This window comes from Bubalus kerabau, chromosome 2 (assembly GCF_029407905.1).
Source record: "Bubalus kerabau isolate K-KA32 ecotype Philippines breed swamp buffalo chromosome 2, PCC_UOA_SB_1v2, whole genome shotgun sequence".
NCBI lineage: Eukaryota > Metazoa > Chordata > Mammalia > Artiodactyla > Bovidae > Bubalus > Bubalus kerabau.
The window spans coordinates 57,807,958-57,880,046 of NC_073625.1; the positions used below are offsets into that span (position 1 = coordinate 57,807,958).

General features: G+C 39.1%; 1 long non-coding RNA gene across 1 annotated transcript; it reads left to right on the forward strand.

Moving 5' to 3' along the window:
* The first annotated feature begins 3,569 nt into the window (after positions 1-3,569).
* Positions 3,570-48,831, forward strand: LOC129644748 (uncharacterized). The gene is made up of 4 exons (XR_008710955.1): positions 3,570-3,698; positions 43,757-43,787; positions 43,900-44,037; positions 48,389-48,831. It is a non-coding gene; the product is annotated as an uncharacterized LOC129644748 (long non-coding RNA).
* The last annotated feature ends 23,258 nt before the right edge of the window (positions 48,832-72,089 follow it).

A 72,089-nucleotide genomic window follows, 5' to 3' on the forward strand; every position in this document is an offset into this window, starting at 1 on the left:
TTATGCTCCTTGTGGCATCTAAGTCTTCTTGACGTATACTGGATGCTGTGTAAATTTAGATGCTGTAGCTGCTCTAAAAATATTCCATAGTAAATAATTATGTTGATATATTAAATATTCAATAAAGTCACAGTCATGAACTTTCTGGGCATATAGAAAAATAAAAATGACTTTCTTTTCTTAGCTCCTGTTTTGACTTTGCATTTTAAAATTAGATTTCACTCAATGCCTTCTAAATTGGTAACTTGCAACATATGCTGCCTTCATCAACTATATTCTGTTTTTATTCACCTTCTTCTCTTAATGGTATACATCCAAAAGGAAAAATACTTGAATTGAAGGGGAAGACATATTTGGCATTTTTTTCTTCTGAAGCAAGATATCAGAAGCCAGATAAATATAAATGATTTATCTTACCCCTGTTGGATCTAAAAAGCACATGGACTTTATCATGAGATAGCTGAAAGCAGCTTTTTTTTTTTTCCCTGAAAACACAAGTTATTTCAAACAAATCAAATAGCAAATATAAAGTTTTATGTTTGGGGGCATTATATATATTTTTCAGTGAGTAAATTTGAAAAGGCACCATTTCAATATAAACTTTAAAGAAATATACACATACATATACTCTCTAGAAACATACACATACATACATGTGTATATGTATACCAGAACTCTCTCCTTGATAACAATATCAGAAAGAATCAAATTTGGAACCATTTAAAAAACAAACAAACAAAAAAAAAAAACCTAAACTACTGTAAGAAATTTATGGGTCACTAGCCCAGAGAACCAAATTTGTTTTTCTGAAGTGTTTGTCAAAAAGAGACATCTAATATGTGATGAGACAGTTGACTTTGGAAATTTGAAACCTCTGAAAGCTGGAGAAATCATCATGAATGGAAGCTGAAGTTTGCAAAGAAGCAATTTTGGAATGAGGCTATTCAAGCATCCAACATGGATGGAGACTAAAAATCAAGACCACCTGTCAGCAAAGCAACAATTGACTACAGGAAATTCTTATCTTGGAACATCAGACCGATTACCAGTAAATAATGTTACTGCTTTAGGAAATTTTTGTTAACCAAATTATTCAAGCACACAAGTTACTCATCTGGGAAAAGAACTGTCCTTTTAAGACAATAGAATATCATCAAAACTTAGTCAAGACATTCCATTCACCATGTCCAGGAAGTCTAAAACTACTTATCTTGTGAACTTTTCTAAATCTAACTAGCTGTCTACCTTGAAAAACTTGCCTTAAATAACTCAAAGTCATGTCCCCGAATCATAAATTTCTTAAGTTTCCACTCTAGAAAAACTATTGGCCCATCTCAAGGTGGAAACTTCTCTCTCTCTCATAAATTTAATGAGTTCAACTTTGCTAAAGTATCTGTTTTTGTCATGGTCTTTTGTGTCTGTGCCTGTGTGTGTGCTCATTCAATCCCATCCAACTCTTTGTGATCCCATTAACTGTTGCCCAGAAGGTTCCTCTGTCCATGGAATTTTCCCAGCAAGAATACTAGAGTAGGTTGTCATTTCCTACTCCAGGGGACCTTCCCAACCCAGGGATTGAACCCATGTCTCTTGTGTCTCTTGCACTGACAGGTGGATTCTTTACTACTGCACCACCTTTAAAGAAAATTAAATTAAACAGTAATTATTATTAGGCTAGGTAAATCAAAAGTTAGGTAGTTTTCAGATGCTGATGTGATGAGACATTATAAAAACTACAAATTCAAATAGTAATAAAATTACTGCTATATTTAAAAAAAAAGAATTTGAAGAATTTGGGTTATGTTTTTCTGATTTCAGAAGTCTTATATCCAATAATGTTTATACTTTCATGAAAGTCTTGCTATTCTCTGTCAATGGTGTTGGAGAATCTGTATAAGATCAAAATTCTTCCTTTTTTCTTCTTTCCTTCCAGTATTTTATGATTGTGTTTTATTCCTTCTGAGTCCTTTTATTGGCATCATTGAGTCTCCCGGAGTAGTCTTTAGCTCAGTGAAAGACTATTTATTCAAAGTCTGCCTCTCATTTATGTATTTATATTGCTGTTATGCTTTCTCAGTCATGTCTGAACTCTGTGAGCCCATGTCTGAAACCCCATGGACTATAGCTTTCCAGGCTCCTCTCTCCATGGAATTCTCCAGGCAAGAATACTTGAGCAGATTGCCATTTCTTTCTCCAAGAGACCTTTGCAACCCAGGGATTGAACCTGTGTCTCCTGTGTACCCTGCGTGGGCAGGCAGATTCTTTACCACCATGCCACTTGGGAAGCCATTTAGATGTTTATAATTGTTGGCCAATACTCTGGGCATTTTCTAATTAAATCATCTCATTGGTGATGAAAAGTCTGTATTTATGAATAAGTGTAAAAGACTTCGGAGAAAGCCCTGGCACCCAACTCCAATACGCTTGCCTGGAAACTCCCATGGACGGAGGAGCCTGGTAGGCTGCAGTCCACGGGGTCGCTAAGAGTCGGACATGACTGAGCGACTTCACTTTCACTTTTCACTTTCATGCATTGGAGAAGGAAATGGCAACCCACTCCGGTGTTCTTGCCTGGAGAATCCCAGGGACGGGGGAGCCTGATGGGCTGCCCTCTATGGGCTTGCACAGAGTCGGACACGACTGTTGCGACTTAGCAGCAGCAGTAGCAGCAGTAAAAGACCTATTGCTCTCCAACACTATTGGTGAACAAAAAAGTTGAAAGGATTGACAAACTTTAAGAGGATTTTACCTATAAAATATGTAGTAAGGTCTTTTTGCAGTTGTTCCAGAATGATACTTGAAATGGTAACTGCTTGAAATATGATTGTTGTAAGAAATTTAATGCATTATTGATTACTTTTATTGAAGATAAAAATGAGATATTATGCTACGGTGACATAAATGCCTCATTAACATAAAGGGATTTGTTGTTGTTGTTAGCCTGGCAATTTACAACATCGTGTTTCCACCATTGATAATAGGCATCCAGGAGCAGGAGCAACTGCTTCTCAGATTTGGAAAAGTAAATTTAGAGTCAGAAAAAGAAGGATATTAAAAGCATACCATTATTTTAGGAACTAATGATAGAGAATAGAAATGCAGTTTCAGGCAGAGGCACAATCTCAGAAATGACTAGGTGGATTGGAGACTTCCCCAGGGCCACCTTGGAAGGCCTGTGCTGAAGAGTTATATGTGGGAAGGAGCTTGGGTCACTGAGTCACCCCGGAGGTGAGCTACTCCTTTCCTGGAATACTTGAACAGTGACAAACTGACTCTACATAAAATCCATGAAATTGTGACTTTGCCGTTTCCAATTGATTCTCTCCTGAATTGCTATAATTGAAATCCAGGTCTCTTAGTTAATATCTTTGAAAACATCCTTCAGTTTTCTGCCCCTGACTGACTGCTTTGACTAGACAGAGAAGAGAGAGAAATTTTCAGAATATAACTATATTTGGAGATAAGGTCTTTGAAAAGATCAAATGAGGCTGTTAGGGTGGGGCCCTCATCCGATATTAGCCGTGTCCTAAACAGAAGAGGAAATTCGGACATACAAGGAGACACTAGGAACACCCATTCTACAAGAGATGGCCATACGAGGGCTCAGCAAGAAGGCAGTCTTTTCAAAGCTGAAGAGAGAGGCCTCAGAAGACTCTGAACCTTGTCAACATCTTGATCTTGAGCTTCTAGCCTCCAGAACTGTAAGGAAAGAAATTTCTGTTAAATCCTTCAGTCTGTGGTGTTTTGTTATGGCTGCTCTAGCAAATGAATACATAAGACATTGCTGAAATTTTTCCATCATTACCAATGCTGATCATATAGTTTTACTTCAAATAACTGAAGAAAATGTTTCCCAACTTAATTAGAAACTCCACTATTCATATTTGCCTAGGGTTCAGGGTTTCCAAGATTTACCACTCAGAAGTATTTTGTATTTTTGCTCCATTTATATGGGGTGTCATCATTATGTGTGCACATGCCTACAGGTGTGTCTGACTCTTTGCAATCCCATGGACTGCAGCCTGCTAGGCACCTCTGTCCACAGGATTTCCCAGGCAAGAATACTGTAGTGGGTTGGCATTGCCTTCTTCAGGGGATCTTCCCAACTCAGGGATTGAACCTGAATCTCTTATGTCTCCTGCATTGGCAGGTGGATTCCTTACTACTGGAATCACCTGAGAAGCCTTAGGTCAATCTTAAAAAAAAATCAACCCTGAATTTCCATTGGAATGACTGATGCTGAAAGTGGAACTCCAATACTTTGACCACCTGATGCCAAGAGCTGACTCATTGGAAAAGATCCTGATGCTGGGAAAGATTGAGGGCAGGAGGAGAAGGGGGCAACAGAGGATGAGATGGTTGGATGGCATCACTGATTCAACACAAGAGTTTGAGCAAGCTCTGGGAGACAGTGAAGCACAGGGAAGCCTGGTGTGCTGCAGTCCATGAGCTCACAAAGAGTCAGACATGCCTTAACAATGGAACAGCAACATATAGGGTATGGTTTTCTGTAAATTTTCACAAGAACAGCAAGATGGAAACTATAGCTTCATTTATAGTCATTCCACCAACCAAGATAATCTGCTGCTCTTTAATGGTGCCTTCACACAGAATATTCTTCCTCCTCCTGAGTCAGAAAGTGGCATATCTTTTAACAAGCTCATTATTAAGGTGACTTTATCTTATTTTGAAATAGCATTGTGCAAATGTGGAGTGCAGTTGTAAACCATGAATATTATCGGAGAACACTGATGTCTCAAAGTATTTCCTTTTATTCATCCAAAAAGGAAATATTCACATGTATACCTGTGGTGGATTCATTTTGATATTTGGCAAAACTAATACAATTATGTAAAGTTTAAAAATAAAATAAAATAAAAAAAAAAGAAATATTCAAACTTTTGCAGAAAAGAATGGGGCTGGAAATGTTTGTATTTATTTGTGGGTTGTGTGTATATGTATGTGTGTGTGCGTTGGACGCAGGGACGAAGTCAAAAAATGTAAAGTAGAATAAGTATAAATTTTACATGTGTCCACATTGCACATGATTATCATGCAAGTTTTGATACTGATAACTATTAGATTTTTATGAATCAAATACTATTAAAAATAATAGTAGTAAAAGTAATTGAGGTGGACTTAGCTTAAGGAGACTTTGACTTCAGATCATTGAAGATAAATTGGGAACCGGTGTTTAAAAAAAGGGAAAATTACAGTATTTTACCAGTAAAAAAATATTTTGTATTAAAAAAACCTAAATAAATGTTCCACACATTTATTTTGGAAATATAATCTCTTCAAGTGCTACACATGCTAACTAAAAATATGAATGTTTTGCTAGCCCAATTCTTTTAAGCCACTTTATTGAGATATGGTTGACAGAAAGCTGTGCATATTTAACATATTTAAGGCATATAACTTGAACAGTTTGGAGCTAAGAATACGTGAAACCAAAATCTGTGCCAACCTAGTTCTTATTCCAAGAGTACATGAAGTGAATGCATTCTTTAGTTCTCAGTTTCATGTTGGAATACAATAGGCATCACTTTCTTTCCACTTTCTATCCACAAAGTGTTTACATGGAATTGCAGTCCCAATTTAAAAAGTCTCTAAAAGCTTATCTGGGGGCTAAGCTAGCATAAGTCACAAGTGTGTACATAGTACTTAGTTTTTCAGGCTCTTGAAAAAGAGAAATTCCCTCCTCACTGCCTGGCATATTACAAATTTGATTTCTCTCCTCAGACATAATGGAGGGTGAGTGTCATGAGAGTGACACTATTCATGCAGGAATAAGTCAGGCAGCACTTCATGGGCTGCCCTTAATGAAATTTCTAAAGAATTGTACTTTTCATAGGCTCTATTGAAGGAAAAATGGCACAGTGGGATTTAATAAAATCAGAGGTTAGTAATGGAAGGAACATTCTGGGAAAATAAAAAAAATAAAATTTTCTACTTAATAAAATGTACGCTTTTCACTGAAATTTCCAGCGTAATATAGATGAAACTGCTTTAAAGTTAAGAAAAGCACATGAAGATTATGATTGTTTTTCAGCCTTTAAAATAGATTGCTTTTTCTATTTATCTGCTAAAACCTAAGTTCAGGGATTTTCTCTTTTCTGAAAAATTATGGCATCTTGAAATGGTCAGAGGTCTGCATTCCACACAGTGCCTCAGATGTTACACAAGAGCTCGATTTGTGGGCAAAACTAGTGGGAATTGAAGGGCTGATTTTTCAACTACAAATTATTAGAATATTACTGAGATGAAGCAGTGTATATAGTCAGGCCACCTAATATGGCTGTTCTCTTGCTCTTGGTACATCCCTGGCTGAACCAGTGCCTGCTTCACCTAACACAAACTCACGTGACTGACCCTTCATACATACTTGCCTCAGCTCCACATTGTGACTGTTCTAGTTTTTTTCTTTTTGTTTGTTTGTTTGTTTTTAGTTCTCTTTTATTTCACTGTGCTGGGATCTAGCTCCCTGATCAGGGAATGAACCTTGGGCCCTGCAATGGGAGTGCAGAGTCTTAACCACTGGACTACCATGGAAGTCCCTCTTTTAATTTTTAGGTAGGACTATCTCCACCATTGGATCATTAAAAAAGCAAAAGAATTCCAGAAAAACATTCACTTCTACATCATTGGTGCTTCCTTTGTAACTCAGTTGGTAAAGAATCTGCCTGCAATGCAGGAGACCTGGGTTGGGAAGATCCGCTGGAGAAGGAAATGGCTATCCACTCCAGTATTCTTGCCTGGAGGATCCATGGAGGGTATGGGCTACAGTCCGTGGGGTCCGGACAACCACCACTGAAGTATACTTGCTTTCCTGGTGGCTCAACTAGTAAAGAATCTGTCTGCAATGTGGGAGAACTGGTTTCATTCCTGGGAGGGAAGATCCCCTGGAGAAGAGAACAGCTACCCACTTCAGCATTCTGGCCTGGAGAATTCCATGGACTGTATAGTCCATGGGGTTGCAAAGAGTTGGACACAACTGAGAGACTTTCACTTTCACTATTTCATTGACTACATTAAGACCTTTGAATGTGTGGGTCCCAACGAAATGTGGAAAATTCTTAAAGAGATGGGAATACCAGACCACTTACCTGCCTCCTGAGAAATCTGTATGCAGGTCAAGAAGCAACAGTTAGAACCGAACATGGAACAACAGACTTGTTCCAAATTGGGTAAGGAGTACGTCAAGGCTGTATATTGTCACCTTGCTTATTTAACTAATATGCAGAGTATATCATGAGAAGTTCCAGGCTGAATGAAGCAAAAGCCGGAATCAAGATTGCTGGACAAAATACCAACAACCTCAGATATGCAGATGACACCACCTGTCAAAAAGTAAAGAGGAAGTCAAGAGCCTCTTGATGAAAGTGAAAGAGAAGAGTGAGAAAGCTGGTTTAAAGCTCAACATTCAGAAAATGAAGATCATGGCATCTGATCCCATCACTTCATGGCAGATAGATGAGGAAACAATGTAAACAGTGACAGACTTTATTTTTCTGGGCTCCACACTCCCCACTGTGGATGGTGACTGCAGCCATGAAATTAAAACATGCTTGCTCCTTGGAAGAAAAGCTATGACAAACCTAGACAGTGTATTTAAAAACAGAGATATTACTCTACTGACAAAATTTATATAGTCAAGGTTATGGTTTTTCCAGTAATCATGTATGGATGTGAGAGTCGGACATTAAGAAGTCTGAGTGCTGAAGAATTGATGCTTTTTTTTTTTTTATGAACTTTATTTTATTTTTTATTTTTTTAATTTTTTTCCTTTATTTTATTTTATTTTATTTTTAAACTTTACCTAATTGTATTAGTTTTGCCAAATATCAAAATTGATGCTTTTGAACTGTGATGTTGGAGAAGACTCTTGAGAGTCCTGCGGACTGCAAGGAGATAAAAGCAGTCCATCCTAAAGGAAATAAGTCTTGAATATTCATTGGAAGGACCGATGCTGAAGCTCCAATACTTTGGCTTCAATACCTGATGGGAAGAACTGACTCACTGGAAAAGACTCTGCTGCTGGGAAAGATTGAAGGCAGGAGGAAAAGGAGACAACAGAGGATCAGATGGGTGGATGGCATCACTGACTCGATGGACATGAGTTTGAGTAAACTCCAGGAGGTGATGAAGGACCTCCTGCTGCAGTCCATGGGGTTTACAAAGAGTTGGATATGACTGAGCAACTGAACAACAACAAATCTCCACCATGATAGCTTGTCAAAGGGGTGGTGAGGGGTATGGCTCTCTGCTAGTTTCGCTGATAACCAAAGAGCCAAACTGACCTCAATTACCCCCATAACTAGCAATCTCCCCCACCCCCTGGGAGCAAAAAATGCCTGCTGATCTCTCACCCATGCTGGGTGTCACTTCAGGACCCTGTTGCAGATATGTAAGTTCCCACCCACCACCCTTATGCATTAAAACATTGATGTCTCTCACTGTCTCTGGGCTCTTTAGTCTTGAAGCTGGGCAAGTACAGGCCTTGTAGACCTGAAGATGCAGCCCAATAAGCAGTCACATTTTCCACTTTGGGGTATTTTAGAATTCATTCTGAAAAAGGATATCTATTTAGAGTGCTCTTTTTCCTATCAACAGTAATTTTTATAAAGTACATTTTCACATTTCTACTGGAAACACCTATGCCTGTAAGTACAAGTATAGAACAATAAACGTTTTGAAACTGAACTTTTAAAAAAAATAATTATTGTAGTTATAGTTCTACAAAATTCAAGAAAATAAGTGAAAGTGATATTTTAAGGCTTGCGAAATAAGCATTGAAATAAGGCAAATAAGCTAATGTGTCTAATACATGGATACATTTTGTCATTGTTACAGGTTTGTTTTTTTTTTTTTTTTTTTTTTAAATGGGCAAGATAGAGGAGATGAAGGAAACTACTTTCAGAACTACTGGAATTAGATTGCCTTAGGGTGGACTTTGGTCTTCCCTGGTGGCTTAGATGGTAAAGAATACTTCTGCAATATGGGAGACCTGGGTTTGATACCTGGGTTGGGAAGATCCCCTAAAGAAGGGCATGACAACCCATTCTAGTATTCTTGCCTGGAGAATCTCCATGGACATAGGGGCCTGGTGGGCTACAGTCCACGACGTTGCAAAGAGTAAACTCGACTGAATGACTAAGCACAGCACAGCACAGAGTGGGCTTCATGACAAAACTTTACAATTCAATGGTGAAAAATTGAAAGCATTTCCTCTAAAGTCAGGAACAAGACAAGGGTGCCCGCTTTCACCATTACTATTCAACATAGTTTTGGAAGTTTTGGCCACAGCAATCAGAGCAGAAAAAGAAATAAAAGGAATCCAAATTGGAAAAGAAGAAGTAAAGCTCTCACTGTTTGCAGATGACATGATCCTCTACATAGAAAACCCTAAAGACTCCACCAGAAAATTACTAGAACTAATCAATGACTATAGTAAAGTTTCAGGATATAAAATCAACACCCAGAAATCCCTTGCATTCCTATACACTAATAATGAGAAAACAGAAAGAGAAATTAAGGAAACAATTCCATTCACCATTGCAACGGAAAGAATAACATACTTAGGAATATATCTACCTAAAGAAACTAAAGACCTATATATAGAAAACTATAAAACACTGGTGAAAGAAATCAAAGAGGACACTAACAGATGGAGAAATATACCATGTTCATGGATTGGAAGAATCAATATAGTGAAAATGAGTATACTACCCAAAGCAATCTATAGATTCAATGCAATCCCTATCAAGCTACCAACAGCATTCTTCACAGAGCTAGAACAAATAATTTCACAATTTGTATGGAAATACAAAAAACCTCTAATAGCCAAAGCGATCTTGAGAAAGAAGAATGGAGCTGGAGGAATCAACCTACCTGACTTCAGGCTCTACTACAAAGCCACAGTTATCAAGACAGTATGGTACTGGCACAAAGACAGAAATATAGATCAATGGAACAAAATAGAAAGCCCAGAGATAAATCCACGCACATATGGACACCTTATCTTTGACAAAGGAGGCAAGAATATACAATGGATTAAAGACAATCTCTTTAACAAGTGGTGCTGGGAAAACTGGTCAACCACTTGTAAAAGAATGAAACTAGAACACTTTCTAACACCATACACAAAAATAAACTCAAAATGGATTAAAGATCTAAATGTAAGACCAGAAACTATCAAACTCCTAGAGGAGAACATAGGCAAAACACTCTCTGACATACATCACAGCAGGATCCTCTATGACCCACCTCCCAGCATATTGGAAATAAAAGCAAAAATAAACAAATGGGACCTAATTAACCTTAAAAGCTTCTGCACATCAAAGGAAACTATTAGCAAGGTGAAAAGACAGCCTTCAGAATGGGAGAAGATAACAGCAAATGAAGCAACTGACAAACAACTAATCTCGAGAATATACAAGCAACTCCTACAGCTCAACTCCAGAAAAATAAATGACCCAATCAAAAAATGGGCCAAAGAACTAAATAGACATTTCTCCAAAGAAGACATACAGATGGCTAACAAACACATGAAAAGATGCTCAACATCACTCATTATCAGAGAAATGCAAATCAAAACCACTATGAGGTACCATTTCACACCAGTCAGAATGGCTGCGATCCAAAAGTCTACAAGTAATAAATGCTGGAGAGGGTGTGGAGAAAAGGGAACCCTCTTACACTGTTGGTGTGAATGCAAACTAGTACAGCCACTATGGAGAACAGTGTGGAGATTCCTTAAAAAACTGGAAATAGACCTGCCATACGACCCAGCAATCCCACTGATGGGCATACACACTGAGGAAACCAGAAGGGAAAGAGACACGTGTACCCCAATGTTCATCGCAGCACTGTTTATAATAGCCAGGACCTGGAAGCAACCTAGATGTCCATCAGCAGATGAATGGATAAGAAAGCTATGGTACATATACACAATGGAGTATTATTCAGCCATTAAAAAGAATACATTTGAATCAGTTCTAATGAGGTGGATGAAACTGGAGCCTATTATACAGAGTGAAGTAAGCCAGAAAGAAAAACACCAATACAGTATACTAACGCATATATATGGAATTTAGAAAGATGGTAACAATAACCCTGTGTACGAGACAGCAAAAGAGACACTGATGTATAGAACAGTCTTATGGACTCTGTGGGAGAGGGAGAGGGTGGGAAGATTTGGGAGAATGGCATTGAAACATGTAAAATATCATGTATGAAACGAGTTGCCAGTCCAGGTTCGATGCACGATACTGGATGCTTGGGGCTGGTGCTCTGGGACGACCCAGAGGGATGGAATGGGGAGGGAGGAGGGAGGAGGGTTCAGGATGGGGAACACATGTATACCTGTGGCGGATTCATTTTGATATTTGGCAAAACTAATACAATTATGTAAAGTTTAAAAATAAAATTAAATTAAAAAAAAATATTTCTTAAGAGCCATCAGTTAACTGAGGATAAGAAGAAATCTTGAGCCATGTACAGAATTGCTGCTGCTGCTGCTGCTAAGTCACTTTAGTCGTGTCCTACTCTATGCAACCCCATAGATGGCAGCCCACCATGCTCCCCCATCCCTGGGATTCTCCAGGCAAGATCACTGGATTGGGTTGCCATTTCCTTCTCCAATTCATGAAAGTGAAAAGTGAAAGAGAAGTCACTCAGTCGTGCCAAATATTAGTGACCCCATGGGCTGCAGCCCACCAGGCTCCTCCATCCATGGGATTTTTCAGGCAAGAGTACTGGAGTGGGGTGCCATTGCCTTCTCCACATGTACAGGATTAGGATAACCCAAACCATCTATTCATGATCTTTCTGCTGTTGATCATGATTTGAGATTAGCAAAGAGCTTGAGAGCATGTGACCAGAGTTCTCAACAATTTTCAGGACCGGAGGTGTGTGTAAGGAAGAAAGATCTCCTTCAGTCTTTAATTGTTAGCCCTACTTGCACTAATAGTCTGTCACGTGGTGTTACAGTTTGCATGATTGTGTCTCCTCAAAATTCATACGTTGAAGCACTAATGCTCACCATGTGTGTGATTTATAGGCGAGACCTTTGAGAGGTACTTAGGTTTAGACGAAGTCAGGAGGGTGGAGCCAAGATACTGTGGGAAGCCACAGGGAGATGATGGCTTTTGCTTGGCAAACCAGGAAGAGACTCTCACCAGGAGCCCAACCTGTCAACCCATTAGTTTTGGACACTTCTGTCTCCAGAATGGTGAGAAATAAGGGAAAATTGTTTAAGTCACCCAGTCTATGGTGTTTTGCTCCTGGTTAGAATTTCAACATATCTGATTAGACGCATGCTATTAGTTCTGTGGTGTTTCAGAAAAGGGATGATTACTTCAGAATCAAATTGTGAGAGAAACCACTACAGAGGATGGATTTGGATAGACAAAGCAAAAGAACTTCCCAGAAAGGGAAGATAAGCAAGAAAATACAGAAGAGGACATGAAAATAAAGGTAAGGTTAATTAATGGGGAGACTACACTGATCATTCCGTTCTAGGTACTTACACACTGATGGCCCCAATGGACTCAGGCACTGGGCATAGAGACATTAATTAGATACCCATCTTCCACTCAAAATTCCCTCAGTTAATTGTTCAAAATATAACCACTGAGAAAATTTACACATACATGCATCAATTATAGTATACTTCCATTGGGGAAGAGGGATAAATTAGCAGTTTGAGATTAACACACACACCACTCTCTATAAAATAGATAAAAAATAAGGTCTTGCTGTATAACACAGGAGCTATATTCAACGTCTTGTAGTAACTTACAATGTAAAAGAATCTGGAAAATAATAGATATAGATATGTGTGTATAGCTGAAGCACTTTGCTGTTCATCTGAAATTAACACAACATTGTAAACAAACTATAATTCAGTTAAAAATGGCTATTTGAAAATATATATGAAATAAATATGTAAAATACTGGTTTCAGACTTGAAAAATTTATGGAATACTTGATAAGTTCTGAACTCAGAGAAAAAGTGTAAAATGAAATGGGAGGATGCAGGATGGAGCAATTAACTCTACCTGGGGAAGGAGTGATCAGGGAAGCTTACTTGGAAAAATCTTAAAGTGGGAGCATTTATGTGGGTTGCAATGTGCAACAGGCATTGTGAATCCTTGCTGTTGAAAATGGCCCTGGGATATGTGCTTGCACCTCAGAAGTCTACTGGTTGTTGCCCATCTTCTCTCCCTGCATCTCAGGGGCTGCCCCCTTTCTCACCATCTGGCACACCTGGATACCAAACCTGCTCTACACTGCATGAGATATGACTTGAATTTATTTCCTTTATATATTTTTCCTGCCAGCTTGAACTTTTGAGGATACTTTTGTAAGAAATCTCTCCCTAGTAGTCTTCAGAAACAAGCAAATATGACCCATTTGACCATTAAATAATCTTTATATTTGACATATCTATTCCTTTAAAAAAAGTTTTATTTTAAAATGTTATACACGTACATTGGAGAAGGCAATGGCACCCCACTCCAGTACTCTTGCCTGGAAAATCCCATGGATGGAGGAGCCTGGTAGGCTGCAGTCCATGGGGTCGCTAAGAGTCAGACGCGACTGAGCAACTTCACTTTCACTTTTCACTTTCATACATTGGAGAAGGAAATGGAAACCCACTCCAGTGTTCTTGCCTGGAGAATCCCAGGGATGGGGGAGCCCTGGTGGGCTGCCGTCTATGGGGTCGCACAGAGTTGGACACGACTGAAGCGACTTAGCAGTAGCAGCAGCATACATACATAACATTTGAAGATTAATACAAATAAAACAAAATTACTCCTGCTTACATATTATAAGGAAGAGAACAGATTTTATTTTATTTTTCAAAGAATCTAAATTGTTCAAAGTTACATTGTATTTCTGACTTTCACAAGAACTGCTGGATTAGAAAAGACCCATGTTACTTTTGGCTTATCTTAATGTTCATTGGGCTTCCCTGATAGCTCAGTTGGTGAAGAATCTGCCTGCAATGCAGGAAACTCTGGTTCAATTCCTGTGTCAGGAAGATCCCCTGATGAAGGGATAGGCTACCCACTCCAGTATTCTTGGGCTTCCCTTGTGGAGCAGCTGGTAAAGAATCCACCTGCAATGTGGGAGACCTGGTATCGATTGCTGGGTTGGGAAGATTCCCTGGAGAAGGGAAAGGCTACCCACTCTAGTATTCTGGCCTGGAGAATTCCATGGACAGTGTAGTCCATGTGGTCGTAGAGTCAGACACAACTGAGGGAATTTCACTATTCACTGACTCAATATTCATCACTGACTAGTATTCAATGCACTGCTTTTCAAATGTTTTTACAGTGATTGAATTATGTCTCATGCCAGACTTCCCTCCAGGGACTGTAAAATGCCTTCCTTTACAAGAGGCTTTTTTTTTTTCCTGGAATGAAAGCAGCATTATGGCATTCACATTCTGCTATCTACACTGCTCATGTTTGGTTCCCCAATATTTCTTTATTTCTAAGGTTAGCTTTCTAAAGTTCAGCTGGAAGAAGAGAAATTCATCTCTGATAACATTTCTGTTAGTAGGTTGCTGAAGACTTTAGTTTTAAAAACTGAGGTGCAAATCATTTCCATGTATATTAATCATTTGAGGAGTAGTCAGTTCTCAGCTACAGTTTAGAAACATGACCTTGGAAGATAGAACATAATTCTCCAATCATATCAGTTATAAAAATCCATTGAGCTCATATTTTATAGCTCTTTCTATGTAAAAGACTTTGTATTATTTATTTCAACATGAAAGGATGAGGAAGACATATCTATTTTTTGAAAGTTTTAATTTAGGGTAATCCAGCTAACTAGTCAAATTTCTCATTTGAGAGACAATCTAGGCTTCTCAGGTGGCTCAGTGGTAAAGAATCCACCTGCCAATGCAAGAGACGTGGGTTTGATTCCCGGGTCAGAAAGATTCTCTGGAGAAGGAAATGGCAAACTTTTCCAGTATTCTTGCTGGAAATTTCCATGGATAGAGGAACCTGGTAGGCTATCATCCCTAGGGTCACAAATAGGAGGACACAACTGAGCACTCATGCTCAAGCAAAAATCAAGTGGCTTCTAGACAGAGTAAGATCTATGATCTTTCGTCCTGTCTAGGTTTCTATCTTCCAGTCATATCTCCAACATCACATTCTCAACCCAACCATCTTGTGCCAGAACTTGCTCATCTTCCTCTTATCATTCATCACTTGTGCACATACTAGGCTGTTGCTTTGAAGTCTGTCTGCCTCAATCAGGCAGAAACTTTTCTTGCTTGTTCCCAGTAATAATGGATGTGCACATCCAACTTACTGCTTAGACCATTGCTTCCAGAAACTTACATTCTTTTTGTTCTTGCTTTGTTTTCCCTGTTTGCTCTGTGTCCAGAAAATTTTGTTAAACTCAATAGTTGCCTTTAGTAAGCTTGTTTTATTCACTTTATTGTTAAGCTAGTACATGTGTAGAGTGTCTTTGAGGTCCCTGAAGTCAAAGGACTGTTGGTCTTTTATCTGCATGTCCAGAATGGTTTCACTGCTTGTTAGACATTGTGCTACAATGTTGAGTATCTCTATTTTATTGTTTTCCCTAATAGAGTGATGAGTTTGTTTCTTACAGGCAGTTAACTTTAACTGAAGATCAGCATGCTTAATACAGTTCTGTTGTTCAGCAATGTTAGGTCAGTTCTAGAGTTGCCTTAATTTAGAACTAGAGTATCTTTTCTTTACACTGTAGTGTTTGGGGGATATTACTCAATGTCCATGATGTAGAAAGTGATCTTTCAGCTCTGGTTTGTACATGAATATTTTTCATCCTTTTGTGAAGTCTAGCAGTTATTCAGTTCAAATTTCCAGATAGATTTTTATTTTCTAGTTTTGTTTTTCTCCTCATCTCATGGAGTCTTATCCTGTGCATTTTTACTTATAATCAATCAAAAATTAGTGAAAGCTTTGCATAGATTTCCATGCAAATTTCTGGATCTCCTTTTTATATATATTTCTGTGATTTTGTTATCTTGTCTGACAAATCAGGTCTCCTTGGTAGCCCCAAACTCCCATTACTGTCTCTACAATCAGCTAGGCCTCTGTGGCCCATTAGGCACCAAACCCCCATATCATAGATTACCAAGATACTGGTTTTATTAATGAGAAAGTGATGGATACTGTTTGAAAAAATAGTTTTAGTGGAAGCATCAGGATGATCCTGTTTCAGGTTCATAGGTGTGAAAAGAAGGGTGAAGTAACTTCAGTAATTGAAAATTTCACTATATTTCCCATAGTTGACTCTTCGAAATATGAGAGATATATGCTGTTATGTTTTTCTAGAAAAAGCAAAATAAAGGAGCCACTAACCACGAAGCAGCGCTGATGGGAACACTAATAGAAATAACAGTAGAACAAAACTATTTATAGTGGAGGTGAAGAAAACTCCTGAAATTTTAGTTTGTTTTACTCCTAGTATTTTGTTAAGTGAATGGTTATACATTTATTGCAAGATTTTGTATTATAATTATATATTTTTTTCCAGTGGGCTATGGGGACTTGCTTCTGACTTTTCATCCCACAGTTCATAAAAGAGCTTATCTAGGAGTCTTTAACATTTAGTTAGTATGGATCTTTTTTAAAACTAAGGGTTGTTTAGTACTTTGTTAATTTCCATAGCTAAAGCTGTGAAATGATTATATAGTTGTTATATAAATGACAAAAGAAACTGTGTAGCTCTATTTAAGGAAAAATGAAAGGAAAATAAATGGTTAGATGGTTAGTACTATTTATTAGCATTATATATTATAGTACAGCATAGTATTAAAGTTCAGTATTCAGAAAACTAGGATCATGGCTTCCAGTCCCATCACTTCATGGCAAATAGATGGGGAAACAGTGGAAACAGTGTCAGACTTTATTTTTTGGGCTCCAAAATCACTGCAGGTGGTGATTGCAGCCATGACATTAAAAAACGCTTACTCCTTGAAAGAAAAGTTATGACCAACCTAGACAGCATATTAAAAAACAGAGACATTACTTTGCCAACAAAGGACCATCTCATCAAGGCTGTGGTTTTCCCAGTAGTCATGTATGGATGTGAGAGTTGGACCATAAAGAAAGCTAAGCACCAAAGAATTGATGCTTTTGAACTATGGTATTGGAGAAGACTCTTAAGAGTCCCATGGACTACAAGAAGATCCAACCAGTCCATCCTAGAGGAGATCAGTCCTGGGTATTCATTGGAAGGACTGATGTTGAAGCTGAAATTCCAATATTTGGTCACCTGGTGTGAAAAGCTGACACCTTGGAAAAGGCCCTGATGCTAGGAAAGATTGAAGGTGGGAGAAGGGGATGACAGAGGATGAGATGGTTGGATGGCATCACCGACTCAATGTACATGAGTTTGGGTTAACTCCGGGAGTTGGTGATGGAAAGGGAAGCCTGGCATGCTACAGTCCATGGGGGTCACAAAGAGTCAGACACAACTGAGCAACTGAACTGAACTGAACTGAACAGAATAGTATAGGGTAGTATAGTATAGTATTCTGTGCTGTGCTCATTTGCTCCATAGTGCCTGATTCTTTGAAACCCTATGGACTGTAGCCCATCAGCTTCCTCTGTCCTTTGGATTCTCCTGGAAATAATACTGGAATAGGTTGCCATTTCCTCCTCCAGGCGATCTTACTGATCCAGGGATCAAATCCTTGTCTCCTGTGTCTCCTGCATTGCAGCTGGATTTTTTATCTGCTGAACCACTGGGGACACCCCATAATATAGTATATTGTATGTAGTATAAAATATAACATAACCGATGCACAAGAATATAGAATTCATCTGTCTTTTGTGTTATTATTCAAAAGAAGCAAGAGGGAGTTCCTGCAAGACTGTTCAGAAACCAAACACTTTAGGTCCTCTATAATTTTGCAGGTCTATTTCAATATAAATCAAATCTACCATGCAGGTAAAATCAAAACAGGGAAAGGAAATATAATGGACAATATGCTTTAGAGGAGAAACTTACAGTTTGAAGTGATATTTTGTAATGGAGAGGGCTGAAAATCAAGAGCGTGAACCAATTTTTAAATAATTTTTCCACTGCCATGACACAACAGGGAACATATTCTCAGGACTCACTAATGTCTGTGGAAATGGTTGAGAGGCAGGCTCATCACTTAAATGGTAAAGTAGATTTGTCTTTGTTGCTGTAAGTAAACTGGCCTTAATTGAAAAGAGGTAATGCTTCCCAATCTTTTTGTAGCCTGTCACATTTCTGCTGTACTTTTCTCTGTGCTACTCTGCACAATGGTTCTGTCCTGATTATAGGTTGTCTTCTGTAGAAATGGTGGTTTGGACTGCATATTGGGAGCTTGTTGATTCTCAATGTTGTTCACTATTGATAATAATTAATGACTTGCTTGCCTTTACATAGAAATAGAATGCTGATAATTCTAGACATGGAGAAAATCCTGTCACATCCTATCATTTAAAACATTTTATTAGAGGAAGTCAGGGATTTGAAATATTCTCATCAACAGAAAATGGTTTATGTTTCTATGTTCTTGGCCCATGGAAATGTTTGGATGTAATAATCAAATTATTTTTGGAACATTTCATTGCTTTAAAAGTAAATGTTCACAAAATCAGAAAAAGTGTTTTTGCATTTAGATACATCTTCTTCATTATTTAAAAAATAAAGTTATAAGAAACATGTTAATGCATTGGTATCGATTGTGGAATAGGTATTATTGCAAAAGAATTCCCAGAGAGTTTTCAGGTGTTGGGTTCTTGGTTCTGCAGGTCTGAGCAAGTTGACCCTGTCAGATAATGTCCTGTGATTGGATCCCAAATAAAGGTGCTATAAATGTGAGGTAACTTTGCATAGATAAACTATGCCTTTGGACCTTGCCTTCTAATTTCAGCTTAAAAGTCTTCACCAAAGCATGTTGTGGAGTATCTCAGTAAAGATCCTTAATTTTCCCAAAATATTATAATAAAAAGATATAATTTAGGTAACAAAGACCTACGTTTAAACCCTTACTCGGCAAGTTATTCTGTAAGTGCTTTTGAAAATAATCACTTGCATAGTAATATTTTTAATTATAAAATTAAAATCAAATTAAAGCACACCTTATACTATGGTAGAAAGATTAAGTGAGAACATTTACAAGATTTGGAAACTATAAATAAAATATAGTAAATTTCATTAATTCAATTTTTATTTGAAAGTTTTGAGTATACTATAAAAAAATAAGATGGGAATTTGAAAAAAAAAAAAAGATGGCTATTCCATTTTGAAAGGGATAAGTACAAAATTCTACTTGGGGAGTATTTAGTAAACAAACATCTCTGTGTGTCTTTTAAAATATTTTCACTTAAATTTAAGCTTGCCCTAAGTGCATTGTTTAATAACCTTCGGTGGCTTTTCTCAGCGTGATGATGAAAACTAAGCTCCTTACCCCACTGGCAAAGCATAATGACATGTGACCTGACACTTATCTTCTTAGTGTCAGACCACAGTTTCTTCCACTCACTCTGGCCTCTTCAATCTCAGAGCACACAAGCTTGCCCCACTTTAGGGACTTTGCACTTTATCTTTCCCCAAATTATTTAATTTGGTTAGCAGTCAAATGTCAGCTCCCTCAAATCACCTCTTAATTCATCTCTGACCTCAAGTGTCACCTTTTCAAATATCTTTCTTATGGCTTTTAAAGTCCTGAATATCATCCATCCCCTTGTTTCCTTTTCTTTGTAATCTGCATGGCTATTTGATGTCATATAGTTTGCTAAGGCTTCACTGGGAAGGAAAAGCTTATCCTCCACCCTCTCAGTTTCAATTTCTGTGAACCTATGAATTAAATTGACAAAGGACAGTTGAAATGGAGAAAAAAGGCTTGCTTGTATGCAAATAGAAACTAATAAGATAAATAAGTAGCTTGTTAAACAGTTAAATGTAGAGGCTTTGGTACCTTATTTAGTAAGAGAAGAGGTGGTAGGGGAGAGGCTTCAATGGAAAAGATAAATCAGTTCCTTTAGAAAGACAAATGGGCTTCCCAGATGGCTCAGCAGGTAAATAGTCCTCTGCCTGCAATGTAGGAGACCCAGGAGAAGCATGTTCAATCTCTGATCCCTGGGTCAGGAAAATGCCATGGATGAGGAAATGTCGCCCCGCTCCAGTATTCTTGCCTGAAAAATCCTATGGACAGAGGAACCTGGTAGGCTACAGCCCAAAGTTGCAAACATGACTGAGTGACTAAGCACACACTCACACATAAAGACAAATGGGTTTTTAGGAGATCAAATTGAAGACAAGAAAGTTTGTGAGATGTTGTTTATGCAGGTGTGAGTGGTCTTTCTATCTTGTTCATGACCATGAAGCTTTCCTAGAGAACGGACTATTGGTAGGTTGTCTCTTGGTCTCTCTCCTGGGAGTAGACTCTCCAAAGTGGAAATTTATAACAATTTTACTTCTGAGAAGTTGCTGCTTTTGGTCTGATAACTAAAGCTCTGAGAAAAACTCTATCTGCTGTTGAATCTCAAATCTTCAGCTGAAAATAATCTTCATACTACCTATGGAGTTCTAAGTGAGTTCAGTTCAGTCACTCAGTCATGTCCGACCCTTTGGGACCCATGGACTGCAGCACACCAGGCTTCCCTGTCCATTCCGGAGCTTGCTCAAACTCATGTTCATCAAGTCAGTGATGCCATCCAACCCTCTCATCCTCTGTCATCCCCTTCTCCAGCCTTCAATCATTCCCAGTAACAGGGTCTTTTCTAAAGAGTCAGTTCTTTGCATCAAGTGGCCAAAATATTGGAGTTTCAGCTTTAGCATCAGTCCTTTCAATGAATATTCAGGATTGATTTCCTTTAGGATTGACTCGTTTGATCTCCTTGCAGTCCAAGGGACCCTCAGAGTTTTCTCCCAACACCACAGTTCAAAAGCATCAATTTTTTGGCGCTCAGCTTTCCTTATGGACCAACTCTCACATCCATACATGACTACTGGAAAAAACATAGCTTTGACTAGATGGACCTTGGTCAGCAAAGTAATGTCTGTGCTTTTTAATATGCTGTCTAGTTTTGCCATAGCTTTTCTCCCAAGGAGCAAGTGTCTTTTAATTTCATGCCTGCAGTCACCATCTGCAATTATTTTGGAGCCCAAGAAAATAAAATCTGTTACTGTTTCCATTGTTTCCCCCAGTGAGTTCCAAGTAGGTCCCTACAGCTGTCATAACAAAATTCCACAGACAGGGTGACTTAAACAGAGAGTTATTTTCTCACAGTTCTGTAGGTTACAAGTTCCAAAACAAGGTGTGAACATGGTTGGTTTCTTTAGAGGCCTTGTTCCCTGGTTTGCAGGTAGCTTTTTCTCTGTGTGTGAACATCCCTGGTTTTTTGCAATGTGTTCTGATCAATTGCCTCATCTTATAAAGACACCAGACAGACTGAGTTAGGACCAACACTTATGGCCTCATTTTAAATTATTCACCTTTTTAAAGGTCTTATTTCCAAATACAGTCACAGTCTTAAACACTATGGGGTTAGAGCTTTAACATATGAATTTTGGGGTGACATATTTCAGCCCATATAACACATATTATTTACTTTAATTCTTTACTACCTACTGTCCCCCCTTGGGCTGCAAGGAGATCAAACCAGTCAATCCTAAAGGAAATCAGTCCTAAATAGTCATTGGAAGGACTGATGGTGAAGCTGAAGCTCCAATACTTTGGCCACCTGGTGAGAAGAACTGACTCATTGGAAAAGACCCTGATGCTGGCAAAGACTGAGGGCAGGAGGAGAAGAGGGTGACAGAGGATGAGATGGTTGGACGGCATCACTGACATGTTAGACATGAGTTTGAGCAGGCTCCGAGAGTTGGTGATGGACAGACAGGCCTGACATGCTGCCATCTATGAGGTCGCAAAGTGTCAGATATGACTGCATGACTTAACTGAACTAAACTGTCCCCCCTCCCCCATGACATGAGCTCTTAGATGCAGAGAAATGCCTGACTTCATTGCTCTCAACATATAAAACTATTAGTAGTCATATTTGGCTGTGGTTGGTGGACAGTAAATACTGTTGAACACCTAAATATATTGTTTAAATGAATAAATATGTATTTCTAAATGCTGAGTAGAACACTCTCCACTAGAATATGTATAAACATATTTACATATATACATATGTTTATATGTATAAACATATACAGAGTCAATGGGAAGACAAAAAAAATTTCTCAAAAATTTGGAAATTTGTTCAGTGTTAAAAACTGAAAATACATTTATTTTAGTTTGAAAATATTACTCACAAAATTATCATATTTAAAATCTATGAAAGTCTAAGAATAGTCTTCAAGAAGAAAGAACATTCTTTAAGAAAATGGCTAAATAAGTTACATAGAAAAACCAAGTCATATACTTAGCCAACTTTATCATGAAAGATATGTGAGATAGGGTATTAAAATGACCAAAATGGAGTAAAAAACTTTTAGAGAATACAGGCTGAAATGTGTGCAACTTAAATAGCACTTTGAAGAAGTGAAGGAATATTTAAAAACCAATTATTGAGTGTATGTGTGTGCATTAGTCACTCAGTCATGTCCAATTCTTTGTGACCCCATAGACTGTAGCCCACCAGCCTACTCTTTCCATGGAATTCTCCAAACAAGAATACCAGAGTGGATAGTCATTTTCTTCTCCAGGGAATCTTCCCAACCCAAGGATTCAACCTGGGTATCCTGTATTGCAGGCAGGTTCTTTACTGTCTGATTATACAGTAGTAAAATGCAAAATTGAAAAGTTAAGAATAACAGATAATAAAAGCTGGTAGACTGAGGAGTGAGTTGCAGAATTTTGCAGCTCATGGTTAATAAATAATTTGAATTAGACCAACTATGGCCTTTCTAAAGGGAAAATGGTGATGTGTGGTCAATGTGTAAACACTAGAGATCTTAAATTTAGAAATTAAGAAATTTGTTAAATTTTTTGAAATTAAGAAATTTTTTAAATTTAGGAAAGCATGTGTTACTGTTTTTGTGATGTTCTAAGGATTGTACACCTAGATTGAGGTTGTTATAACATTAGATATATCATATATATCATACAACTGGAAAAATGCAAGTGAAAAATTAGACCCTTTCTGCTATAAGCTTTGGAAACTGGCTAAGTGGCTCTTTGTATTGCTGTTTTTAGTGTGGAAGAAGCTAGTGACAGGTAATGGTTTACAGCAAAAAATATTGATATTTATCCCTGCACAGTGGTTTAGTAAAGTGGAAAGCAGTATAAAAAAGAAATTTGAGTTAAAACAAATCTAAATGAACAAAAAATTAAACTAAGGCAGAGAAGTAAATTTCAGAGTCATTACGACAGAAATGGTCTCCTCATCAAGGAAAGGAGAGAAGTAATAGCAAGTCATCTAACACCCAGGCTTGAAGAATAACCACATGCAGTTCATATTGTGTGATTTTCAAGAGAATATGCTATTACCAAAAAAAAGGAGAATTAGAACAAGACTGTGTCTTGACTGAAGTAACTTAAATAATTTTCAGTGTGAAATAGGGTTAAATTTACTAGGGAGAAATGACTTCATGTTTTTTCACTGTCTGTGTTTTGGAGAAGTGATCGGTGGCATAGCATTTTGCTTTCTGTTCTAGTGGTATCGACATAATTAAGAGAAGACAATCTACATTCATATTGAGTGACAGTACTTTGTGATTATTATTTTATTATGGAATATACAGTTTTGAATTTTCCTCTCCATATCTATCATTGCCATTGCTGCCACCTCTGAAACTTTCATTTGGAACATTTTGGACTATTAATTGCCCTAGGAGATAATTTGAAGAATATTGAGAAAAACGGTGAACCTTAGATTCTAAGGTGCAGTTGGGGCATTTTCAATTCAGTACTTATAATACAGCCAATTTTGGCTGAGTTAGCACATAGAATAACTTTACATATAGCAGAGGATATCCCTAGAAGGGACAACCTGGAGAAATATTGTTGAAGAGAGGTGAACAGAAGGAGAAAAGAGAGAGAGAGAGAAAAAGAAAACTTCAGCTACATCTTGATGAGTTATTTGATTCTTTCTTCAATCTCTCATCACCAAAAATGTAATAACAATAATAGTAAAAATAAAGCAATAGTGATACATTAAAAAAAATACGTTAGTCACTCAGTTGTGTCTGACTCTTTCTGTACCCATGGACTGTAGTCCACCTGCCAGGCTCCTCTGTTCAGGAAATTCTCCAGGCAAGAAGACTGGAGTGGGAAACCTTTCCCTTCTCCAGGAGATCTTCCTGACCCAAAGATTGATCTCAGGTCTTCTACATTTCAGGCAGACTTTACTATCTGAACCACCAGGGAAGCCCAAGTAGTCACATGGTGGTAAATAATCTGCCTGCAATGCAGGAGACTTGGGTTTGATCCCTGGGTCAGGAAGAGCCCCTGGAGAAGGGAAATAGCTACTCCCTCCAGTATTCTTGCCTGGTGAATTCCATAGACAGAAGAGCCTGGAGGACTACAGTACACGGGGTTGAAAAGAGTTGACCATGACTGAGCAACTAACTGTTTCATAAATCTGCTTCTAAAAATAAACCCAGACAGGCCACATCATTTTATATTTGTATTTCTGTGAGGAAGAGCATAATACTGTGCTTTAGTAGTACTGTTAGCTTTACAAGGGACTATGCAAAACAATCCTCAAACTACCGCACAATTGCACTCATCTCACATGCTAGTAAAGTAATGCTCAAAATTCTCCAAGCCAGGCTTCAGCAATATGCGAACCGTGAACTTCCTGATGTTCAAGCTGGTTTTAGAAAAGGCAGAGGAACCAGAGATCAAATTGCCAACATCCACTGGATCATAGAAAAAGCAAGAGAGTTCCAGAAAAACATCTATTTCTGATTTATTGACTATGCCAAAGACTTTGACTGGGTGGATCACAATAAACTGTGGAAAATACTGAAAGAGATGGGAATACCAGACCACCTGACCTGCCTCTTGAGAAATCTGTATGCAGGTCAGGAAGCAACAGTTAGAACTGGACATGGAACAACAGACTGGTTCCAAATAGGAAAAAGAGTACATCAAGGCTGTATATTGTCACCCTGCTTATTTAACTGATATGCAGAGTACATCATGAGAAATGCTTGGCTGGAAGAAGCACAAGCTGGAATCAAGATTGCCAGGAGAAATATCAATAACCTCAGATATGCAGATGACACCACCCTTATGGCAGAAAGTGAAGAGGAACTAAAAAACCTCTTGATGAAAGTGAAAGTGGGGAGAGAAAAAGTTGGCTTAAAGCTCAACATTCAGAAAATGAAGATCATGGCATCTGGTCCCATCACTTCATGGGAAATAGATGGGGAAACAGTGGAAATCATGTCAGACTTTATTTTTGGGGGCTCCAAAATCACTGCAGATGCTGTTTGCAGCCATGTGACCAACATAGATAGCATATTAAAAAGCAGAGACATTACTTTGCCAAAAGAGGTCCGTCTAGTCAAGGCTATGGTTTTTCCACTGGTCATGTATGGATGTGAGAGTGGGACTATAAAGAAAGCTGAGCACCAAAGAATTGGTGCTTTTGAAGCACCAATTGGAGAAGACTCTTGGCGTCTTCTTTGGAGAAGACTCTTGAGAGTCCCTTGGACTGCAAGGATACCCAACCTGTCCATTCTAAAGGAGATCGGTCATGGGTGTTCTTTGGAAGGACTAATGATAAAACTGAAACTCCAGTACTTTGGCCACCTCCTGCAAAGAGTTGACTCATTGGAAAAGACTCTGATGCTGGGAGGGATTGAAGGTAGGAGGAGAAGGGAACGACAGAGGATGAGATGGCTGGATGGTATCACTGACTCGATGGACATGAGTTTGAGTCAATTCCGGGAGATGGTGATGGACTGGGAGGCCTGGCGTGCTGCAGTTCATGGAGTCGCAAAGAGTTGGAAATGACTGAGCAACTGAACTGATGCAAAACAGAGCATCTCTTTGGTTAGAAAGTTTTCCTCCAGAATCTCACAAGTTTGCAGGTTGATGAGTTTTCACACATCAGGACAACCAATTCAACCCTGGTGAACAAGAAAAGCAACTTCTGGCAGGACTGTGATCTTTTTCACTAGCTTGACAGTTCCTCCTCCCTTGTGGATCTTGGAGCCAAACTCTTGTATTTTTTTCTATTTTCATCTGCTACTGTGAGAAATTCAGGTGAAAATCAAAACTGAAATCCCAACACACTGGAAACTCATTCTTATCTCTTTCCTTATAGCCCTAAGATTTCCCCTCTCATTTTCAGGAATAAAGAGTTTTGGGAAGCAATCTTTTACAGTTTTAATAGCTTGTGGCATCTGCAGTCTCTGAAGTCCAGCCTGTTCTCTAAAGGTTTATTTTCACCATTTAGGTCTTTGGGATATGTTCATTTGTGGTCTGAGCAAGGTTTTCTTTCTAAATTTCTGCTGGATTTTTTTTTTTTTTTTTGAACTAGATACCTGTGTGTCTATCCTATGTCAAATCATCAACACAAAGTTAAACATGAGAAATATTTCCAAGCTGTTAATTCACAAACAAGCAATCTACATATTTCTTAAAATATTTTTTCAACTTGTCTACACATATAGGCAACCAGAAGCCACACATGAGTTTTCTTTCATACAGTTCTTAGAAGATAGAATATTGCTTTACTCATTTAGAAAATAATCCCGTAAGTAAAACATTTGGAGTGGATATAGCTAATTTTCTCCTAATGTTGTAGCCACATGTTCCAGGAAACAAACTCACTCAGAAGGACAGTGCAGATAGTGGAGCGCAGTTTATTACAACCGCGGGCCCAAGGCAGAGTCTCCTCTTAGCCGAGGACCCTGACCAGCATTTGTGAAAATCTTTTATACCATGTGTGTACGTGTCTGAACTCACCACTCCAAATTCCTTGAGACTTACATAAACCAAGGAAAATACAATGCCAATAACCCCATCATTCATGTGCTATATGCTCATGTGCTCAAATAGTCAAACAATTAGCCAATAATCGATAAACCTGAGGTTACACTCAGATAGATACAGAAAAAATTATGGCTTGTCTGGAGGAAGGGGTGATTAGTGTATGTTTTATCTTAGGCGATGAGTAACCTAGATACGATCTTCAAGGTTCCTCTGTCTGGAGGGGATCTGTTGTTGTTTTCATAGGCACTAAACACAGAGTTCAGAGTCCATTGGAAAGGTGGCTGAGCATGATCAGCATGAACAGGCCTAAGATGGAGTCCAGGCCCTATGAATTCCTTCTTCACTCAATTCACAGTGTGCAATATCATCATGAGAAGGTATTTTCTGTGAACTGAGTTATTTAAGTAATTTGGTTGTGACCATAAAGACATGGACCGATATACAAAGATATTTGAAGTCTTCAGGGAGAGCAGTACTGCTTCGAGAACTTGTACTCAGATTTTATTCTTTTGTAAAGGTACACTGTTTCAGCTGCTTCTGTTGTGATTTCAAGTATAGAGAAGGCTTAACTTTTTTTTTCCCTCAGTTAAAGTAATATGTAGGAAAGTTAATCTGAGGACAAATACACAAGGTTTTTTTTTTTTTTTTAATGTTTCTTAATAAGTTGATTTGGATAAAATTGACTAAATTCACAGCCTTACTTGAAAGGAATTGTATTTAATAGGGACTGAAATGAACTGCCTGATTATACTTTAACATTGTGACTCTGTTATTCTAGAAACAGCATTCTTCTGGTGACTCTTTTAGACCTGGATTATGTATTTGGTAGTAGACCTCTCTAAAAACAGTATTTTTGGTTATGAAGAGATAATTAGAGAGTAAGCTAAAGTTGGGTAGTTCGTACCTTGAAACAATGTTACGTAAGTCATTATTTTAACTACTCATGTGTTGTACAACTTTTCTAATAGAGAAAGTATAAAGTATATATATGCACATGTGTGTGTTCAGTTGTGTCTGACTCTTTTGGGACTCCATGGACTATAGCCTGCCAGTCTCCTCTGTCCATGGGATTATCCAGACAAGAATATTTTAGTGGGTTGCCATTTCCTTCCTCAGGAGCTCTTCCAGACCCAGGGATTGAACCCATGGCCCATGCTACATCTCCTGCATTGAAGGTGGATTCTTTACTGCTGAGCCATAGGAAAAGCTCAGTGTGTGTGTGTGTGTGTTTGTCTGTGTATATGTGTGTGTGTGTATATATATATATATATATTTATATTTATATGAAAATAGTGGGATTTGAACATATGCAATATACACATGTATATATATTTAATATAATGAAATTTGAACAGATAGATAGCTGTAAATATTTGTGTCTTTGTCTATACATTTATCTATTTAATCCAACTACTTTATATTTTATGTGAGAGCCTAGTCTTCTTAATTATAAGAAGCTAATTTTTACATAAATTTAAAATATCCAGGGCTTAGTTTTGTAAAAATTTTAATTAGTCTTGTTTTTTTATAGTACATAGAAGTTCACTGATGGATAGTAAGAAATTTAAATAATGGTGCAAAAATGTCAGGTAAATGCTAAAAAGAAGATGTTGATTTAGAATAAATTTCTTTTAAGTGCTAAAGACCAGCTTAGAGGAAAGGAAATTTGAGTCATTAATATATAGAGGAAATTAGGAATATAAAAACTACAGTTTTTATTTTTATGTTATAAAATAAAATATGCAAAATTCTTATAATTTAAAGAATAGAAATTCCTTGTATTAAAATCTGAAGAATACTTTAGTATGGTTCCTAAAAAGAGAGCTAAATAGCAATCTGCTAGTGTCAGCCCTAGAGATGGAGACAGGTAAGTTTTATTAAAACCTGGAGGCCACTCTTGGTTTTTAAGTGAAGGATTTCTAGGATGAGCAAGGTAGCATGTTTTTTACCTCGATTATAACCTTCTTGCTGCTACTGCTACTGCTAAGTCACTTCAGTCATGTCCAACTCTGTATGACCCCATAGACGTCAGCCCACCAGGCTCTCTGGCCCCTGGTTTTCTCCAGGCAAGAACACCGGAGTGGGTTGCCATTTCCTTCTCCAATGCATGAAAGTGAAAAAGTGAAAGTGAAGTCACTCAGTCGTGTCCGACTCTTACTGACCCCATGGACTGCAGCCTACCAGGTTCCTCCATCCATGGGATTTTCCAGGCAAGAGTACGGGAGTGGGGTGCCAATAAGCCTCTTAGTTGTATGTTATTAGTCTTTTCATTTTGGTCACAACAAATAACACATAGACTTCATATTTCCTTCCTGCTTCCACTCTTGTACCCTAAGGGTACTATTTATATGGCAGCAATGCTATGCTATGCTAAGTCACTTCAGTCGTGTCCGACTCTGTGTGACCCCATAGACGGTAGCCTACCACGCTCCCCCGTCCCTGGGATTCTCCAGGCAAGAACACTGGAGTGGGTTGCCATTTCCTTCTCCAATGCATGAAAGTGAAAAGTGAAAGTGAAGTCGCTCAGTCGTGTCCGACTCCCAGCAACCCCATGGACTGCAGCCAACCAGGGTCCTCCGTCCATGGGATTTTCCAGGCAAGAGTACTGGAGTGGGGTGCCATTGCCTTCTCCAAAATTATCTTTAAAAATGCAATTCTTATTATATCATTCTTTTATTTAAAATATATTTACAGTGTCTTAGTTCATGTAGAATAATAAACATGAAGTTATTTACCATAGACCGTCACCGGTCTCTTCCCAGATGCAACTCACACCTTGTTCTCAAATACTTATTCTTCACTATCCCTAGAAGGTGTTCCTCTCTTCCTAGGTTAGTTCACATTTGTTCTCAGGGCTCAGTCACTAGCTGTTTTACCAGCTGGAATATTTTCCTGACAACCTCTTCTTTTTCATGAAGCTTTGAGATGTCACTTTTTTGATAGGCCCTGGCACCCCAACTCCAGTACTCTTGCCTGGCAAATCCCATGGGCAGAGGAGCCTGATAGGCTGCAGTCCATGGGGTTGCGAAGAGTCGGACATGACTGAACGACTTGACTTTCACTTTTCACTTTCATGCGTTGGAGAAGGAAATGGCAACCCACTCCAGTGTTCTTGCCTGGAGAATCCCAGGGACGGGGGAGCCTGCTGGGCTGCCATCTATGGGGTTGCACAAAGTCGGACACGACTGAAGTGACTTAGCAGCAGCAGGGCAGGGGGTGTGGCATGGTTGAGTCATTCTCTACAAACATTGATTGATTTTTCTTTACAGCATTTTCCACTATATCCCAAACTAGATTGCTTATTTCTCTATATGAAACACACACACAAAGAACCAGTCGTAATGGAAGAAGCTGTCTTACCTATTGTAATTGAATTATTTAATCTTAGAGCCTAGAGAATTTCTCGCACCAGGTAAGTTCTGATCCTATATTTTGTAAAGGAATGGTTATGAGCAAAACATGTGCTCAAAAGTTATTTGGTAAAAAGAACTCAAAAATACACCTAGGACTTTCCAGCTTCCATTTTCCTTGAGAAATCAATCATCTTATAACCTGGCTTTCCAATTCTGAATCAGTTAGTCAGTCATTTGCCTTTAAGATACCCATGGCTCAAATAATAAATAATCTGCCTGCAATTCAGGAGACCTGGGTTTGATTCCTGAGTCAGGAAGATTCCCTGGAGAAGCCCCATGGACAGAGGAGCCTGGTGGGCTACAGTCTATGGGGTCACAAAGAGTTGGTCATTCAGTAAATCTGTCAGCCAACTGGTATTTTAAATAGCACTTAAGTGCCAGGCTAGGAATATCAGGGGTGAACTAGCCAAGACTGGTAGAATCACCATCTTAGGGAGCTTATATTCTAATAAGAGAGGAACTGGAATATAGGCAAAGAACATAATGACATCAGTAAAAAGGGGGTCTTTATGTTTTAATTTTCCTATAAATCATTGCAAGTTGGAAAACAGAATAGTGAGAATACTGAGTTATACTTTAGAAAGATGACACTAACACTCATTTAGATTGCTTTGCTATTGTGCTGCCATAGTGAATATTTATCTCTTCATAAAAAAAAATGTGAGAATTTGATGACTTGAGAATAATGTTAGATGAGCTTTGATTTTCAAAACTTTATTGTTATACCTGATTCCTGAATATGTCCTGGTTGCCACTGTAATCTAATGAGTTTAATCTTCACAACTTTTCCATTTCCATTTTGTCTGCCTTGCTCTAATTATAACAGTTTAAAAAATTTTCTACATATTAACATTGAGACAATTTTAAAATAAAAGTCCAATTGGAAAGTAATAACTGGAGTAGCTGTGAAAACACAAAATATTCTATATTTTTTTATTTCAATTTTAATTGGCTGAATTGTATGTCTGCATCTGTTACATTTTCATTCAGAAAATGAAGTGGAGGGAATTCCTTGGCAGTTCAGTGGTTAGGACTCCATGCTTCCACTGCAGGGGGGCACATATTCAATCCTGGTCAGGGAATCAAGATCCCACATACCCTGTGGAATGCCCACAAAAATAAATAAATACAATAAGATAAATAAAAAGAAAATGAAGTGGAGGATTATGACAACTCAAATAAGAGAACTTTTACAATCATCTGAAGAACTGTTCTTTAAAATGGATTTTTCAATGACAAATGTCATATATTTTTAACGACCTTAAGTCTAATATTTTAAATATTTAATATTAAGACTTGAATTACGTCAATCATTTCCCTTATTTACTTATTTAAACAATGAATTACCTTCTTCAACAGAGCTTAACTCTGTCAGAGAATGAAGTTGTGCTTCTCTGGTTAAAACAGACAATGCCACATAGTGTTCTGTACTGGAAAGCTGCTAAGAGAAAGTGTTCTCACCACACAGTACAAAGATAGTCTTGTGAGTCGATGGATATGTTAACTTACGGTAATCATTTCACAATATAGGAGTATATCATATTATCACATTAAACTCCTACAATGTTATATGTTAATTATATTTCAATAAAGCTGAGTTAAAACACACACACACACAACAGAAATAACCATTGGGATGAAGGGCAGGAAGTTGGTGGGGTCATGTGTACTTCCCTCCCCTGCTGACTGATCCTAGGCAGGAAAAGAGATGTGGATTCTCAAAGATCAGTTTGAAGATAATTAAGATAAAACATATTTGTATCTGTGATTTTTGAGTATGAAAATCAGAGCTAATTGGCAAATTCAATTTTAATGAAGGGATTTGTTATAGCATGCATTGTGAGTAAATAGCTAACCATTAAGGCTGTTGTGATTGTGGACTTTTCTGGATGACTGAGAATGGAAAATCATAGGCGAACTATAGATAATATTGGCGTCAAGAACTGTGTTAAATTCCCACTTGAAGTGCAGATTTGGAGACTTTATCAGAAGCAGCTAACAAGTTAGAAAATAAAAAAAATAATAAATCTTTATTTGAGGGTACATTCTTAGGGTAGGATCCAGAATTATCCAGAATCTTCCTCATATTAATTAATAGAAGATCTTCATGACTAAACACAAACACAAATACGGTAAGTACATGCATGCATGCTAAGTCGCTTCAGGCATGTCTGACTCTTTGCAACGTCATGGACTGCAGTCCACTAGGGTCCTCTGTCCATGGGATTTTTCAACAAGAATACCAGAGTGGGTTGCTATGCCCTCCTCCAGAGGATCTTCCTGACCTGGGGATCCAACCAAACCTCTATCTCTTATGTCCTACATTGGCAGATGGGTTCTTTACCACTAATGCGACCTGGGAAGCCCCAATAAGTGCATGACACAAGTGTAATTAAGTAACATTTAGATGTTAGACAACTGTCTTTGAATGAAAACAAATGTGATTGCTGGCACTATGGCATGGGGGGACAGGATATTTAACCAGTTTCATTTGTGGCCCCCCGCATTTTTAAAGTTCTTGAAATAATGAATTTGCCTTTTCATGACTTCTTTCTTTCCTTTTGTGGAGGAAAAAGTGATTTCAGGTATATGTATAGATATCACACATATATTACCTGTTATGTCATGCAATTGCTGGACAGTACAATATAGACGTCACTCACAAGAACCAAGTTGTCATGAATATATACATGAGTAAGTGAATCCTTGGTTGTGTCTGACTCTTTGTGACTCTGTAGACTCTAGCCCATGAGGCTCCTCTGCCATGTGATTTTTTCCAGGCAAGAATATGGTAAGTGGGTCCCCATTTCCTCCTCTAAGGGATATTCCCAAACCAGGGATCAAACCTGAGTCTTCTACATTTCCTGCATGCAGGCAGATTACCTCTGAGCCACTGGGGAAGTCCAGTCAGGAATATATAAATGACACTAAAGAACATCTGTCATTATACAATTGATGCTAATAGAACATTAGGCTTCTATTTTCAATAACTGGGCAAAAGCATGATAAGAAATCAAATGTAAGAGAGCATAATTGTACTTTAATAATAATAAAATAGCCTATAGTCAACAGTAAGATATATATATATATATATAACATAATAATATTCAACATACTGATAATTTTGTTTTCAAAACATGTACTGAAGAGATTATATAAAGTCTATCGTATATCCATACATGTTCGGTAAATTGATTGTCTAATAGGAGAGGAAACACTTTGATTTATATATTTCCTCCTTTTTGCTCTTTTATATTTCTTTTCATTTCTCATGTTTAAAGATTAATTGCTGTTTTCTTGATAAAGAGACATCTATGTATTGATTTGGGATTCAATTAGTTTTAAAAATCCTAGTTATTTTATTCTTCTTACAACTTCTTTTGAAGATTTTGCTTATTTTTGCTTTTATTTTTAATTGTTCCAACTGGACCCTGTTTCTGAGAGGAAAGGAGATTCACTGATTTTCAAATAGGAATTCTTTAGTACTGATTCCTTCTTGCAGGTAAACATGACTTGGTGGTTTTTAGACTTAATTCAGAGTTTCTAATAGAGTATTGATGAGATTTTCCTGAACAACACAAAGGCTATCACAGATGATTTTACACTGACTCAGAGAACCCTAATTACTTAATCTCAGTTTTTTTTTTTTAACCATAAATTGCATTCAGAGGAGCATAAAGCATACAGGTGACTAAAAGCTTGGCTTATGATAGAATTCAGGATGAGGCTCAGGGTTTTATGCATGTGTGCATGCTCAGTCACTTCAGTTGTGTCTGACTTTTTGCAACCTATGGACTGTAGTCTCCCCCAGGTTCCTCTGTTCATAGGATTCTCCAGGCAAGAATACTGGAGTGGGTTGCCATGCCCTCCTCCAGGGGATCTTCTGGACCCAGGAATCAGAACCCAAATCTCCTGTGTCTTCTGCTTTGCAGGCAAATTCTTTACAGCTGAATCACCTTGGAAGCCCCTCAGCATTTATACTGCAAAATGAACTCCAAGTGGCTCTTGAAACTTGCCTTTTCCCCATTCTTTTGATGTCTCAGATGAGATGACTTTGTCCAGTCTTCAGAAATGCAACTTTTTTCTACTGCTACTGTGTGATAGGGTTGTTTGTATTTGTCAGTCTCATTTGGAATTCCTGCTCTGCTTTTCTTAGTTATGTTCTATTGTGTGAAAATATAATGAGGCAGGTCAGGAATGGGGGAAAGAACCAGGGATGAGAAGCCTTGGTTAGATTTTTTGAACTTAACTCTACCAGTTCAGTTCAGTTCAGCTCAGTTGCTCAGTCGTGTCCAACTCTTTGCGACCCCATGAACCGCAGCACGCCAGGCCTCCCTGTCCATCACCAACTCCAGGAGTCCACCCAAACCCATGCCCATTGAGTGGGTGATGCCATCCAACCATCTCAACCTCTGTCGTCCCCTTCTCCTCCTGCCCTCAATCTTTCCCAGAATCAGGGTCTTTTCAAATGAGTCAGCTCTTAGCATCAAGTGGCCAAAATAGTGGAGTTTCAGCTTCAAAATCAGTCCTACCAATGAACACCCAGGACTGATCTCCTTTAGGATGGACTGGTTGGATCTCCTTGCAGTCCAAGGGACTCTCAAGAGTCTTCTCCAACACCACAGTTCAAAAGCATCAATCCTTAGGTACTCAGCTTTCTTGACAGTCCATCCATACATGACCACTGGAAAAACCATAGCCTTGACAAATGGACCTTTGTTGACAAAGTGATGTCTCTGCTTTTTAATATGCTGTCTAGGTTGTTCATAACTTACCAGAGGACAGCTATTTCAGAAAAAGTAGAATAAGATATCTGCCCTACCTATTATATGTTTTTGGAAAGTCATATGAGAGAATTCGTATGAATGGGTAATGCAATTTAAAGAGCGGTAGGCAAAACTAGTCTAGCATTTGGACTATGATCTTTTCTTTTTTTTTTTTTTTTTTCTGTCTTCAAATCTTTTGAGAGGCAGACTCAAAAAAACATTCTCAAAGCAGCTTTGTTATTGTTTTTCAGAGACAACTGCTCCGTTTCCTCTTCATTTCTACATAATGAAATTTTGATTTGGGAAGTCATGTTGTCACTGTGTTCTTTGGCTATTGCTATGTAAACCACTGCCAAATGCAGTACTAGAAACAACAGTTATTTTTTATAATAGCTCTCAGGTTCTGAGATTGGGGTTTGGCTGATATATGATGTCCTCAGTCATACTCAGGGGATGAATGATACAAGCTGGGCTCTGCTTTGTGGGTCCTTCATTTTTTTTCTGGGACCAACAAGCAGATCAGAGTATGTCTACCTCATGGCAATAGCAGAAGGGCAAGTGTGAGCAAGCTTGATATTCTAAGCCTCTTTGACACTTCTACTTATGTCACATATGCTAGTATTTCACTGGCCAAAGCAAGCTATTTGGCCAAGCCCAGGGTCAGGAAATTATACATATCACCATCCCATGTAGGATCATGCTAAGTACATGGCAAAGGAGAGAGCGACAAATTGGGATCATCTTGCAACTTACTACTGTCACTTCCCTAGAGTAGTATGCTCCAAAGTGAGACAGTTGGATGTATATACATGATCATGAAGACACAAAATATATTAATATATACTAAAAATTAATTTTATGATGAACTTGATGAACAAATTTTTTTTTATTTTAAAACTTTCAATCAGTTTATTTAGAATTATCAATTCTAAGTATTAGCTGTTACATAAAGTATAGATCCTATAGTTAGATGGTACCAAATACTTTAAATATTAAAATCATAGGTAGCAAAATACATATACACACACCCTTTCCAATTTGAGCCAGATTTTGAAATTTATAACATCAAATTAACATCCTAAGTCAAACATCAATATAGAAGACAGAAAATAATAATAACTAAGATTGCTGCTACCTTCTGCTGCTGCTGCTGCTATGTCACTTTAGTCGTGTCCGACTCTGTGAGACCCCATAGACGGCAGCCCACCAGGCTCCCCCGTCCCGGGATTCTCCAGGCAAGAACACCGTAGTGGGTTGCCATTTCCTTCTCCAATGCATGAAAGTGAAAGGTGAAAGTGAAGTTGCTCAGTCGTGTCTGACTCTTAGTGACCCCATGGACTGCAGCCTACCAGGCTCCTCCGTCCATGGGATTTTGCAAGCAAGAGTACTGGAGTGGGGTGCCATTGCCTTCTCCTACACATATGTATTATAGATGTATTTTCATGCTCATTGAAGTTCTTAAACTTGAAATTTGGAAGAACTTCTTAATTGTTCACATTGTTTCCTCTTTCTGGGATATATTTTAGCAGAATAAATTCACTTTATAGCACTCTTTATAACATTTGATTTGATTTAAATTGTATTTATCTTTGCTAAATCAGACATTTATTATTTTTATTAGAGATTTTAGGCTTTATCACAGTATCACATTGCTATTATAAAGTTATTAAAATATAATCTAATAGTCTGCTTTACTAACTACTATTGCTTTTCTCTAAATGTGTTCTTGTCAACATAATTCCATCTATATTCCAACTGGCCCTGCAGAACCTGATATTGTTAGAAAGGAAAGGCTGATAATTATTCTTCAGGGCACGCATTATCATATTTATGCTTTATTCAGCCCATTAGGAAATAAAATTGTATTTGGTTTTAGCATGCACATCATTTTCTTTTGTGTATGTCTGTGTGTGCCAAGTAGTAATTCTAGTAGCTAAAATTTGAACTCATACATTGTCATAGAAATACTTTAAAACCAAACTATTTTTTTGCCTATTTGAAATACAGTATAGATGCTAACTATATATATATATGAAAGTGAAAGTGGAGAGTGAAAAAGTTGGCTTAAAGCTCAACATTCAGAAAACGAAGATCATGGCATCCAGTCCCATCAATTCATGGGAAATAGATGGGGAAACAGTGGAAACGGTGTCAGACTTTATTTTTCTGGGCTCCAAAATCACTACAGATGGTGACTGCAGCCATGAAATTAAAAGACGCTTGCTCCTTGGAAGGAAAGTTATGACCAACCTAGATAGCATATTCAAAAGCAGAGACATTACTTTGCCAACAAAGGTTCGTCTAGTCAAGGCTATGGTTTTTCCTGTGGTCATGTATGAATGTGAGAGTTGGACTGTGAAGAAGACTGAGCGCTGAAGAATTGATGCTTTTGAAGTGTGGTGTTGGAGAAGACTGTTGAGAGTCCCTTGGACTGCAAGGAGATCCAACCAGTCCATTCTGAAGGAGATCAGCCCTGGGATTTCTTTGGAAGGAATGATGCTAAAGCTGAAACTCCAGTACTTTGGCCACCTCATGCAAAGACTTGACTCATTGGAAAAGACTCTGATGCTGGGAGGGATTGGGGGCAGGAGGAGAAGGGGATGACAGAGGATGAGATGGCTGGATGGCATCGCTGACTCGATGGACGTGAGTCTGGGTGAACTCCGGGAGTTGGTGATGGACAGGGAGGCCTGGCATGCTGCGATTCATGGGGTCGAAAAGAGTCGGACATGACTGAGTGACTGATCTGACTGATCTGATAGATGCTAACAGCCATCTAAAGGAGGTTAATAATATATAGGTAAAATAAACACAGACCAGATTTGTTGGTTTAGGAAGAAGCAAAAGTCAGATTTGTTTAAGGAGGGAAAAAAGTATAAATCTGAGTTGAGAAGATCTAATTTTTCTACTTATCTGCCCTGTGATCTTGAAGAAGCCACAGCCTCTTGATTTTCTGTTTCCTAAAGCTGAAACTCCAGTACTTTGGCCACATCATGCAAAGAGTTGACTCATTGGAAAAGACTCTGATGCTGGGAGGGATTGGGGGCAGGAGGAGAAGGGGACAACAGAGGATGAGATGGATGGATGGCATCACTGACTCGATGGACGTGAGTCTGAGTGAACTCCAGGAGTTGGTGATGGACAGGGAGGTCTGGCGTGCTGCGATTCATGGGGTCACAAAGAGTCGGATATGACTGAGTGACTGAACTGAACTGAATCTAGAAAATGAAGACAATGATAATCAAGTCTCCAATCTTACACCTTTTGGGCATGATGAAATCAAATATTAGGGAACTGTTAAGCAAATTTTAATGTGGTACATTTATAACCTGCTATAATAGAAATGGAGTCATGACCTGGTAGTTGCTATTGAAAATAATAAAAACTAGGGAATAAGTTGGTGATTTAAACAGTTTTAATAAAACAGAAGCCTCCTCTAAGTTTCAGAGTCCTGGCTGATCAGTGACACTATGGAAAACTTCAGAGCAGAAAAAGAACTGTATCCTTTGACTTTATGAGATAGAAGAGACACACTTGCTATGGAAATGTTACCTAGTCCAAGTTTGCTCTGCTTGCACAACAGGCCAATGAATCAGAGAGACAAGGTGTTGAGGCAAGCAATGTGACTTTTTCAGAGAGCCAGCTGACTGAAAAGATGGCAGACTGTGGTGGTGGTGGTTTAGTGGCTAAGTCATGTCCGACTCTTGTGACCGAACGGACTGTAGCCTGCCAGACTCCTCTGTCCGTGGGATTCTTCAGGCAAGAATACTGGAGTGGGTTGCCATGCCCTCCTCCAGGGGATCTTCCCAACCCAGGGTGTATCTTATGTCTCCCTCATTGGCAGGCAAATTTTTACCACTAGTGCCGCCTGGGTATCCCATAGGGAACTCTCCTCAGTTTCTGTGGTGACCTAAATTGGAAAGAAATCCAAACAAGAGGGGATATATGTATATATATGAATATATGATTCACTTGGTTATACATTAGAAACACAGCATTATAAATGTTCTAAATTTTTTAAAAAAGGAAATCTATAACATAAAAAAAAAACATTTTTGCACAAATATTTTAAAAATCACTAGTATTGGATACTCAGTTGTGTCCCACTTTCCAACCCCATGGACTATGGCTCACCAGACTCCTCTGTTCAGGGGATTTCCCAGGCGAGAATGCGGGAGTGGGTTGGCATTTCGTCCTCCAGGGGATCCTCCTGACCCAGGGATCAAACCCAGCTCTTCTACATTGCAGGCGAGATTCTTTATCATGTGAGCCACCAGGGAAACACTTTAAATCAATGTGGAACTATAATTTATGTACAAAAATATAGTTTTTCTGAAATAGTAGGAAAAAACAGAACAATCTTATAAAATCCTGTATAGTAACTAAGAACGATTAAAAATGATAGGCATTGAAAGAATTTGGTTTAATAACTACCCTAATATCAGAAGACTTTTTAAATTGAAGTATTGCTTCCCTAGTTGCTAAAGAATCCATCTGCAATGCAGGAGACCTGGTTTAGATCCCTGGGTTGGGAAGATCCCCCAGAGGAGGGCATTGCAACCAACTCTAGTATTCTTGCCTGGAGAATACCATGGACAGATGAGCCTGGTGGGCTACAGTCCATGGGGTTGCAAAGAATCAGATATGACTGAGCAACTAACACTTTCAATTTCATAGTTAATTTACAATGTTATCTAATTTCTGGTGCACACCATAGTGATTCAAATATATATATATATATATATATATATATATATATATATATATATATATATTCATATTCTTTTCCACGGAGATTTATTACAGGATATTGAATATAATTTTCTGTGCTATACAGTAAGACCTTGTTTATCCATTTTTGTAATATTTTACTGTATAATTAATAACTATGAAATCAGTGCCAAATTCCCAATGGGAAAATTTTTATTCCTTTTAATAGTAGCTTCTGTTCTGCTGTGAAAGATTAACAAACAAAAACCTCAATTAGATAGAGTGGGGAGGGGCTATATCCTAATACAAAATAAAAAGTTTGGGGAAAAATAGAGTTGGGAAACTAGAAGGGGGCACTCTCATGCCCTGTGACAATGACAGCCCAGCAGGAAGAAGAAAATTTCTGGTTTTTATTGGCAAGGACTCAGCCAATGAAAAGCCATAGACTCTTTGTTACTGCAACCCTCCCTGTCAACGTCCATCTCCTCTCTGTAAAAGAGGTCTCCTTGCCTTGCCACGCTGGAACTTGCCTGTGGCTAACCATGTTTGCAGACCCTAAATTCTAACTCTGTTGATTCTGAATAAATCCACTATTGTTGGGTAGTTATCTCGAAGTCTACTTGTTTCAAGTCAACATCTTGGTGGGCCTCTAAGAGGACCAGAAGTGACTCTTGATGGCTCCAGGTCTAGTGAGCCAACAGGTGCAGTCCCACAACTGAGCACATGGTCCTTGATTGATTTCCATGCTGACTCTGGAGTTTGAAGGTCCTTCTTTCTTCCAGTTCTGATTTCATACTCTATTTGCATTTGAAGCTCTCCAGGCTTTATTCAGGATCTATTTAAATTTTTCTTATTTCTAGATTGTCTTTTTTTTTAATTTTATTTTATTTTTAAACTTTACATAATTGTATTAGTTTTGCCAAATATCAAAATGAATCCGCCACAGGTATATTAAGTCTTAATCTGAATACCAGCACTCAATTTGGCACTTCAGCATGATCTTGAGATTGTTTCAACCCAAGTGGGCCATTTGGCCCAGTTCCCATTCTGCCTTTGATCTAGTCTTTGAAGGACTATTATCTGGCAACTGGCTGAAAAGGCTTTTGGTAAGGCTATTCACTTTGAATTTTCTGGAGTTGGCTTGCAAGCTGGAATCAAGATTTCCAGGAGAAATATCAATAAACTCAGATACGCAGATGACAGCACCATTATGGCAGAGATCAAAGAAGAACTAAAGAGCCTCTTGATGAAAGTGAAAGAGGAGAGTGAAAAAGCTGTTTTAAAACTCAACATTCAGAAAACTAAGATCACGGCATCCAGTCCCATTACTTCGTGGCAAATAGATGGGGAAACACTGGAAACAGTGGCTGACTTTATTTTTGGGGGCTCCAAAATCACTGCAGATGGTGACTGCAGCCATGAAATTAAAAGATGCTTGGTCCTTGGAAGAAAAGTTATGACCAACCTGGACAGCATATTAAAAAGTAGAGACATTACTTTGCCAACAAAGGTCCATCCAGTCAAAGCTATGGTGTTTCCAGTCATCACGTATGGATATGAGAGTTGGACTATAAAGAAAGTTGAGGGCCAAAGAATTGATGCTTTTGAACTATGGTGTTGGAAAAGCCTCTTGAGAGCCCCTTGGACTGCAAGGAGATCCAACCAATCAATCCTAAAGCAAATCAGTCCTGAATATTCATTGGAAGGACTGATGCTGAAACTCCAATACTTTGGCCATCTGATGTGAATAACTGACTCATTGGAGAAGACCCTGATGCTGGGAAAGTTTGAGGGCAGGAGGAGAAGAGGACGACAGAGGATGGATTGTTGGATGACGTCACCAAGGCCATGGACATGAGTTTGAGTAGTCTCTAGGAGTTGGTGATGCAGGGAGGCCTGGCGTGCTGCAGTGCATGGGGCCGTAAAGAATCAGACAGGACTGAGTGACTGATCTGCCTGAAGGTTCTTCAGGCACCAATCAATTTCCTTCAAATTTTCTGGAGTTGGCTTGCAAGCTGTTTGCAATGAGTCATTTGTGCTATTAGGGATTTGAAAACTTCTTTAATCTTGATGAAAAAAACAAGAAAATGAGTTCCCAGTTATCCTCTTAAGAGGGTTACCCTCTTAAGAAATTTTATTAAAAAAAAAAAAAGAAGAAAAAAGAAAAACCTGCAGTTCTTTCTCATGCTCATTTCTTATAAATGGGCTTATTTAAAATATCGTTGAGGCAGTTTGGGGGCTTCCCTGGTGGCTCAGAGGTTAAAGAGTCTGCCTGGAATGCAGGAGACCAGGGTTTGATCCCTGGGTTGGGAAGATCCCCTGGAGAAGGAAATGGCAACCCACTCCAGTACTCTTGCCTGGAGAATCCCATGGAGGGAGGAGCCTCGTAGGCTACAGTCAGACAGGACTGAGCTACTTCACTTTCACTTTCACTTTTCTGAGACAGTTTAGAATATCAATGACCATTATTGAGACCTTTTGAAATTTCAAACTTAGTTTACTTAGAAAAGCCAGTCCAGGTTCCATGCAGGATACCTGATGCTTGGGGCTGGTGCACTGGGAAGACCCAGAGGGATGGAATGGGGAGGGAGGAGGGAGGAGGGTTCAGGATGGGGAACACATGTATACCTGTGGTGGATTCATTTTGATATTTGGCAAAACTAATACAATTATGTAAAGTTTAAAAATAAAATAAAATTAAAAAAATAATAATAAAAATAAAAAAAATTAAAAAAAAAAAAAAGAAAAGAATCTGGCTAGAATTGCTCAGAATTGCTCAGAATTGAATGGAGTACTTATTTCAACTGGTACCTTGAGGCTTCCCAAGGTTTTTTTTTGTTTGTTTGTTTTTTTATTATTTTATTTTATTTTTAAACTTTACATAACTGTATTAGTTTTGCCAAATATCAAAATGAATCCACCACAGGTATACATGTGTTCCCCATCCTGAACCCTCCTCCCTAAGGTTTTTAGGAGTCTAAAATTGCCCTCCACAAAACATGATTTAAGACTGAGACAAACAAGCAATTAAAGGAAGATAAAATAACTCCTGAAACCTCCTCTTCTTTGGCTTCTTTGTCTCAACACCCTCACTGTCCAGCATCATCTTGTCTCTGTCTGTCATCTCCTATGGTCAGACTGTGACCCTTGAACATGCCCTCTTCCTAAACCCCTTATCCTCAAGGCAGGATCCAGTCATAAAATGAAGGTTTTGATATGTTCCTGGGCTAGATAATTATATATTACAAGCTATGAGAATTTGAGTCTTAAAACACCATTCAAACTGATTTTTCATCTCAACTTGGAAACATTTACTCACTCAATTTATACATCAAATAATTGTTGTACAAGGTACCCCAAGAAAAGTCATTGTCCTCAAATATAGAGGAGAACTGATCAGTGGACCTGTGACCTCAGCACATGGAAACATCGTGAAAAAAAAGTTTATCAGACTTCCATGGTGGTCTACTGGTTAAGACTCCATGCTTCCACTGCAGGGGACATGGGTTTGATGCCTGGCCAGTGGAACTAAAATTCCACAAGCTACACGCTCCTGCCCCAAACCAAAATAGCAAAGAAACAGATAGAAGCAGGACCCCAGAAAGAATGGACAAAGTGCCCTGGATTTCAGGAGCCAGCCTCTGATTAGAAGTTTCCAGACTGAATTTCACAGACCCTTAAAATTTCCACAAATGACCAAAATCTAGAAGTCCTACATGTTGGGTTCTCAACCTGCCATATTGCCAAACTAGAAATTGAAAGTCACACACTACATTCATTATTGCTATTATTTTATAAAAGAAATTTTAAGTAGAAAAAATACAGGAAAACTAAATGATTGCAAAATAGCAACCAATTTGTTTTATTTAGGTGTATGCTGACTTCCTATTATTCCTAATTTTCTTTCTCCATTTTTGTAGATAATGTGGAAGGACTTCTTATGGACCAAAGGTGAGAATGTGAGAAATGACCATTGTAGCACCTGCAAACCTTGTGTTTAGGAAGAAGACTGGGTGCAACTTTCAGACCCCTGACATGCTGTGTGTTTACACATCCATTCCAGGAGCATTTAGTGAATTCCGACTCCAAATAGGCCCTAACGATGTAAAAAAACAGATGTAGACAAGAGGCAGCCCAAGAACCACAAGCACCACCCTGCCTCCTGTGTCTGCTCACACCCTGTTGGGAAGACATGGGAAAGGTAAGTCTGTGGAGCAGAAGAGGGATAACCACATGATCATGAGGACCAGTGGGCCACGCCTTGGCTCTTTCATCTAGTAGCTTTGGTGGCATAAGGGCAAGTATACCAAATACTGAGTCTGCTGCTGCTGCTGCTAAGTCGCTTCTGTCGTGTCCAACTCTGTGCGACCCCATAGACGGCAGCCCACCAGTCTCCCTAGTCCTTGGAATTTTCTAGGCAAGAACACTGGAGTGGGTTGCCACTGCCTTTTCCAAGCATGAAAGTGAAAAGTGAAAGTGAAGTTGCTCAGTCATGTCCGACTCCTAGCAACCCCATGGACTGCAGCCCACCAGGCTCCTCCGTCCATGGGATTTGCCAGGCAAGAGTACTGGAGTGGGTTACCATTGTCTTCTCCAAATACTGAGTCTAGGGATCCTATGGATCCACTTACATTTTGATATTAAATGTGGTTTACCTGACAATGCTTATACTCTTTATTTTTCTAAAGAAGTTTTTATTGGAATACAGTTGCTTTACAATGTTGTGTTAGTTTCTGCTGTACAGCAAAGTGAATCAGCTTTATATACATATACATATATATACTCTCTTTTTTGGATTTCTTTCCCCCAAGGGGGAAAATGGTGGGGTGGGATGAATTGGGAGATTGGAATGGACACATATACACTATTGATACTATGTATAAAATAGGGCTACCCTGATGACTTAGTGATAAAGAATTTGACTGCAATGCAAGAGATACAGGAGATGTGTATTTAACCCCTGGGTGGGGAAGATCCCCTGGAGAAGGAAACGACAACCCACCCCAGTATTCTTGCCTGGAAAATTCCTTGGGCAGAGGAGTCTAGCGGGTTACAGTCCATAGGGTTGCAAAAGAGTAGGTAATGACTTAGCAACTAAACAACAGCAACTGGTGAGATCACCTTCTATTTTCAGACCAAGATCAGATCAGATCAGTGGCTCACTCATGTCCGACTCTTTGCGACCCCATGAATCGCAGCACGCCAGGCCTCCCTGTCCATTACCAACTCCCGGAGTTCACTCAGACTCACATCCATCGAGTCAGTGATGCCATCCAGCCATCTCATCCTCTGTCGTCCCCTTCTCCTCCTGCCCCCAATCCCTCCCAGCATCAGGGTCTTTTCCAATGAATCAACTCTTCACATCAGGTGGCCAAAGTACTGGAGTTTCAGCTTTCATTCCTTCCAAAGAAATCCCAGGGCTGATCCCCTTCAGAATGGACTGGTTGGATCTCCTTGCAGTCCAAGGGACTCTCAACAGTCTTCTCCAACACCACAGTTCAAAAGCATCAATCCTTCGGCACTCAGCCTTCTTCACAGTCCAACTCTCACATCCATACATGACCACAGGAAAAACCATAACCTTAACTAGATGAACCTTTGTTGGCAAAGTAATGGCTCTGCTTTTGAATATGCTATCTGGCAAAGTAATGTCTCTGCTTTTGAATATGCTATCTAGGTTGGTCATAACTTTCCTTCCAAGGAGCAAGCGTCTTTTAATTTCATGGCTGCAGTCACCATCTGTAGTGATTTTGGAGCCCAGAAAAATAAAGTCTGACACCGTTTCCACTGTTTCCCCATCTATTTCCCATGAAGTGGTGGGACCGGATGCCATGATCTTCGTTTTCTGAATGTTGAGCTTTAAACCAACTTTTTCACTCTCCACTTTCACTTTCATCAAGAGGCTTTTTAGTTCCTCTTCACTTTCTGCCATAAGGGTGGTGTCATCTGCATATCTGAGGTTATTGATATTTCTCCCGCAATTTTGATTCCAGCTTGTGCTTCTTCCAGCCCAGCGTTTCTCATGATGTACACTGCATATAAGTTAAATAAACAGGGTGACAATATACAGCCTTGATGTACTCCTTTTCCTATTTGGAACCAGTCTGTTGTTCCATGTCCAGTTTTTTTTTTTTTTTTTTTTTTTTTAATTTCTTTTTTTTTTTTTTAATTTTATTTTATTTTTAAACTTTACATAACTGTATTAGATTTGCCAAATATCAAAATGAATCCGCCACAGGTATACATGTGTTCCCCATCCTGAACCCTCCTCCCTCCTCCCTCCCCATTCCATCCCTCTGGGTCGTCCCAGTGCACCAGCCCCAAGCATCCAGTATCGTGCATCGAACCTGGACTGGCATCTCATTTCATACATGATATTTTACATGTTTCAATGCCATTCTCCCAAATCTTCCCACCCTCTCCCTCTCCCACAGACTCCATAAGACTGTTCTATACATCAGTGTCTCTTTTGCTGTCTCGTACACAGGGTTATTGTTACCATCTTTCTAAATTCCATATATATGCGTTAGTATACTGTATTGTTTTAACTGTTGCTTCCTGACCTGCATACAAATTTCTCAAGAGGCATATCAGGTGTTCTGGTATTCCCATCTCTTTCAGAATTTACCACTGTTTATTGTGATCTACACAGTCGAAGGCTTTGGCATAGTCAATAAAGCAGAAATAGATGTTTTTCTGGAACTCTCTTGCTTTTTCTATGATCCAGAGGATGTTGGCAGTTTGATCTCTGGTTCCTCTGCCTTTTCTAAAACCAGCTTGAACATCAAGAAGTTCACAGTTCACATATTGCTGAAGCCTGTCTTGGAGAATTTTGAGCATTACTTTAGTAGCATGTGAGATGAGTGCAATTGTGTGGTAGTTTGAGCATTCTTTGGCATTGCCTTTCTTTGGGACTGGAATGAAAACTGACCTTTTCCAGTCCTGTGGCCACTGCTGAGTTTTCCAAATTTGCTGGCATATTGAGTGCAGCACTTTCACAGCATCATCTTTCAGGATTTGGAATAGCTCAACTGGAATTCCAGCACCTCCACTAGCTTTGTTCGTAGTGATGCTTTCTAAGGCCCACTTGACTTCACATTCCAGGATGTCTGGCTCTAGGTCAGTGATCACACCATCATGATTATCTGGGTCTTGAAGATCTTTTCTGTACAGTTCTTCTGTGTATTCTTGCCACCTCTTCTTAATATCTTCTGCTTCTGTTAGGTCCATACCATTTCTGTCCTTTATCGAGCCCATCTTTGCATGAAATGTTCCTTTGGTATCTCTGATTTTCTTGAAGAGATCCCTAGTCTTTCCCATTCTGTTGTTTTCCTCTATTTCTTTGCATTGATAGCTGAAGAAGGCTTTCTTATCTCTTCTTGGTATTCTTTGGAACTCTGCATTCAGATGTTTATATCTTTCCTTTTCTGCTTTGCTTTTTGCTTGTCTTCTTTTCACAGCTATTTGTAAGGCCTCCCCAGACAGCCATTTTGCTTTTTTGCATTTCTTTTCTATGGGAATGGTCTTGATCCCTGTCTCCTGTACAATGTCACAAACCTCATTCCACAGTTCATCAGGCACTCTATCTATCAGGTCTAGGCCCTTAAATCTATTTCTCACTTCCACTGTATAATCATAAGGTATTTGATTTAGGTCATACCTGAATGGTCTAGTGGTTTTCCCTACTTTCTTCAATTTAAGTTTGAATTTTGCAATAAGGAGTTCATGGTCTGAGCCACAGTCAGCTCCTGGTCTTGTTTTTGCTAACTGTATAGAGCTTCTCCATCTTTGGCTGCAAAGAATATAATCATTCTGATTTTGGTGTTGATCATCTGGTGATGTCCATGTTCAGACCAAAGGTAGGGAAAATTTGTTTCTAGGACTTGGTTGGACTCTAGTCTCCTAGCTGACTGATCTGTCAGGTTGCCAGGCACCTGTTTACCTTAGAGACAGAACACTCTACAAGGTTCTAAGAGGTCAGCTGTGACCCATAGAACCAGGGCCCTCTGGGGCAGAGTTGTGGAGTTCTACACAGCCATGGAGGGCTAGCTACCTGCCAACTGATCCACTTTCCTTATCCTTGGAGCACCTGGAGGGTACTCTGCTGGTGACTGCTGAAGGCTTGAGAAAAATGCCAAATATCCCTTCATTTTCCTGGGATATACTGGTATGCATTGTGATGCTAGTTTTGTTAGTAAAGAGACTTCACATTTTAAGTTGCTAGGCAAGAAGTATTTTGTGCACATTGAAGTCTGTGGAGAATGCAGTGAGAATATCAGACCAATGACAAAAGCCACAGAAGCCCCCAGAAACCCCTAGGATGGACGTGAGTCCTCTCATGGTACAAACCTTGTGCTTGTAGGCACTGAATACAAACCTGAACAGGTCATCTCTTCTGAGCACTGTGGACTTTCTGGAAAAGGCACAGAAGAGCCAGATTTCTCAACTTTCCCAAGTGAATGATGGAAAACCTACCATAAATGCAGGAAAAAATGGAGAACAACTTCAGAAGAATATAATGAATGATGTGAATGAAAATACTTATTTTCTAGAAAGTCCAGAAATGCTCAACCAAGAAATTGTGAAATGGAAGCAGAGAGTTCAAGGAGGAGGAGAAATAAAGGCTGGAGCAGTCAAACACACAAATGGAGCAAATCCTGAATGATAAAATCAACCAGCTAACACCAGTGGCTGAACACCCTCTGAAGACGATCCACTTGCTTGACCTCTTTGGAGACCACGTGGATAATGGGAACTTGAACGACCTGCAAGTGCTCTCAGTATGGAAGCTGTTTGCCAACATGATCCTGGAAGAGGAGAGGAAAGTGGTGTCATCTGAGCCCAGTGGCAGCTGTCACTAGAATAGGAAAAACTGCTCCCAACCTCTGTCCTCCTGCCTTCTGGTTTACTACTGTAGCCAAGGCCAGAAGATTCAGTCCTGGGCACACAGTGGATCAAATAAAAATCTGAAAAATTCTGGTGAATGACCAGACACTTACACTTAAAACTTGTGTATGTGCATGGGCGTATGTGTGTGTGTGCTTTGCCTTCATTCACATCGATTTATTTAGTAAATATCTATGAAGCTTATATCTTCAGCACTATTTTATGGACTTCCCTGGTGGCTCAGATGTTAGAGAATCTGCCTGCTATGCAATAGACCTGGGTTCAATCCCTGGATCAGTAAGATCCCCTGGTAACCCACTTCAGTATTCTTGCCTAGAGAATTCCATGAGCAGAGTAGCCTGGCAGGCTAGAGTCCATGGGGTCACAAAGAGTCAGTTATGACTGAGTGACTAACACTTTCATTTTCACTCTTTTAGCACTCTTTTGGGTGCTTGGGATGTAGCCATGAAAAAAATCACCGGGTTTGAGACCTGTGTATTCCAGAGGCTACATTTTAGTGAGGACCAGGTCAGATAATAAAGAACAAAGAAACAAAGGATGCTGCTATCTGCTTTGCTTGGGCTATGGAAGCGGGGATGGGGGTGTCACAGGGTAACACCAGGAGGTGATGTTTATGCTGACATCTATCAGGTAAGAGGAGTTAGACTGGGAGGTTGGGAGGCAGGATATTTCTGGCACAGAGCTCAGGAACTATAAAGGCCTTAGGACTGGGCTTCTGGGGCAGGGGAAGGCGGCAAAAATGACAGTGAGGAGTGGGTAGGAAACAAAGCCCACTGCAGAGGTTAGGGGCTCTACTGCAGTTAGTGACACTATATGGAAGAGTAGACCTGGAGAGAGAGTGTTGAAGGATATGGACACAATGTGACTTGGTTTCAGAGAGATTTTAATGTGGGGAGGGAGATGCAGGGCAGGACTTAGGGAGCAGCTGCATAGGGATCTATATGCAGCTGCGGGGAATGGCACTGGGGTGTTAGTCACAGAGATGCAGGAGAAAGACAGATGGGGGTGTGTTTGGGAGGTTTGAGTTCAGGAAAAACAGATGAAGAAGGGCTCATAGAACTTTTCTAATAGTGCTCTGTGTCATTGGGCACTAGGTAAATCCTAATAAATTTAAGGGACCCTGATAAAGGTCATCAATTCATGGAAGTATTACAACCAGTGAAAGCATGGTTTTCATAGGAAAAGAGTGTGGAGAAGGTATGTCCATCCATATGGACACCATGGGGTTTCTTCCATTCCTGAAGACCCCCATGATCAAGGGATCCACCTCTCTGGTGCCTACACAACAGAGATTCCAAAAGCAGGTGGTACAGTGGGGTTTGAGTGCAGGCTGATGATTCCAGTGTGATGAATTTCCTATTTGAGTTGAGCTTATATAACCCTACTCACAGGGAGAGCAAGACGAATAACAAATGTATCCATAGAGTACACAGCCAGTGGGAGAGAAAGACCCATGGAATAGAAATACCCATGAATGTGACCTTTGCACTCATTGTTGCCACCATGCCTGACCCTAACTGTCCCTTCAGTAGACTGGGTGTGGAATGAGAGGTCATATGGGGCTCTCTGGAGGAGATAACCCCTCTGCTGAATACTGAGAATAAGCGGGATTTATCTACAGTGCTTTTCACACTTTAATGGGCATATGAAGCCCTTGGAGGTCTTGTTACAAAGCAAATCATGATTCATCAGGTCTATATGGGTCTGACCTCTGTATTGGTCCCAAATGATGCTCATATTGAGATCAGGCATGGAATAGCAAGGATTTTTAGATGATTATGGGGTAGGAGTTTTGGGGAGATAAAGTAGACTGGGACATTTCTGGCCAAGGGCATCCCAAGCAGAGGCATGAATGGCCTGCCAGAACTGATGTACAATTTATACAGGTGAGTTCTTTGCAATATGACTCTCTAAAGCTCCTATCTGCCATGGAGGAATCTTGTCCTGAGGACAACATATTTCAGAGAGGCACAGTGAATCAAAGACTTCAGTCCTCCTTGGGTGAGCCAGTTTTAGACTATTAATCATATCTAGAATCTCCTGTGTCAGTAGATAATCTCATGTCCCCTCACTTGCCCAGACCAGACACTTGAGGACCCCTCCTGACCTTTCCTTTGTGCCTCACACCTGCATACAATCCACCATGTAGTTCATAGATTATTCCTTCAAACTCCCTGTTTGCTCTTAGTCTCAGGTACTGTTCTCCAGTGAAAACCACTATTCTCTGTTCCCTGGTTCATGCTAATGATTGTCCCTCCTACTGGGACCCACTCAATGTGCTTCCTTCTGCCCATCCTCTCCCAGCATCCAGAATGGACTCTTTATCCTATGACCTGAGTGAGATAAGAAGGAAGCTATACCTTGACATGTTGAGGATAAAAGTACAGCTGACCTCTGCCTTCAGTCCCCTGTCTCTTAACTCTGGGTCACAAAGAGCAAGGGTTACCATCATTCCAGTGCACCTTGGACAATTCTGAGGCTACTTGGTACTGTCTGCTCCCTTTTCATTCATAAAATTAGTCAGTTAGGAGAATATATAGTCACAAAATTAGTGGTTCACTTGAATATGCAATTGACCTGAAAAACATCTGTTAAGACTGAAATTGCATCTGCTTTTTATCATCTTTATTTCTAAAATCTATCAGTAACTTCTTATTAACAGAGATATGATAATTTTCCTGTAGCAAATTTTGTCTGTTTTAATTTCAGACTTAATTCAGATTATTTCACTTAAAAATTATTGGGGTATAGTTGATTTGCAATATAGTATTAGTTTTTGCTATACAGCAAAGTGAATCAGTTATACATACATATACATAGCCACTGTTTTAAAAAAAAAAATTTCCCACATACATTGTGTGTGTGTATGTGTTCTCCGTCACTCAGTTGTATCCGACTCTTTGCAACCCCATCGACTATAGCCTGCTAGTCTCCTCTGTTCATGGGATTATCCTTGCAGGAATACTGAAATAGGTTGCCATTTCCTCCTCCAGGGGATATTCCTGACCCAGGGCTCAAATCTGCATCTCCTGTGGTTCCTACATTGGCAGGCAGATTCTTTACCACTGACCCATCCGGGAAGCCTCCCATATAGGTCATTTGTATTCAAACATTACCAGAGAGAACTACAAATTGAAAAACACACAAAACATATAGTCTAATGAGATGGACAATGAGTTAACTTGCAGGGGCAGTTAAATAAACACCATCATTTTTTCATGTGGGCATATCACATTTTTGTTTAAGATTATTCTACATTTGTGAAGGGGAAGTAGAGGCCATCTTAGTTTTTTGAAGGTCCCAATGAAAACAGAGATATGTGGAATAAACACAACACACAATTTGCTTGGATTCAATTCAAAGCCCTTCTGATTTACCATGGAATCAGCAAAACCACTTCAGGAAAATCTTTTCACCAGATTCTATCTAATGTAACCTTCATGGTATGCAATATTCATGTGGATTGTAGACAAAATATTTGTCTGAATTTGATTCAGGGGCATTTTGAGGTAAAGTCAGGCACTGAGTCTCAAGGTGCAATGTTAAGATATAAAGTTACTGTGCCTAGAAAAGCTCCCCAAGAAAGACGAAACAACTAGGAAGACACTGCAGTAGCCAAGAGGCATCCTCTGGGGCCCTTCGCTGGGAGGCTCTGATTCAATTGCTCTTGGGTAGGACCTTCCTTGATATTTGTATTGAATATTTTTTCCAAGCTCCTCCCAAGATTCTGATGCATATAAATGATGGGGAACCCCTGCAGGAGGATATTAAATCCAGACATATGTTGAAGAGATCAGAGTACAGAGAATTCCCAAGTATACTCTGTACCTTCTCACTCATCTTCCTGATCAAAGTGGACATTTGTTGTGATTGACATATCTGCATTGACACATTAGCATAAACTGTGGTCCAAAGTTTACATATGGGTTCACTCTTGACGTTGCACATTCTGAAGGCTTTGACAAACATAAATGCATGCATTCATTATTATAGTATCAAACCGAGTATTTTATATGTTATAAAATTCCTCCTTGTTCTGCCTGTTAATATCTCTCCTCCCAGCCCCTGGAAACTGCTGATCTTTTTACCATTTTCATAGATTCATCTTTTCCAGAATGCTGTAAAGTTGGAATCATAAAATATATAGTCTTTTCAGTTGGGCATTTTCAAATAGCAATGTGCATTTGAGTTTAATCATATCTTTTCATGGTTTGATAACCCATTGTTTTAGGGTGAATACTACTCCATTGGGTCTATTTGAAGTTCTAACTCTCAGATTGTCCCATTTGAGCCTTCACAGTAACAATATATGATTGTTACTTTACATATGCAGAGGTCAAAAGTCCAAAATGAGTCACCCTGGGTTAAAGTCAAGGTGTTTGCAGGATGAGTTTCTTCTGAAATCTTCTGCTGCCTTTTCCAACTTTCAAAAATTGTCTACATATCTTGGCTTATGGGCTCTTCCTTCATCCTCAAAACCAGTGGTATACTATTTTCATCTCTTGCTCTCTCTGGCTCTCTTCTGCATCTGTGATCACATCTCCCCTTACTGTGACCCTCCTGCCTCCCTGTTTTAAGGTTAGGATTGATTATATTTAGAGCTATTGTTGTTCAGTCACTAAGTCATGTCCAGTACTTTGTGACCCCATGGACTGCAATACAGCAGGTTTCCCTGCCCTTCTCTTTCTCCCAGTTTGCTCAAAGTCATGTCCATTGGGTTAATGATGGCACCCAACCATATCATCCTCTGTTGTCTGCTTCTTCTCATGCGTTCAATCTTTCCCAACATTAGGGTCTTTTCCAATGAGTTGGCCATCATGAGTTCTCATCAGGTGGCCAAAATATTGGGGCTTCAGATTCTACATCAGCCCTGCCAATGAGTATTCACTGTTGATTTCTTTTAGGATTGACTAGTTTGATCTCCTTGCAGTCCAAGGGACTCTCAAAAGTCTTCTCCAGCATCACAGTTCAAAACCGTCAATTCTTTGGCATTCAGCCTTCTTTATGGTCCAACTCTTATATCCATACATGACTACTAGAAAAACCATAGCTTTGACTATATAGACCTTTGTTGGCAAAGTGATGTCTTTGCTTTTTAATATGGTGTCAGATTGGTCATAGTTTTTCTTCTGAAGAGCAAGCATCTTTTAATTTCACAGCTGCAATCATTTAGAGATATAGAAAGTAAACAGAAATCTCAGTTACATAGAGTCAGGAGATCAGAAGGAGGTGCTTTCATGCTCTGTGAAGATAGTAGAGCCCAACAGAAAGGAGACTCCTTTGCTAGTAAGGACTAGGCCAATAAATTTATGAACTCTTTATTTACTATAGTCCTCCCAAATTACTTTCTCCTCTGTAAAAGTATTCTTCTTCCCATGCTGTGAAGTGATTTCATTTGGCTTAGCACTGTTGTGGACTGCAAATTGCAATTCTCTGCTGATCCCAAATAAACCCATTTTTGGGGATAAATACCTGGTAGTCTATTTGTTTCAGGTCTGCATTTTGGCGGCCTGTACTGGGATCAGAGAAGACTCCCGACGGCCCCAGACTGGTGAGAAGACAAGTGCAGTATTGGCAGTTGAGTCCTTTGGGTTCACTTCTTTGCTCCCTGACCCTGAATTGGAAGGCATGTCTTTCTCCTGGTTCCAAACTCATGACCTCTTTGCATCTGAAGCTATCCAGGATATATTTGGGATTGATTTATTTATATTTTTAAAAATTTATTTATTTATTTACTTTTGGCTGTGCTTGGTCTTTGTTGCTGCACATGGGCTTTCTCTAGTTGTGGCAAGTGGGGGCCATTCTCTAGTGGTAGTGCAGGTTTCTCATTATGGTGGCCTCTCTTATTGCAGAGCATTTCGATAGCTGTGACACATGGGCTTAGTTGCTCTGTGGCATGTGGGGTCTTCCTGGACCGGGGATTGAACCTGCATCCCTTGCATTGGCAAGGGATCTACAGACCACCAGGGAAGCCTGGGGCCTATTTAAAGGTTTTGTCTTTCTGGCTAAGGTCTTGTTTTGTATATGAGTAGTTGTTTGAACCCTCTGTCTGATCTTAAGACAAGACTGTTTCAACCAAACTAGCTGAAAATACCTTTGGCCCAGTTCTTTCTGGAATGGGTTGCTTCAAATGAAACTGTGCCAGTTCAGTCTTTGGTATAGTCCTTTGAAGGGCTATTCCCTGGAAACTGGCTTAAAAAGCCTTTGACCTGGTTCCTCCAGGAAGAGGTTTGTTTATGTTTTTGTTTGAATTGGCTAGGATTGGCTTGCAAGCTGTTGGAATTGAGCTGTCTGTGCTGTAAGCTGTTTGAACTGCTTTACAATTGTTCTTTACTCTAGAGGAAAAATCTCTAGGAAATGGGATCCCAGCCATCTTAGTACTTTGAGGGCACCCCTCCCAACAAGAACTTCAGACAATTTTATCTTTCAAAACCACAGTCTACCCTCATGTGCATTTCTAGCTGGATGGTCAGTCAAGGCAAAAAGCTATTTAGAGTACTCTGCTCAGTCCCTGAGTTGTGTCCAACTCTTTGGGATCCCATGGGCTGTAGCCTGCCAGACTACACTGTCCATGGAATTTCCCAGGCAAGAATATTGAAGCCAGTTGCCATTTCCATCACCAGGGGAAAGTTCCAACCCAAGAATCCAACCCATGTCTTCTGTGTTTCCTGCATTGACAGGCAGATTCTTCACCACTGAGCCTCCTGGGTAACCCCATTTTAGATATTAATTAACTCCTTATTGCATGTATCATTTGCAAATACCAGACCACCTTACCTGCCTCCTGAGGAATCTGTATGCAGGTCAAGAAGCAATAGTTAGAACTGGACATGGAACAACAGTCTGTTTCCAAATTGGGAAAGGAGTATGTCAAGGCTGTATATTGTCACCTTGCTTATTTAATGTACATGCAGAGTACATCATGTGACATGCTGGGCTGGATGAAGCACAAGCTAGAATCAAGATTGCTGGGAAAAATATCAATAACCTCAGATATGCAGATGGAACCACCCTTATGGCAGAAAGTGAAGAAGAACTAAAGAGCCTGTTGATGAAGGTGAAAGAGGAGAGTGGAAAAGCTGGCTTAAAACTTGGCATTCAAAACATTAAGATCATGGCATCCAGTCCCATCACTTTGTGGCAAATAGATGGGAAAACAATGAAAACAGTCAAGACTTTATTTTCTTGGGCTCCAAAATAACTGCAGATGGTGATTGCAGTCATGAAATTTCATGAAGAAAAGCTATGACAAACCTAGACACCATATTGAAAAGCAGAGACATTACTTTGCTGACAAAGGTCCATATGGTCAAAAGTATGGTTTTTCCAGTAGTCAAGTATGGATGTGAGAATTGGACCATTAAGAAGGCTGAACACCAAAGAATTGATGCTTTTGAAGTGTGGTGTTGGAGAAGAGTCTTAAGAGTCCCTTGGACTACAAGGATATCCAACTAGTCCATCCTAAAGGAAATCAGTCCTGAATATTCATTGGAAGGACTGATACTGAAGCTGAATTGGAAGGACTGATACTGAAGCTGAAGCTCCTGTACTTTGGCCATCTGATGCAAAGAACTGACTCATTGGAAAAGACCCTGATGCTGGGAAAGATTGACTCAGGAGAAGGGGATGACAGGGGATGAGATGGTTGGATGGCATCACCGACTCAATGGACATGAGTTTGAGTTAATTCCAGGAGATAGTGAAGGGCAGGGAAGCCTGGCATGCCACAGTCCATGGAGTTTCAAAGAGTCAGACACAACTGAGTCAGACACAACTGAAAAACAATGGCATGAAGTGAGAGTTGAAGTTCTTTTTCTCCATGTCCACTTGTTTCATATCATTTTTAAAAGGTACATTTGCTTTGACATATCTGAGAACGAACAAACAAACAAACATACTATGAAACCAATAAGCTTGGTTTATTTTTGGAAACTCTATTTGGTACCATGTATTTATTTTTGCCTATTCTTTAACCAGTACAGTGTTGACTTGATCACTCTAGCTTTGTTTTAAATCTCAAAGTCAGTTATTGTAATTTCTCCAAATGTAGTCTTTTCAAAATTGTGTTGGCTATTCTAAGAACTTTGAATCCCCATATAAATTTTAAGACCAGTTTATAAATTTTTATTTTTAAAATTTTTTTGGTTTTTGAGTTGGGATTGTGTTGCATCTATTGATAAATTTGGGAACAACTGACATCATAGTGATGTTATCTTCCAGTCATTGAACACTGTCAAATTTCCATTTATTTAAGCTTTCTTTCTATTTCCCTGTTTTGTTCTATAATTTTTACTATAGTGGTCCTTCATGCATTTTGTTAAACTTATCTCTAAGCATTTCATGATTTGGATTCTATTCTAAATATATTTAAAAATTTTTATTTTCCAACTCCATTCCAGTGTTTCCTACCCACTCTAGTATTCTTGCCTGAAAAATCCCATAGGAGCCTAGCATGCTACAGTCCAAAGAGTTACAGGGTCAGGCATGACTGAGAGACTGAGCACACAGCACACCCCCCCCACACACACATAAGCACAAGTATATATGTATGTGTAATTGAGGTTTTATCTACATACACAGTTATCTCTATTTGACTACAGATTTCTCTATCTACCATCTATCTCATTTGTTTGAATTTCCATTGTTCTGACTTGGATAAATCACATTGTAAGTCCATAACAAAAATTCACTATTGGTACATAAATGGAAGGCATGTTTCATGTACCAGTTGCATTTATTTTTAGTAATGTTAAAAGCACCCATTTATCCACCTCCAAAAACAAAAGCTTCACTGACAATAAGCTACATCTCACCATAAGTCTCCTCCCAAAATCCTCTCCCCTATTCCTCATATTCAGGTACCAGCTTCCTGAATCTACCATTGAGTTTATTGAATCTTTCCTTTGTGTGTAGACTTTAAGTGATGTTTCCAGGCTTCTGTCATTACAAGTAATTCAATAATAAATATTTGCAGTATATCTGCAGCGTGCGTATGTGCTTAGTCACCCAGTCATGTCTGACCCTTTGAGACCCCATAAACTGTAGCTTGCCAGACTCCTCTGTCCATGAGATTATGCAGGCAAGAATACAGGAGTGGGTTCCATGCCGTCCTCCAGGGTATCTTCCCAACCCAGGGATCAAACCCACATTTATTTTGCCTCCTGCATTGACAGGCAGGTTATTTACCACTAGTGCCACCTGGGAAGACCTTATGCCACCAACTTCAAGGAATAATGTTGAGTGAAACACCTAAAGAAAACACTGACTTCTAGCTGACCCTACAATTATCTGGAGACCAGAAAGTAAACATTTCTCAGAACTGAAACTGATGACATCTGAAGAAGACCTACTGAAGCCACATTTATGTAACAAGATGGGTAGAAGAGAGAACTCTGAGATATTTTCCATCTAAGAAGTTCCTTTTCCCCTCTATGAAAGCATCTTCTTCCCTTGCCCTTTAGGGACTTGCATGTAACCCTCAATGGTTGCAGACACTAAACTGCAGTTGGCTGACCCTGAATAAACTCATCTTTGCTGGAGAAATACCTGACAATCTATTTGTTCAACAACTCTATAATTTAATTATGCATTTATATTCTAAATCACATAAATTCTCAAGGACAAAATACGATTGTAGTGAAAATTAGAACAAAAGGAGGAATGCATTTCCAAACATCCAACATTCAGAATTCTTTGGCTGCTAAGGGAGAGCTTACAAAAGAAATTCAGATTCTAAAATCATTTCTGCAAAAGATTTTTAGCCAATTCAAATGAAAATTGTAAAACTCTTTCTTTTTTATATCCTGAAATCATACCTCAGACCTAAGAGACCTTATTCCACTATTCCTTTTTTCACCCTTATAATCCTCCATTATGCTTTGCTCTGACCCCCTCTTCTGACCTACTTCCTCTTCCCCCTGCTGAACAGCAAACCTTCATATTTTAATTACCTTCTTAAGTTAAACATTCTTGGATTAGAGCAAGCTCTTTATGACCAATTTTAAGCCTTGGCTTCATTCTTGTAAAGAGCTTTCCAAAGCCTAGACATCAAAGAACAAAATTCCAAGAAGGATTCAGAACAGATCTAGGAAGATACAGAGTTCCTGTCCATATTAATTTTTTTAAGGTAGTAGAGACCTCAAGTTCAAACAATTAGATGGAAATGCAAGGCAGAAAAATCTCAGTGTTAAGAGAAAATCTTTCTCTCCACTTCAGTCCATTCATTACATTGAAAATCAGAGAAGTTCTTAGAAGCTTCACAGGTTCTTTAAGATATTTTGGAGACTATCTCTAATGTCTTTACTAAGAAACTAGATTGAACTCTAATCTGTACTTGCAGGTAAAGAAGAAATTAGTCTATTTGAAATTTCAGGAATAGATTTTCTAACACGTTTAGGTAGCATTAAGCAGTTCATCCTGAAGTATACGTGAGCTAAACTCTTCTTTTTGAGAACAATATAAGCCAGAAATGAGAATATAATGTGAAAAATATATAGCAGTGAGAATTAGTCCTGTTACCAAAACTCCAATACTTCTATAGATATTTTGAAAGAGCCTACGAACCAAAGCATAAAAAGATACAGAATGAGTTGGTGGCCTTAGATTCTTCCACATCTGTTATTAATCATCAAGGTGAGGGAGACTTTTGATAAAGAAAAGTGTAGATGTGATAGATAGAATGAACATTGGAAAAATAATTGTCTTACAATATCTAAGACACTGGAGAAGGCAATGGCACCCCACTCCAGTACTCTTGCCTGGAAAATCCCATGGATGGAGGAGCCTAGTAAGCTGCAGTCCATGGGGTCGCGAAGAGTCGGACACGACTGAGCGACTTCCTTTTCACTTTTCACTTTCATGCATTGGAGAAGGAAATGGCAACCCACTCCAGTGTTCTTGCCTGGAGAATCCCAGGGACTGGGGAGCCTGGTGGGCTGACGTCTATGGGGTCGCACAGAGTCGGACACGACTGAAGTGATTTAGCAGCAGCATCTAAGACACTGAATGAAAAAAAAAAAAGTTTGATGATTAATAACACTGCTCAAGGGACGGCCAAGTGTCTATTTTACACTTAAATTCACAATGAGACTTTCCATGCAAATATTTAAACAGAACACTTGAAAATATGTGATTGACTTGGGTGCCACAATATTTAATGTGCACCCTTTAACCGAGCACAGCTTCTTCCTCAGGGTGAAAAACTAATTACAGGACAGGTATCTCTCATACTTCTCAGGTTTCTCTCACCTCTCATCCTATAATCATTATCTTCAGACCTTAAAATTGAGGGATAGTTTTTTCAATTTTGTGATATCACATCTGCTGATTAAGAAGAGGTTTCCTATGCAAATAGAATTCTCAGGTCAAATGCTCTATAATATACTGTTTGTTTGTTTGTTTGTTTTTTAACTCCAAGGACAGCTCAATTTATAATCAGGCCATAGCTATTTTGAACATTGCCTTAACAATATCCGTGTGTGTACGTCAAGCCCAAATTGAAGATCTCTCTTTGCAAGCCAAATTTCTACTGAATCACATAATTATTGGGGCTAAACCCACAAAGGTACCAATTGATACATAATAACTGCAGAAGCAGGATTGCACAGCACCCCTTAAAACTAGAAATTAAAGAAAAACTAAAAACTAGTTCCTAATAGGGAAAGGAGTACATCAAGACTGTGTATTGTCACCCTGCTTATTTAACTTATATGCAGAGTACATCATGAGAGATGCTGGTCTAGAAGAAGCACAAGCTGGAATCAAGATTGCTGAGAGAAATATCAATAACCTCAGATATGCATATGACACCACCCTTATGGCAGAAAGTGAAGAACTAAAAAGCCTCTTGACGAAAGTGAAAGAAGAGAGTGAAAAAGTTGGCTTAAAACTCAACATTCAGAAAACTAAAATCATGGCATCTGGTCCCATCACTTCATGGGAAAGAGATGGGGAAACAGTGGAAACAGTGGCAGACTTTATTTATTTATTTTTTTTTTGGAGGGGGGGCAGCTCCAAAATCACTGTGGATGGTGACTGCAGACATGAAATTAAAAGATGCTTGCTCTTTGGAAGAAAAGTTATGACCAACCTAGACAGCATATTAAAAAACAGAGACATCAATTTGCAAACAAAGGTCCATCTAATCAAAGCTATGGTTTTTCCAGTAGTCATGTTTGGATGTGAGAATTTGTCTATAAAGAAAGCTGAGCAGCAAAGAATTGATGCTTTGAACTGTGGTGTTGGAGAAAACTCTTGAGAGTCCTTCGGACTGCAAGGAGATCCAACCAGTCCATCCTAAAGAAAATCAGTCCTGAGTATTCGTTGGAGGGACTGAAGCTGAAGCTGAAACTCTAATACTTTGGCCACCTGATGTGAAGAACTGACTCATTTGAAAAGGCTGGGAAACCTGATGCTGGGAAAGATTGAAGGCAGGAGGAGAAGGAGACTACAGAGGATGAGGTGGTTGGATGGCATCAGTGACTCAGTGGACATGAGTTTGAATAAACTCTGGGAGTTGATGATGGACATGGAGGCCTGGCATGCTACAGTCCATGGGGTTGCAAAGAGTTGGACACGACTGAGCGACTGAACTGAAAATCAATATTTGAAAGCCTTGCAGATTTCAAGGTCATCCCTTGCACCTTTCTATGTAGTTATATTCTCTCAGCAAAGAAACTCATCTGAAGAGGCTTGTTGAAATAGTAATCACCCCAGGGCCATATTGAAATAGTCATACTACACTTTATTATGGTATTGAATGTAAATAGTTATTTATCCCTTGGGCTGCATTATAATTGTCTACCTATGTTCTATCTTCTTTAGTGTCCTTCAGGTAAATACATAATATTTGTTTGTCTTTTCCAGGAAACATCAACATATCTGGATTCCTCAGGCATTTCCTTGCACACAATTCTTTATCCAAGATAAAGAATTCAAGAACTTAAGTATACTTATGTGAATGTCTAATTGCTCTGTTCTAATGGTGGAATGAGCACATTGATTATATTTATTGTCTTATTGTTTGAGCTTTAGAAGGATTTAAAATTTTCAAAGGAAACTTTACATTTTTATATGAAAGGACTTGACATAGCCAGAGGAGATAGTCATCTCACTTCTGACAGATTACAAATAATTCAAACATTCCTGATCTCTTACAGATAATTAAGACAATTTTTGAATCCCACTGGTTCCTGTAGAAAATGGATTCCCAACTTGTCTGCAATTATAATGGCAATATTTGACTTAGGTGGTGCTAGTGGTAAAGAACCTGCCTGCCAATGCAGGAGATGTAAGAGATGTGGGTTGAAAAGATCCCCTGGAGGAGGGCATGGCAACCCACTCTAGTATTCTTGCCTGGATAATCTGAGGAACAGAGGATGTCTCCTCCTGGATGGACAGAGGAACCTGGAGGGCTCCTCAAACTATATTTGACTGAAGTGACTTAGCACAGTCAAATATAGTAAAGTAAACATTCTTCCTTAGGAACTAAAAGAGCATTAAAGATTATGCAACTTAAAATTATCACTTCCAACAACTCTCAAATTCAAGCCTGCTGTATAATTACCGATCTATCTACCTTTTGGTAGAGTCATCTGGAGAAGCACTTGATAGAATTACAGCTTTATGGAAATTATCAGAGATCAATAACTTATTACAGCTTTTCATTTGGAGTAGTGCCAAAAATTTCCCCATTTTGCCTCAATGAAATAGCAGCTAAATCTAAATTAGTAAAACCCAATGCTGCCTTATTTTAAAGCTTTCACTAAACTACATGGCTCTTAGTGCTTTATAATCTTTTTTAGTCACTGAAAATACACTTTTTTCCCCCCTCAAAAATATGACACACTTATCCTGTAAAATCCTATTATTTTTCTTTTCATCAATTTCATTCATAATACTTTAAATCTTGAAGTCTTTTCCCATTTTCTAAACAATGGAAAACTCATAACTTTCCAGCATTTATCTGAATAACTGCCTGGCTCTGAACAGATTTATTAGAAACTCTTATAAAAAGAAATCCAGATTTAATATCACTTGTTGATGGGTCATAGTTTAAGATTGATAAAGGAGACTATCAAGTCAGATATACCACAACATATCTTGACTTATGCCTAGAACATGACTCCTTACCAAGTAAAAATCTGCCCAGGTCAGATTTCACTGTTCACTACCTATCACTAAGATAGATAAAGGGATACTGGAAAAAGAATCTTCAGAAATTAAAAGAGAATAATTCTTGGCACTTTCAGGATGGTCAGTTGTTGGCACCAGAGAAGCTCAAATAAAAAAAAAATAATGAAATCTTTCACTATCATTAAGGACAAGTTAGCCACGGTAGTCAACTGGAATTTCTCAGTCATTGTAAAAAATGTTATGCAGTTGTTATCCCATGAGGATTTCTAACAAATGATTAGTCAACTGCCGAGGTCCAGCCCCAGCTGATCCAGGGTATTCGAAGGAGAGACGGCGTAGGCGAGGGTCAGGAAACAACTGCTTAATTAAATGTTAATTAAGGGTATAAAGAGTAATAGAATGAGGATAGCTCAGTAGGAAAATTCAGTGGAGAAAAGAGGCTGAGTAGCTTGGTTTACGCGGGGGACCAATAAAACTTCAAGACAAGAAGCTTGCACCACTTACGTAGGCCGCAGGCGTCCTTCCGTTCTCCCAAAGGAGAGGAGACACTGAGGCCTCCCCGGTCGGATCTTAGAAGCCCAGGCATAATTAGTAAGCATGGTGGGTTCCGCGCTCCAGATGGAGACTCAACCAGAGTGAGAGAGAGAGAGACATGGGGAGACCAGTCTTTCGAGGAACTGATCCCAATTCTTTATTTTCCATGGTCTACTTTTATACACTGAGATGTTATGCAAAAGTCACGCGGGGTCAGCAGTCCTGACTTTTATCAAAGTCAGGTGCTTCATACAAATGTATACAGAGGTCTTAGGGGTGTTACATCATCTTCTGGCCAGGGGGCCTGCTGACAATTTACGACCCTCTCCTTGTGACAGCGGTCAGTCAACCAGGACACTTATTTCTCCAGGGGTGATTATTCTTAAAACAGACGCCACCCAAATAAAGTTACATTCCTATAGGGTGAGGGTGTAGTGGGTTTTAGTTAAGGAAAGAATTTACTTAGCCTAAGGTCTAACATGATTAATATCAAAGGTTAATGCTTATTTCTTCTATGTATTTATTAATGTGTGTAAGGGCAGGGGATATGGAGACTTAGCAACAAACATTGGCTCAACAAATGAAAAAACCCTTCACCAATACAATTTCTAATCAGCCCATTACACTTATACTAATAATTTTCTAACTTTTCTAAAGAACCTGTTTTTAGAAGGTTTAAAGCATCTCGTGCCTCTCACAGTTGGGAGGCTGTGAGCAATCACATGTGGCCGGACAAGCCTGTCAGGCAGGCTAGAGAACCTTCAGAGGAGTTTGTAGGTTAAAACACTCCTATCACGCCCAGGAATTATTATTAACTGGAGCTCTAAGTTAACTCCTTCTCCGAAAGAGGTGGTGGGGGACAGCCCCCCGTAAAGCCAGAGGTGTAGGTGAGAGCACAAAGTAGTAAAGTAGGCAGGCTCTAGTTATGGGGGTAGATGCTCGAGGATTTCCAGGGGGACTCCTGAGGCTCGATCCCGCCTTTGCGTATGTCGAGTCTCCTTCCTCATGACCTTTGCCACGGGCGGAGTGCCTCCCGCCGGCCCCCAACAGTCAACCTTTTTTTTTTTTCTCCAAATAAATGTTGAAAGACTTGCCATGAACACGTCACATGTGGCTATATTCATTAGAGTTGATTAAGAAAAGTAGAATCAGTAGATATATATTGAGAACTGGATCATAGGAAATTGGCTAATGTGTTTGTGGGAGTTGATTAGGCAAGTCCTAAATCTGTAGTCAGATTTCCACAAAATATACACTGAAACTTTCAGGCATAGACTGAAATTCTTCTTCAAAGACACAGCTCTGTTTTAAATGCCTTGTAATGAACTGAACCAGCCACACTCGGATGATCTAGAATAATCTTCTGTCCTTAAAGTCCCTTGATTATTGACTATAATCACTTCTACAAAATATCTTCACAGCAACACCTACTTTAACTTGAGACTATAGCTTATCCACGTTGGCATACTAAATGACCATCACAGTTGGTCTGTATTAGTTTTCTATGGTTGCCGTAACATGTATGTTGATACACTTTTTAATGGGTGTGCCACATTTCCCTGAGGTGGGGGGCGGTTCATTTTTCTTCTCTTTTTTTTTCCCTCTTTTTTCTTCAGATAGCACAATCCATATCAATCTGTCTTCAAATTTGCTGATTATTTCTTCTGTCAATTCAAGTATAAATAATCGAGCTCATCTGGTGTATACTTCACTTCAGCTATGACACTTATCAGCTTCAAAATTTCAATTTTTTCCTTTTATATAATTTCATCTCTTTATTGATATTCTATTTTTGGTGTGAGATTGTCATCATATCTTCCTTTACTTTTTATTTCATGATTCGGTTTATTTATGAGAACATATTTATAGTGATCACCTTGAAGTCTTTTCCTGTTAAATGTGACATCTGGTTGCTCATACACACAGCCTGCTTTTGTTCCAATGTATGTACTCTACTTCCTAGATTTTTTGCATGCCTTATACTTTTTTCTTGCAAAGTGGACATTATAAATAAAGTATTATAAGAACTTTGGATACTACTGATCTCCCCCACTTCAGGGATGAATTATATTAGTGATGTCTATATCCCTCACTCAATGTTGCTATATCTGTGGTGTTATTCATTAGGAAGGCTTTTTCTTTAAATAATTGTCACTAGTTTCATTGAGGCAAGGGTGCTGGAGGTCCTCACACTGTCATCCTGGAAGTCTTCTCTCTGCTTCTATTTTGAAGATTATATTGTGCCCACTTAGATAATCCAGAATACATCCTATTTTTAAGATCAACTAATTAGCAAATTTAAATTTATATGTAACCTTAAATTACATGTTTCTATGTAATGTAACATAGTCACAGGTTTAAGAAGTAGATATCTTTGGGGGAATGGGGAGTGTTTCTATCTACTGCAGAGACATAGCAAACAGTGGTATTGGACTCTATTAACTATATCCCCAGAATATAATGATTTATATTCCAGTTTAGCCTGAAACATCACCAACACAGTCAATGAAAATTAATATGAGCATATTTTCTCTTCTTGTGTCAAACCAGACATACTTTTCTGTCTTTGTGTAATACAGGTGCTAAGAGTATTTCCATGTTTCTGTGTTAAAAAAAATACGGAAAGCAAGCAAAACCAACTTTAGGTATTTTTAAGACAAGACTCTGAACCAAATTCAATAACTATTCAAGAGTGATAGCATGCTTATTAAAACTCCTTTCAAGACTTGTTTCTCACTGTTCAAAGCCATTAATTTATAACCTCTCCCCTAATTCAACTAGTTTCCTGCTTTGAAAGATCCATCTTAAGGTCACTCAGTTCATACCATAAAAGTCCTGAACACTTCTTTCCCCAATATCCAAAACTTGTGACATTACTGAAGCTCTGTTAAGGAGTGTGTGTGTATGCGCCTGTGGGTGTTTCGTGTGTCTGTTTTTCTCCATTACTATAAGAAGTCTAAATGCTAAGCTTTGCTTTATTATCTGATTTTCCTGATGATCATTTATTTTTTTAATTCGACAACTGACTATGAATCAAGAAGGTAAGTAGAGACAAGATATTTACAGTGGAAAGCTAGAAAGTTAAAAGGAAGCAATCCATACTGTGATGTTGTACATTATCTTATGACATATCTTTAGAATAAACTAATCTTTAGAATAGGGAAAATGGAATCAGAAAACGATGCTGCAATCATTCAGTTACAAAGAACTCTAAGTGCAGAAATAAGGGTTTCAGAGAAACATTAAGAAAAACACAGATTTTTTGATGGTTGTTGCTTTTTTCTCCTCCAAGATTTCTATGGTTTACTTACTGAGATTGAAATATGTATGGTTGTTGCTTTGCTTTGCTTATTCGTTTTCTATTGAATCTGTTCTTAGAATATTCAATGTCTCTATTGAAACTAAGATCATGGCATCTGGTCCCATCATTTCATGGCAAATAGATGAGGAAACAGTGGAAACAGTGACAGACTTTATTTTTGGGGAGCTCCAAAATCACTGCAGATGGTGACTGCAGCCATGAAATTAAAAGATACTTGTTCCTTGGAAGAAAAGTTATGACAGAACTAGACACTATATTAAAAAGCAGAGACATTATTTTGCCAACAAAGGTCCATCTAGTCAAAGGTATGGTTTTCCCAGTAGTCATGTATGGATGTTAGAGTTGGACTATAAAGAAAGCTGAGCACTGAAGAATTGATGCTTTTGAACTGTGGTGCTGGAGAAGATTCTTGAGAGTCCCTTGGAGAGCAAGGAGATGCAACCAGTCTATCCTAAAGGATACCAATCTTGAATATTCATTGGAAGGACTGATGTTGAAGCTGAAACTCCAATACTTTGGCCATCTGATGTGAAAAACTGACTCATTAGAAAAGACCCTGAGGCTGGGAACGATTGAAGGAAGAATGAAAAGAGGACGACAGAGGATGAGATGGTTGGATGGCAACAGCGACTCAATGGACATGAGTTTCAGTAAGCTCTGGAAATTGTTAATGGACAGAGAAGCCTGGCGTGCTGCAGTCCATGGGGACACAAAGAGTCGGACAGGACTGAGCGACTGAACTGAACTGTACTGATTGAATCTATTCAGTCTTTCCTATTCATTTCATTAATAAGTTAACAGAAGTGAAATATGTTTTTCTTTTATGCCACCATAAAGAAAGAGGAATTAAATAGTTATAGATGTTTTGCAGAGGCTTTCTACTCATTATTTGCATCAATATTCTCTGAAGACATAGTATATCACCGTTGAATACTATGCTAATGTAAAATATACAGAAGGTAAATACTTGAACTTATGGAGCAAGAAGAGATCTCGATATCATAACCATTAGTTTTCAGCCCTGTCTGTAGGTTGAAATCACCCTGTGAAGCCACATCTCTCAGTGGTAGGCCTTGGTTTCTCCATAGATGATCCTGATCATTGGTGATAGTTTGGCACTACTGATATAATTAATCTGCCCTACTCTGAATTTTTGGAAACAGAGATTCCCAGAGGTCATGTCTTCATTCAAGGCTTTCAAACTAGTGGTAGTTGTGAAATTATAATCTGTTATCTATGATGTCAAAGTGTGAAACCTGACAAAATAAATCATGAAAATAAAGCTAATATTATAATCTGTGCATTGAGACATTTATATTGCTAGTTGATTTAGGTCATGGTTGCAATATTTAGATTAAATGTTGTTGTTTAGTCACTAAGTCGTGTCTGACTCTTGTGACCCCATGGACTGTAGCTCACCAGGCTCCTCTGCCCATGGGATTTCCCAGGCAAGAACACTAGAGTGGGTTGCCATTTCCTTCCCCATTAGATTAAATAATTCACCTTAAAACATTCTGATTCCTATGTATCAAGCATCAAGAAAAAGTTACTTCTGGGCCAAATTGAGCCTGTCACACATTTTGTATGGCCTGTGAGCTATGAATTACTTTTGTATTTTTAATTAGTTCACAAAATTTTTAGGAAGAATAATATGTGGTACATATGAAAATAATATGTAATGAAGATTCAGTGTCTGTGAATAAAATTTTATTAGGAAATTCATTCTTATTCTCTCTAGTAGTATCTGTGGTTACTTCCATGTCACAATTTGGGTAGTTGTAACAGAGATTACTGTGCCCATAAAGCATAACCTGTTTACGTTATGGACTCTTGAGAAAAGAGTCTTTCCTCTTGAGAAAAAGAGAAAAGATTTGTCAAACCTTGTTTTATAAGAAGGAATTAAAAGTTCTGGATCTGTGCAAATTAGTGGGTGTGTGTGTAACTGTGCAGCATATGGAGTGGTTGAATTCATTCTTGCATGTGCTCCTCTGTATTCCTTTAATGACACTCATTATGCTATTTGATTTTAATTGCGTTCTTGAGTTGATATGTTAAAGATTAATGACACATTTATACTAAATCAAGATTCACAGAAACGTGAAGATAAAGCAGAGAAGAGACGGCAGAATGGTTAAAGGTTTTGTTTTTCTTTTTCTTCTGGAGAACTTCTTAGGATTTTATGTATAAGGGATTTAAGCAGTTATAGAAAACTTGCCAGAGGATGCATAACTCTGCCACAAACTTGTCATAAAGCTGACAGGACACCTATGCTATACTATGTGGAAAATATGGCAAGCTGATGGGCAGTGTTAGTCATTTTCAGTTTAATTGAGTATGAGTATATAGTTCAGTTCAGTTCAGTCGCTCCTTCATGTCTGACTTTTTGGGACTCCATGAATTGCAGCACGCCAGGCCTCCCTGTCCATCACCAACTCCCGGAGATCACTCAGGCTCACGTCCATTGAATCAGTGATGACACCCAGCTATCTCATCCTCTGTCGTCCTCTTCTCCTCCTGCCCCCAATCCCTCCCAGAATCAGAGTCTTTTCCAATGAGTCAACTCTTCGCATGAGGTGGCCAAAGTACTGGAGGTTCAGCTTTAGCATCATTCCTTCCAAAGAAATCCCAGGACTGATCTCCTTCAGAATGGACTGGTTGAATCTCCTTGCAGTCCAAGGGACTCTCAAGAGTAATCTCCAACATCACAGTTCAAAAGCATCAATTCTTCAGTGCTCAGCCTTCTTCATGGTCCAACTCTCACATCTATACATGACCACAGGAAAAACCATAGCCTTGACTAGACGAAACTTTGTTGGCAAAGTAACATCTCTGTTTTTGCATATGCTATCTAGATTGGTCATAACTTTCCTTCCAAGGAGTAAGTGTCTTTTAATTTCATGGCTGCGGTAACCATCTGAAGTGATTTTGGAGCCCAAAAATATAAAGTCTGAAACTCTTTTCACTGTTTCCCCATCTATTTGTCATGAAGTGATGGGACAGGATGCCATGATCTTCATTTTCTGAATGTGGAGCTTTAAGCCAACATTTTCACTCCCCGCTTTCATTTTCATCAAGAGACTTTTTAGTTCCTCTTCACTTTCTGCCATAAGGATCGTGTCATCTGCATATCTGAGGTTATTGATATTTCTCCTGGCAATCTTGATTCCAGCATGTGTTTCTTTCAGTCCCGCCTTTCTCATGATGTACTCTGCATATAAGTTAAATAAGCAGGGTGATAAGATACAGCCTTGACATACTCCTTTTCCTATTTGGAACCAGTCTGTTGTTCCATATCCAGTTCTAACTGTTGCTTCCTGACCTGCATACAGGTTTCTCAAGAGGCAGGTCAAGTGGTCTGGTATTCCCATCTCTTTCAGAATTTTCCACAGTTTATTGTGATCCACACAGTCAAAGGCTTTGGCATAGTCAATAAAGCAGAAATAGATGTTTTTCTGGAACTCTCTTGCTTTTTCCATGATCCAGCGGATGTTGGCAATTTGATCTCTGGTTCCTCTGCCTTTTCTAAAACCAGCTTGAACATCAGGAATTTCACGGTTCACTTATTGCTGAAGCCTGGCTTGGAAAATTTTGAGCATTACTTTACTAACATGTGCTGCTACTGCTGCTAAGTCGCTTCAGTCGTGTCCGACTCTGTGCGACCCCATAGACGGCAGCCCAGCAGGCTCCCCCGTCCCTGGGATTCTCCAGGCAAGAACACTGGAGTGGGTTGCCATTTCCTTCTCCAATGCATGAAAGTGAAAAGTGAAAGGGATGTCGCTCAGTCGTGTCCGACTCTTTGCAACCCCATGGACTGCAGCCTACCAGGCTCCTCCATCCATGGGATTTTCCAGGCAAGAGTACTGGAGTGGGGTGCCATTGCCTTCTCCAACTAGCATGTGAGATGAGTGCAATTGTGCCGTAGTTTGAGCATTCTTTGGCATTGCCTTTCTTTGGGATTGGAATGAAAACTGACCTTTTCATAATATACTAAAAAATATATATATACATATATATATGTGTATATATATACACACACACTGGGAAGGACTAGAGATCTCTTCAAGAAAATTAGAGATACCAAGGGAATATTTCATGCAAAGATGGGCTCGATAAAGGACAGAAACGGTACGGACCTAACAGAAGCAGAAGATATTAAGAAGAGATGGTAAGAATACACAGAAGAACTGTGCAAAAAAGAGCTTCATGACCAAGATAATCACGATGGTGTAATCGCTCACCTAGAGCCAGACGTCCTGGAATGTGAAGTCTAGTGGTCTTAGAAAGCATCACTACAAACAAAGCTAGGGGAGGTGATGTAATTTAGTTGAGCTATTTCAAATCCTGAAAGATGATGCTGTGAAAGTGCTGCACTCAATATGCCAGCAAATTTGGAAAACTTAGCAGTGGCCACAGGACTGAAAAAGGTCAGTTTTCGTTCCAATTCCAAAGAAAAGCAATGCCAAAGAATGCTCAAACTACGGCACAATTGCACTCATCTCACACGCTAGGAAAGTAATGCTCAAAATTCTCCAAGCCAGGCTTCAGCAATATGCGAACCGTGAACTTCCAGATGTTCAAGCTGGTTTTAGAAAAGGCAGAGGAACCAGAGATCAAATTGCCAACATCCGCTGGATCATGGAAAAAGCAGGAGAGTTCCAGAAAAACATCTATTTCTGCTTTATTGACTATGCCAAAGCCTTTGACTGTGTGGATCACAATAAACTGTGGAAAATTCTGAAAGAGATGGGAATACCAGACCACTTGACCTGCCTCTTGAGAAACCTGTATGCAGGTCAGGAAGCAACAGAACTGGACATGGAACAACAGACTGGTTCCACATAGGAAAAGGAGTACATCAAGGGTGTATCTTGTCACCCTGCTTATTTAACTTATATTCAGAGTACATAATGAGAAATGCTGGGCTGGAAGAAGCACAAACTGGAATCAAGATTGCCAGGAGAAATATCAATAACCTCAGATATGCAGATGACACGATCCTTATGGCAGAAAGTGAAGAGGAACTAAAAAGCCTTTTGATGAAAGTGAAAGTGGAGAGTGAAAATGTTGGCTTAAAGCTCCACATTCAGAAAATGATGATCATGGCATCCTGTCCCATCACTTCATGGCAAATAGATGGGGAAACAGTGGAAAAAGTTTCAGACTTTATATTTTTGGGCTCCAAAATCACTTCAGATGGTGACTGCAGCCATGAAATTAAAAGACACTTACTCCTTGGGAGGAAAGTTATGACCAACCTAGATAGCATATTCAAAAGCAGAGATATTACTTTGCCAACAAAGTTCCATCTAGTCCAGGCTATGGTTTTTCCAGTAGTCATGTATGGATATGAGAGTTGT